This window comes from Olea europaea, chromosome 6, assembly GCF_002742605.1.
Source record: "Olea europaea var. sylvestris chromosome 6, O_europaea_v1, whole genome shotgun sequence".
Lineage (NCBI taxonomy): Eukaryota > Viridiplantae > Streptophyta > Magnoliopsida > Lamiales > Oleaceae > Olea > Olea europaea.
In genome coordinates, this window is record NC_036242.1 from 19,564,608 (window position 1) to 19,636,696 (window position 72,089).

The 72,089-nt window shown below is 34.3% G+C and overlaps 3 protein-coding genes and 1 long non-coding RNA gene across 7 annotated transcripts; 1 reads left to right on the top strand and 3 right to left on the bottom strand.

The window, feature by feature from the left end:
* Nucleotides 1–10,445: 10,445 nt before the first annotated feature.
* On the bottom strand, nt 10,446–18,425 carry LOC111396098. Of its 4 annotated transcripts, none has more exons than XM_023022393.1 (14): nt 18,139–18,425; nt 17,614–17,661; nt 17,456–17,529; nt 15,640–16,494; nt 15,449–15,542; nt 15,163–15,309; nt 14,500–15,062; nt 14,298–14,391; nt 12,412–14,202; nt 12,203–12,321; nt 11,986–12,094; nt 11,856–11,901; nt 11,184–11,335; nt 10,446–11,028 (listed from the first exon to the last, which is right to left on the bottom strand). In XM_023022393.1, the coding sequence occupies exons 1-14, from the start codon at nt 18,212–18,214 to the stop codon at nt 10,700–10,702; spliced, it is 4,497 nt and encodes a 1,498-aa protein (XP_022878161.1). In that variant the 5' UTR covers nt 18,215–18,425; the 3' UTR covers nt 10,446–10,699. The 4 variants fall into 4 exon arrangements, 3 of the variants coding, with proteins under 3 accessions (XP_022878161.1, XP_022878162.1, XP_022878160.1); XM_023022394.1 differs by having other exon boundaries at nt 12,412–14,187; nt 17,614–17,670; XM_023022392.1 differs by having other exon boundaries at nt 17,614–17,670.
* Nucleotides 18,426–21,665: 3,240 nt separating this feature from the next.
* LOC111396100 lies at nt 21,666–29,683 on the bottom strand. The gene is made up of 14 exons (XM_023022395.1): nt 29,594–29,683; nt 29,328–29,410; nt 28,789–28,845; nt 28,617–28,699; nt 27,064–27,918; nt 26,887–26,980; nt 26,601–26,747; nt 25,950–26,500; nt 25,748–25,841; nt 23,678–25,653; nt 23,473–23,569; nt 23,324–23,369; nt 22,735–22,886; nt 21,666–22,205 (listed from the first exon to the last, which is right to left on the bottom strand). The coding sequence occupies exons 2-14, from the start codon at nt 29,401–29,403 to the stop codon at nt 21,877–21,879; spliced, it is 4,557 nt and encodes a 1,518-aa protein (XP_022878163.1). The 5' UTR covers nt 29,404–29,410; nt 29,594–29,683; the 3' UTR covers nt 21,666–21,876.
* Nucleotides 29,684–59,403: 29,720 nt separating this feature from the next.
* Nucleotides 59,404–63,502, bottom strand: LOC111395251 (auxin-responsive protein SAUR50-like). The gene is made up of 3 exons (XM_023021237.1): nt 63,125–63,502; nt 59,546–59,633; nt 59,404–59,456 (listed from the first exon to the last, which is right to left on the bottom strand). The coding sequence occupies exons 1-3, from the start codon at nt 63,500–63,502 to the stop codon at nt 59,404–59,406; spliced, it is 519 nt and encodes a 172-aa protein (XP_022877005.1).
* A 6,543-nt stretch (nt 63,503–70,045) lies between these two features.
* LOC111396101 lies at nt 70,046–72,013 on the top strand. Its single transcript, XR_002702942.1, has 2 exons — nt 70,046–70,518; nt 71,542–72,013. It is a non-coding gene; the product is annotated as an uncharacterized LOC111396101 (long non-coding RNA).
* The last annotated feature ends 76 nt before the right edge of the window (nt 72,014–72,089 follow it).

Here is a 72,089-nt window from a genome sequence, read left to right on the forward strand (position 1 = left end):
GCATTAACCTTTGGCAATTGTACATCAATCTTTATAGTTATAGCATGAATGTATTGCTCTGTTGACCTCTTTCGACGTCTTTGGAAAAACGGAAGTGGGGGTATATATACTTTAACTTTCACGGAGGCCTTGGGTGGATCGTTGTCCACTATTCTAATTACCATCTCCGATTTCTTAGAACTTATCATTGTATTGCTCGACAATGTCCCTTGAGGACGTTCTGCAAGTTGTTGAGCTATCTGACCAATGTGTCTCTAGTTTCTTAATGGATGCCTACTAATTTTGAAAGTTAGTGTCAATTTGCTGGAACACCTTATCTATCTTCTGCACATATTGTTGAAACATCTCCTCCAAACTTGGTCTTTTCTCTTGTTGGAAGTTGTTCCTATATGAGTTGAAATTACGAGAACCATTTTGAATAAAATTTACTTGTTCCTCTGAAGAAGCAAGCATCAAGAAATTTTCTATAGCATGATTTCTCCCACAATTCTCACAAGTTCAACTGGCCATCAATGCATTTGCTTCATCTATTTACAATTTTACAAGTAATTCCACCTGCTTTGTCAAAGCAGCAATTTGTGCATTCGTAGAAGTCGTGCTGCCTAATTCATACATTCTAGCTGCTTTCGGTGGTACCACTCTTTTGATGAGTACATTGAATGTGTAGTGACAATTAATTCAATCAAATCCATGCATTGTTGCACTGTTTTCCTATGATTGATCCGCCAGCAGAGAAATCCACCTAAGATTTGGATAGTGTTGAAAGTCCGGTGTAGAGAGTTTGCACTTAATTTCCAATGGTGATCCTATGATTTGTATACGTTCTCATTAACTCCTTAAATTTGTTCCACGCCTCGTGATAGTTCTCCTCATCAACTCCTTAAATTTGGAAGGTTTGAATTTACAATCTGATTTTTGCTACCTTAGCTGGTGGAAAGAACTTATTGTAGAATTTCTTGGTCAGCTCCTTCCATGTGGTAATATTTCTATCAGGTTCAACATCTAGCCATTCCAATACTGCATCTCTTAGTGTATATGGGAACAAACGTAGCTTGGTGGCGTCCTCATTAACCCCAGGAGCATAACAATTCTGACAATTTCTGAGAAATCTGAAGATGTGTGTGTTTGGATTCTCATAAGGTAGCCTGTATAATTGCAGAGTGTTGCCCATCAAATTAATTTAGTCAGCCCTTATCTGGAAGTTGTTTACTCCAAAATCTGGATACACAATACTGGACCGTGCAGGTGCTGCTATAAGCATTAAGAACATAGATATTGGCAAGTCTCCTTCATTTATTTCCCTTTGCTCTTGATGTTGATCTCTCGCGGCCATTTGTCCTATTGACTATATAGGAATAGGATTTTTTTAGATTCTCAATCATTTGATATTGTTGTTTCTGTTTGTGTTCCATGTGTTTTCGTCTGAAGGTACGTTTTATTACAAATCAAACAGTTCAAGATCATTGCCTTGAGCACGAAACATACAAAACACTTTTTTCTTTAAATAAAAGAAAGTAAACAAATCAAATAGCAGTTGAAAATAAAACAAATTAAGACTGAAAGTAAATAGTCCCCCGGCAACGACGCGAAAAATTTGTTGTCAATTTTATATCTCGCAAAAGTATGGATCTAACAAGTGGTAAAGTGGACCTTTTGAGTCCAGATTATCGTTCCCACGAGAACTATACTTTAATACTCAATTTATTATTTCTAACTTTTATTTGATAAAAATAAACAAGAACAATGATTGGTTATGATTTTGAATCAAGTGGTAAAGTGGACCTTTTGAGTCCAGATTATCGTTCCCACGAGAACTATACTTTAATACTCAATTTATTATTTCTAACTTTTATTTGATAAAAATAAACAAGAACAATGATTGGTTATGATTTTGAATCAACCTACCTAACAATGCGTGGGCGCACACAAAGAATGATTGAGAATTCAAATAATAAATGGATATTAGGATGAAACAATTTCACCTATTGCTCATCTTTAATTTTTAAATCAAAATTCATAAGATCTAAGGTAGTGTTCAGTGGAATTCTCCTATTCTATTCAATTCATCCTTATCAAGTTCTCATTGAGCCTATTTAACTACTTCAATCTATATCTATGTGCGAATCAAACTTAATTAAACGAAATAATAGTTCTAAGAATTCATTTATGACCACAATAATTAATATAGGTATTTCTACACGTTATATTATTTTATTAGATTTTAATATGTGGTCTAAAGAAATAATCTACATGATTATTTTTTATGAAATCATTGAATAATTGGTCAGAAAATTTAAAGTATTGAGAGCATGACTAAATCTACACATATAATCATAACGAAAAAGAATCTCAAATAAAAGAAATAAAGGATCCCAAATATGTTACATTGTTCGCCTTAAAATTAGATTTTGCTACTCATATTAATGAAAAAAACAAGAAGTTATTATGAAAGACATCATCGGGTTTTGAATAAGAATATAGAATAAGAAACCAATCTTACACCAAGATCTTCTTCCTCTACCAATTTATGCTTCAAAAGTTGGATTGCTTGATGTTTTTCTCCCTTGAATTCGGCCTTTCAATCTCCAATTGCATGTGTTTTCCTCCCAATAAGTAGATTTAATCCCTTGATCTGTTGCCCCTTGAATTCTCTCTCAATTCTCTAATTTTTGAGCTGTTTTTATGCATTAAAGAGGCTTCCTCTGTGTACGAGATATTCTGGTCCTTATATGGCTCCAATTTAGGTAAAAAATTATCGCCCAATATCATTCCAAATTGAGTTTTAATCATATAAGGAAACCTAAGATTCGGCCAAACTTCTGTACTATGCTAGCGCAAAGTACATTATCATGCTACCACATAGATCACTTTTTGGACTCAAGATTCTTCTCTGCATGCATAGATGCGATTGCATGATTTTATGACTATGCAACTGCATTGTTATGGGTTTTTTTTTCAAACAGCTTTCAGTATTTTAGTTATATCTTCCTCTCTCGATATCCTATTGAGGTGATTCAAAGTGTGTTGGAAAGATAACTCAATTCTTCTAGATATAGTATTTCTCCAATTCAAACTTTTTCTAATCGAAAAATGGGTATAGTTGAGGCTAAAATTCGGAGTATAATTTTTTCGGCTGGAAGTTGATTTGTGAGAATACTTCGACTCTATTTCACTCCTTTGACTTTTTTCCTCATCCAATTGACTCCTAACACTCTCAAATCTTTATCGTAAAGTTTGACACAACTTTTGAGTATTTACATTTTGGTCCCCAAACTTTTGATCTTGCTATTTTTTCGGGTTTTCCTCTTGTTTTTTCCAATTTCTTGTGCCATCATTGAATTTTACCTATCCAACATCAAATGCAACAATTTAGACCATAATTTATCCGAGAAGCAACTAAATATCATCGTTTTAAGGCCTTAAATAAATGTATAAAATACACTTATCACACTTCAATGTCGATATTTGGCTCATCAAAAAGATCATCTTTAGCGACATTACTTGGAGCATTTTGGGTATCATATTGACGGCAATATTTTATGCTTTACCCACCTCGGGAGAGTTGATGCAGACATCATTTGTTGGGTCGTTTGTTTGGGCTAGTTATTTATGTTTTGTCTTATTTTTTAGGTTTTATATTTTACTGGACTTGTATATGGGTTTGGCCCAAGCCTTTAATTAGATTTATTGTTTTGTTAATTATATGGCTGTGATGGGAACTTCCAAGTAAGTTGGTGAATGAAATACATTTTCGTTGGTTGTTACCCATGTCTCTCCCCTCTTCCCCGCTTTCTCCTTTCCTCTCCTCCTCTTTTTCTTTCTCTCTGCCTTTCCCTTCTTTCATCTGTGTTGCCTAATTCTTCTTCTTAATTGATTCTACATCACAAATGAAGGAGAAAATTACAGAGAATGCATATGCAACATAAAATGAGCAAAAATTTCCTAGTCCTATTGCTTTTGTGCGGAGGACATCGATTATTAGGATAATTAGTTCCGTTCTTCCTTAAAATAGAGCAATGTTTTAATCTAATTTTTAACCCAGTTATTGAAACATTCCCTTTATTTGCACAATGGTTTAGCACATAAACACTGACCTTTAGCACGTTACACTACATCACTCACTCACCATATTTCATTAGTCACTGAATTTTAAAAATGCTTTGAAGTGGTCACTTGAAATTTAACATGTTGCACTTCATCACTCACTTATCTCGTTTTATTTGTCATTGAACTTATACTCCAATAAAGACTCACTAAACTTTAAAATGCTCTCGAATGATCACTACACTTCTCAATGTTTCCAATTAGAGTTGATTTTTTTTTAAATAAATTCTCTTGAGTTAACAAGGATTGTAAGGATCTTGAATTGGGACTGTATTTGTACAAGTGCATGCAGTCCGATTCAATAAATAGAGAGCCAGAGCTAAAGTCTCAATCATCCATTCTCGTACTATGTTTATCCCATTTTTAACCTCCTTACACTAACAGCAACTGAAAAGAATTAAGAGTTCAGAAAAGAAAATATTAACATATCAAAAAATAAAAGTACCAACATTCTTCTTCTTTTTCTATTTCTTCTTCTTCTTCATTATCAGGTAAATAATTTTTCTTATCGATAAATGTAAATTCCATTGATCAAAAACTCATGTACAATTACACCGGGCATACCCGGGCAAATTAAAAGTCAAAAGATTTATAAACGACAAAGATCTATCAACCCAACATTAGTGACTCAAAATAAACCAAAACATTAGGATACAAAGAAAACATGACTTTGTATACATGTGTTTTAATCCATCTCACTATGCTATCTAAATGTGGCGTACGATGGTCAAAAAATTTTCTATTTCGAGCCACCCTTATGTAGTAAATTGTACTTGCAAGAGCAATTTTCTTCACTTTACTATGCCAAGATGTCCCATAGGCCTCTTTTTTTCCATTTCAATGCGCTACCAATCGTAGTAATTGATCTAGTAATGCCAAGCCATGATTTTATCTGCGTCCAAGTGGAGGAGCTCAATGAACTTTGAAAGAATAAGCGTTGAACCGTTTCAGTTGACGATTCACATGGATCACAGGTTCTATCAAGCCGTCCCTCGTTTCCAGCAGCTTTTGATAAGTGGAGGAGTCATCTTTCTTGGCTGTCTTCTTCCAAACAGATGCACCGCGTAGGTAGACGTGGTTAACCCATCTAACCCACAGTGTATCCTTTTTTTTCATGAATGTTCCATAGGAATTTTGTAAGCAATGCTGAATTCCAACATTTTATGTCTCTAAAACCAAGTCCCTCTTCCGATTTCGGTAGACACAAATCTTTCCAAGCTACCAAAGGCTTCTTCCCTAAAGGAAGTTTCAATATAGAATAATGATCCTCGAAGTGACTGTAGCAGGAATTGGAAAGATAGACAACCAAAAACACTCTACTCCTTGAAGTACAATTTGTAATAATTCTGCTCTTCCAGCATATGAGAGTGAAGATGCTATCCAAGCGCTTATGTATGCTAAAATCTTGTCTAAGAGAGATGTAAAATAGCCGACTTAAGCTTTCCGGTAGCTAGCGGGATACACCCAAATAACAAAAAGGCATCGAACCTTCAGAATACTTGTCAACTCTTGAATTTCTTCCAACTCATGTCCCTGAATACCAGCTGTAAATAAACTTGATTTCATGGTATTCATTCGAAGTCCCGAAGAATCTCCAAATTTATCCAAGCATTCCATTAAAATGCGAACTGATATAACATCCCCTCTCGCGAAAAGCATCAAATCATCAGCAAAGGCAAGATGTGTAATCTTAAGTAGACCCCATTTAGGGTGAAAATTAAACTCACCATTATCAATTGCAGCCTTCGACATTCTTGAGAAATATTCAAGACATAGCACAAATAAGAAGGGGAAGAGAGGATCTCCTTGTCGAAGTCCCTTTCTGCCTTTTATGAAACCATGTAAACTACCATTTAATGCAATGGAGTATGAAGGTGTAGTGATGCATTCCATTACCCAATCAATAAATCTTGGAGGGAAGTTCAACCTAATAAGGACGTCTTTAAAGAAATCCCAACTTACCAAGTCATATGATTTATGAAGATCAATTTTTAAAAGACATCTAGGAGAGACTCGCTTCCGATTATATTGTCTCAACAATTCTTGTGCAAGATGTATATTTTCCGTCATACTCCGTCCCTTGATGAATGCGGCCAATGCACGGTCAGTAATATTCTCAAGTATCGGGCTCAATCTATTAGCAAGTATCTTTGTGATAACTTTGTAGAATACGTTACAACATGCAATAGGTCTAAAATCCCCAATGGTAGGTGAGTGGCTCGACTTAGGCACCAATGCAATGACAGTATCGTTAATTTGTTTAAGTAGAGATTTTGAAGTAAAGAACTCTTCAATTCCTCCCATGAAATCATTCCTGACAGTCTCCTAAGACTTTTTGAAAGAACATGAAATATATACATCGGGTCCTAGTGATTTATCGTCACCAATATCAAATAAAGCATCCTTGATCTCTTGCCTCGAAATGTCCCTAGCTAGTGCCGTAAAATGTTCCGAAGAGATCCCAGGCCCAGCCTTTAAAATAACAGAATCAATCGGATGGACTTGACTGTTGGTTCCTAGTAGTGTTTCATAAAATCGAAAAAATTATGCGGCAACCTAATTTTGAGAAGTGGTAAGAGTACCATCCTCTTTTGCTACAACTACAATATAATTCTTCTTTGTATTCCTCTTGACCATCGAATGGAAAAATTTAGTACATATGTCACTGCTTTTCAAGTAGGAACACTTGGCTTTCTGAAAATAGAAGTTCCTCTCTGCTTCACATAGATGCATAGCTTCCTTTCTCAATTGTTGCACCTTATATTGAAGTTGAGAGTCATGTAACTCGAGTTGAGCTACTTTCAGGTTCCTTTTTGCTGCCTCAACCCTATTAGAAATGTGCCCAAAGTGTTTCTCATTTAGCTTTCTCAAGGCCCCTTTGAGATGATGTAATTTCTTGCAAAGAATGAAGTGTTTAGTGCCCAAAACCGCATGATTCCAGTCTATTTGAACAACATCCCGAAAATCATCATGGTTTGTCCACATGTTGAATACTCTGAATGACTTTCTTCTGCTCCCATCGTGTTCAACCATCAAAACGATATAAGGTGAATGGTCCAAGAGGCAGCCTGAAGGTTGAAAATCAGCTAGGCAATGGAGTCCTACTTGTACCCAAGTATCATTTACCATAGTCCTATCTATCTTGCTCCAAATTGAAGAATTAGTCCAAGTGAATAATAGCCAATGGATCTAACGTCCGTGAGGCCAACACTAAGGCAACAACTTTCAAAGTCCCTACCTTCATATGGAGTAACTTGAGCACCGTTGCTCCTCTCATCATTTTTAAGCACATTATTAAAGTCCCTGACTAACATCCATGGTAAATCATGGTTTAAGCCAAATTCCTTAATGTTGTACCAAAGGGGTCTTCGGGTAACAATAGAATGAAAAGCATAAATAAGCTAACATGGAAGATATAAGAAGTTACCTTGCATTTAGCCAAACAACGAATAACTTGTGGTGAGGTCTCTAGTCCTTCTAGTTCAACTTTCAAAGGATTCCATAAGATCAAAATACGCCCGGCCTGATGAGTAAGGAAGTTGTTCACTTGCAACAATCCGTTGAATTTATTCCGCATAATACGATCTATTTTGGTACCCCAAGTTTTGTCTCCAATATACACATAACATCAATGTTGTGTTGGTTGATGAAGCTTCGAACCCCATTTTGCTTTAGGGGTAGGTTCAAACCCCTGATATTCCATGATGCGATCTTCATGATGATGAAGCAAGGGAAATTCACTTCTTCCTACTATCTTTAGAAGCCAAAATTTTCCTTTGCTTGTCGAGCTTTCCTTTCAACTTTTCATTGTTTGGTAGTCCTTGTGAAGTAGGATTAGCCACTTGAGTTGCCTCTATCTGGATTGGAGTTGCACATTGCCCTTATTCTTGTTAACCTCAATGAATTGTCCATCACCCTGCTGGTTCTCAATCATGCTAATCAGTTGTCCAGCAATTGATTGTTTGTGCCAGGCTGTGGTGCATCTACCACAGCATTTTGCCTAGTCTGTGATCCTCTCTGCTGCTGAGTTCTAGCAATTTTCTGTTCTTTTTGTGATATCAAAATAGCCTGGTCCGAAATTTGTTCCTCCAATGTGCTTGATTTCTGTATCCTGTCCACTCGTCATTTGTGAAGCAGCATGTGATCTATTCGGTGTGTTAACGTCGCTGTCCTTTCCCTTAGCATTTGCAGCCTGTTTTTTAAGGTTGCAACCATGTGTATTATGGCCAAAAACTTTGCATTTGGCACAAAATTTCGGCTCATGTTCAAAGTAAATCTCTTGCTCCCTAGGCTTTCCGTTAGGCAGCTTCGACTTAACTAACCGCACCAATTCAATTGAGGCATCAACTTCAACAAGTACTCTTGCATAGAAAAGTCTACCTTTTGTGGCAGTGAGTTTGTCAGTGGAAATTGGTTTACCAACTTTAGAAACGATCTTCCCCAATGCCACCGGATCGCAAAATTCCAAGGGTGAACCCGGTAAATTTATCCACACCAGCATGGTGCAAACCTCTTTATCATCAAACTGGAAATAACGGGGCATAACTTTAAGCATTAATGGTCTCCCAAAGACGAAGTAGGGCCCTCCATGAAGCACACTTAATCTTTCAGATTCATCTTCAAACTTGAAGATCAACCAACCACTTTTGTGTACTAAGTATTGGTACTTTACCTTCCATGAGTCGCAAAGTTGAAGCAGGGCTGATTTCCCCGGGAATCTACCTGCAAAGTACCCAACAAGGCAATAACCCATCGACTTCTCAACATCATCCGCATCATTTTCGGTTAAAACCACTTCTTCGGGCAGATTTTCGAATGATCGCATCTTAAAACCATCTTCAGATTTCCTGTTATCCTTAAAAAGATCCACCCATGGAGCTTTGGTAGTTTTTTCGCCGCTAACAACATCATCTTTGATTACCTAAATCGCCCCAGTCAAACTTCCTGAATCTGTATCGTCATCACCAAGTGTTTGGGACACACTTGGTGAGTTCTCATCGCTAAGACCTTTCCAAAAATCCTTATCTGTTGTAACATTGCTTACCTTGCTCGAAACTCCAGCAATCTGAGCTGCCTGAATCAAATTTCCAGCATGTTGCTTGTTTGGGTCAGCAATTAACTGTTGTTTTTGGATAGCAAGGATTGGGGCAATATCAGGCTTAATTGGACCTACCATATCCTTTACTGTTTGCTGGACATTTTTGTTGGCCTGGGGAGGTGTTTTAAGTGGAGTGGTCCACTATGATGGCCCTTTTTCCTGCCCATTTACAGCAGGTGTCCAAAAGGCTCAGGAAGAAATATGGACCGTTGAAGGTGAAAAGGTGAAAGGAGACAGAAATCTGCAAGCCTGTGACCAAAGTCAGAATAACTAGGTAAGTGGGTGGCAAAAGACAAATTTTTAACCCAATGTAGCCGTTACAAGACTCCAAAAAGCTGCCAAACACTTCCAACTTCTTTGACCAATATCAAAATAGGGAAAATAACCAAATACATACATACAATCTTCAAGATATTCAAGTGAAGTTGACAAGCAAGTAGAACTCCCCCACGTTGAACCCCAAGGAGCAGGCCGATCACAATCCAAGAACCCAGTTGAAAACCAAGTATTCTGGAAAGTTGATATTCATCTGGCCCAGTGCAACGTTCTGGCCGAACTGAACCAAGGAATACCAAGCTGATATGAAACTATGAACCTCCAAGAAGAGGATCCAAGCTGCAGACCAAATAAAAACTCCAAAGGTGGGGCTTGAATCTGGCAAAACAAAGGGAGCCTTGAACACGAAACCCAAAAGCACTTGCTAAAACACTGAAACTCGAATCTGCCTTTGAAAATCTATAAATAGTTTCACCCCTAGAACAATGAATCTGGCCGAAACAGTGCAAGACCCAAATTGCATGAGCTGAAACACGTTCAAAACTGTACCAAATCTTAGAGATTTCACTTAAGCAGCAGCAAAATCCAAGAGAAGAATTAAGATATCATTTGATATGAAGTTACATCCAAACAAATCAAGAAAAGCTCAAGATGTAAGTGGGCAAAATATCTAATGATCGAAAGCAATAGACTCAAACCGAGTCCAGCTATGAAGTTTCGAAAGTTATTGCAACTTCATCTAACCAAAACTAGAACCTGAGGTGTTGAATCACTATGCTAATGTAGGATGATCCCCTTCTCACTAAATCATTTCGATATCAAGAGAGGGATTATCCTCTTTTTAGCCTTCTTGACTGCAGTACTAGTACATAGATCATCTATCTTGCTTTTGAGCTTGTCATTGCATGTTGCCATCATCTGCCATTCCTCTTGAACTTGGCCATTAGACTTGTTCTTACGTAACATATTAAGCAAAATTTACTGATTTGGCATAGTACCATTATTCTTTGTTGATTTGATGTGCGTAAAAAATCTGTACAAAATATTTGAGCAATCCTAAGTCAAATTTACCTCTAAAAACTAAACAAGCCGAGAACCGCCTTTACATCCTCACCAATGAAATACAACTGGGCGATAGGAAAACTTTAACAAAAGAATTAACTTTGCTAAAAAAACTATACAAACTCAAACCTCTACAACAAATTACGGTGACAGGAGAGATTAATCTTCTATCCGCTGTATCTCACCCATCAGGATCCTGTTGCTTGTGACTTTGAATCCTAGAAGAGCAGGATCAATTTGTCTACCTTTCTTCCCCTTCTTCTTGCTGTTTTTTGCCCCCATTACTTCTGATGACTCTGAAGCTCCAGCTGCTGCTGGTGCATTACTTTCTTGAGGAGTCGGTTTCTTAGCATTGCTTTTAAGCATGTCACTGAACGACGTCTCAAGGACATCAGCATCAGCATCAGCCCGTTGAAACTCCATGGACTTATTGCCAGATGATGGACGGTCAACATTTCCTGGATCCCCTCCCGTTTCTCCCCTCATCACTGAAAAGCAAGAAGAAAAAGTGAAGCGAGTAATTAGAAATGAACAAATACATGTGAATAATAAAGATGCCAATACATCTGTTACAAAAAACACGAGGAGGCATTACAATGGTAAATAAAAACACAGAAGATGAAAAATTAAAATCCTTTCCTACCGTCAGAAGGCACCGCATTTGGAATGTGTTTTCCTCTGATGACTGAATCAGCAGTCAATTCAGACACCGCTCCCTGAGAAGATGCAGCCCGTGAAACAGGTGGACGTCTCAGCAAGATGTTTTCCGGCATTTTTGATGTGGTGGATTGCAAACTGCCCATAATAACGTGTAAAAATGTTGAATCAAGAGACATAGAGAAGATAACAAAATTTACAGAAAGAACAGTGACATCAAGAAATCTCGAACAAATATTCCACAACTACAACAGCTTAATTTAAATGCAGAAATAATATCTACTACTTCCAATCTGATTTCAAGCGAAACTTTGTCACTTATTAAGAAACAACATCCTAGAAAATGCCCAGAAATAATAATTAGTGGAATAATAGTTCCCACCTAGATTCCTTTGATTAATAAAATTATCTGATTACCTATCAAAAATAATAATAATAATAATAGTTCCCACCGAGACAACAATCTATTAACTACATTACATTAAAATTCAAAATGAAGTCCAAATAGTGGGAACTACAGTTCCCAGAAAACAACGATATATTATTTCGCCAAAGTAAATTTTCTCGGGAATTTTGTCAAAGTCGAAAAGAATTTAAAAATTCAATGACTAGAGATTTCTCTAATTATAGCAGTAAGAGCACCCAAGATTGTTCTTACCTATCCTTAGCAGCCTCCTCCGAAAAAGAATCGGTTGAATTAAACCCTGGCCACAATTCAGAAATTTAGTGATTCACATTTACGTATGTGGAAGAACGAGAAAGGAAAGCAACCAAGAACAGAAAGTTACCAGTAGAGCGAAATGAAGCATGCTGATCGAATACGCTAACAGGTACTTCCCCACTATCTACAAGGCCAGCCCGCTCAACTATGCCTGCTTGCGATACTGAATCTGGTCCCTGCATATCACCATCTTCACTAATGAGTACTTGGGTGATTTCCTCCACATTCAATAAATTTACCTCAAAGAATAATATGTATTCCATGCTAGAGTAGTTGTAAATTACCTGAGAGCTTTCACCAATTCCAGAACTGAAATTTTCTCCAGACTTTGAGCTTAAAGGCAATCCAACTTGTTCCAGAGCATTGGTCATTCCATCAGCTAGTAGATCCTGAAGTAATCCACCTGAATCAGAACAATAGGACCCAATGGTAAAGGAGTGCTTGGTACCTGCCTCCTGATCTAAAAGAAGACTAATTGAATGATTTGCATCACCTGTCCCTGAAGGCCTTCTCCCTTGGGATACCTCATTGGTCTGTTGGCCCGATTTCTGATGCAGTAATTCCATGAACAGCTGTTTTGAACTGTCATCATTTAGTCCAGATGACATCCATAAACTCGGATCTTCCATTGTCCATTTGACATCCGCTTCCCTCTTATGCCTCTCATTATCATTATGTAGTTGCTGAATTCTTGATTCAACCCAGTCACTGGATAACTGACTATGATTCTCAGACCAGTGACCCTCAGTGGTGTCCAAGTGTGGATGAAATTGATCGGGAATTGAAGGTTGGTATGAATGCTGAGAGTAGATCCCTGATGAGAATCTACTGCCTGGACCACCTGGATGCAGTCGTGTAGTCTGCTCCTGAATTTCTAAACCATGAGCTCGGGCCATAGAATTCATAGAATCCAGGTTTACACTAGTAGAGCCATCAGGTAGTGACATTGAGCGCTCAAACGGCAGCATGCCATGGTCATAAATTCCTCGTTGGATTCTCTCTTGTAATAAACCATTTAGTTCAAGATGGCTGAATTGGTCCTCAGCAGCCCCTCTTTGTTGCTGATAAAGATCTAATGGACCGAATCCAGAGGAGCCAGCTCGATGAGCAGTTGCAGGATTTCTAAGGAACTGATTGGCTTCATCAAGAGGCCACCCATGACTAGCTTGCCTGTCTTCTTCCATTTCCAAACGCTGCCTGAGACCCAACGGCAAAGATCTTCCCTGTTCTAGCTGAAGAATCTGCTGATCCAAGGGATGTTGCCCATGATTTCCTCTAGATAACAGCTCCAACAAGTCATTAGGTTGCCCTTGATGGGACATTTGCCCAAATTTTGCTTGTATTAATTGCTGCAGGGATGAGTCAGCACGCCTTGGTGGAAAATGTGAACGCTGTTGCAGGTCATTAAGAACGTGCTGCTTCAATATTGCTTGTTCAAGAGCACTGTCTGATCTAAGAGCATCAACACGAGACTGCCCTTGGCCAGATTCCCGAATTTGATTCTGCAGCAGTTGTTCAAAAAGCACCTGTCTGGCCTGGGACTCTTGCTGCTCTTTCAAGAACATTTGCTGTTGGTGGAACTGTTGTTGCTGTTGTTGAAGCTGCAATTGCCTCTGCTGCTGCGACCGAAGGGCCAAAAAGTGCTCCAGATCTTGTACTGTTTGATTGGCCAACTGTTGGTGGTGCATCATACTCTGACTTGGCACTCGTTCTAGCATTGCATCATTCAGTTGCGTATTATTAAGAGGCATTAAACTATGTTGATGACGATGCTGCTGTTGCAGTTGTAGGGACGATAGCTTGTCCTCCAAATCAAAGTGGCTATAGTCTTGGTCCATGCACTGGCGAGCCTCCATGACATCTGGAAAGAGTTTGGGATCGGAAAGAGTATTTCTACCATAAACATCTGACCACGTCTCTGTGGCATGAGTTGAATTGGCCATTGAACTTGAGGAGTCAAATCTTCCAGACACATGAGTTGAATTGGCCATTGAACTGGAGGGGGCAAATCTTCCGGACACATGGTTTAAATGTTGATCCTCAACATGTGCATTAGCTAAAGTATTTGGCATCTGACTATTCTTAGCATAAGTACTTTCAAGCTCAGACCACAACAACCCAAGAGGATGCAACTTACTATCCTTCTGAGATGAGACTCCAGGGTCTTTCAGTTCGGTAGGAAGAGTCGACTGGTTACCAAAATTGGCAGAAGTTTCGCCAAACCCCCTAGAAAATTTCCCAACAGGATTGCCACCACTTCCAGGTCTGCCTGGAAACACAATATCTGTTAAATTGGAAAAAAACAGTGAAGATGATTAGATACAAATGCTACTTAATTGATCATCAGAATTAACAAGTCCAGATTTAAGATAACCAAACCTTCATCTTGGGTAGCAAAGTCATGAACATTTCCTGAGGAATACAACCTCAGTGATGGACGACCATGATGCTCAGGTACTTCTGACTTACCAAGCTGTAATAAGAAAGCAGCAAAATCAGATGACTGCTAACTCGGACCATCTAATGAAGTAGAGGGAATAAATTCAGAAACAGGAGCAGAAGCAGAAGCTTGTAAACCTACCTCTAATTTATCCACCAATGAAACAGATTTTTCTATATCAGAATAAAAATCGGTAATAGTATCACATCCATGTTTAAATTTCAAATGTGGCATAACGTCACCCAATTCCTGGAAGGATCCATCATCAGGAGCATCTTCCAAGCGAACGGGCAAATCAGTCCCAAAAAACCCTTGTTCAAACCATGAAATAATGTCCACTCCAAGGAAAGGTCCCTGGATATCTCCTTGTGGATCACGATAGTACAGACTTAATTCCTCAGGAAGGATTCTCCTTTCTAACTGATTTTCAGTTCTGCCAAATTTATGGAGATTGCCATCCCAATACCGCTCAGAAGTTGGAGTACCAAATAGGGAATTTGAATCATCAGGAAGTTTATTATTGACTTCCAACAGTGTAACAGATGAACGTCCGTCAAACAGAGGTCTGGTAACAGCAGAATCTGCAACTTTGAGCTGCGAACCATCGGACTGACGACCAATAGAAGCCTGTAAGCCACTGATATTCAAATCTGTTCCACTTGACTCCGAAACTTCTTGTTTTCCATAATCATTAACAGTTTTCTCTGAGGCAAGGTAAAAATGTTTGCTTTCATAAGTCATCAGAGTAAAACTCTTTCTCAGTAATATTAAAACAGTTTTCTATAAATTTCACATCTTACGAACCTGATTTAATTAAGTTGTTGTAAAAGATATGATCCACACTAGCTTCGTGAATATTACCCTGTGTAGCTTTTGAGAAGTCATCTAGTATCTCTTCTGTGATATCTGCAGGGAGGACCTGTTTTGCACCAACGGAATCCACATTTTCTTCTAATCAAAACAAAGAAACATATGCAGTTAGCGAGAGAAATATTCAAATACCACCAAAGGAAATACAATTAAAAGAATGAAAGATCAAAATGTTCAGAATTTGAAGGTGCAACTAATGAGGTTTCAAAGGATAAATCACCTGTATCATTATCTGACAATCCACCCTTCCTAACTAAATTGTATGATAACCCACTGCCACTTATTTTACCTTCCAATATGTCGTTCAAGATGGCCTGTAAAAAGGGATGAGTTTGTCATTGTGCTATTCACAATCAAGTTTTATAGCATTAAATATTTCTATTAATAAAAAGGAAAAGTTGTAAAACTCGCCTCCTCCTCAGCCTGGGGAGCAACAAAAGCTAATGGTTCGACAGCAGTTACTTGAGTTAGTTGGGGTAGTTCCTCCAAATTGTCAGGCATGTTGGTAAAAGATGGGTCAAGCTTCTGGGTACGATATATGTCAAGAAGTTTCCCCCGAGGATAAAAGAACTTTCCAACAGAGAGACTTGCTTTTCCAGGAACACTTCCGCCCTTAACATATTGAGCAGCACCAATTGGTCCCTCAGATGGAGGCTTTACAATGGATGCAGTAGATCTGCCACGTCCTACAGTAAACCCCACATTTGAACCCTCAAATCGTGCCCTTTCAGGTCCAAATCCAGGCGCAGCACGATGATAACCAGAACCACCAGAATTTCCCTCCATCCTGTGGCGTGGCCTCCACTTGTCTCGAGAATCTCCATCACGTTCAGAAACAGAACGGCTACTTGACATGAGTGATTGACTTTCATAATGAGCATCTTCCTTCTCCACATCTACCCTTTTTTCAATCCGAGTTTCCTTTTCTTTGTCATCAGGACCCCACCTAGAAGACCACTTGCTATCACGCCTTGTTTCATGGGAAGAGTTACGATTGCTGGCATCAAGCCACCTTTCAGGAGCAGGCAACACTCTATTTTCAACTGTTTCTCTGCCCGAGGTATCAACACGTCGATCAATCTTCCTACGATCTTTTCGGCCAAGCAATCCAGTTTCCCTTTCTTCTTCTCGCCAGCGGCGACCACTATCAGCTTCCAGTGCAGTTTTTCTCAAATCCTTTTTGTCCTCGGGTGCATCAGAGCGCCAACCTTCCTTCTGATTCAAATCATTACTACTAAGAGAAAGTGAACTTGGTCCACGTGTTTCCTAAACAAGAGAGAGAATCATATTATTAGTAAATTTATTAACAGATATAAAGCACAGGACATGAAGTGGGCATATTTATGACAAGCAGGAAAAGGGGAAATATCTACCACAATAAAACGACAAAATAAGATCAACTCTAAACCATTATACTTAATACTAAATAACAATAAGGAGCTGTTTTGGCTACCTGATGCAGGATGCAATACTAGAATCATAGCAGAAGGGAAAGGGGAAAGAAGAGGAGAAAGCAGGGGGAGGAGATAAGAAGAGGGAGAGGGGAAGATAGGAATTGGGGAAGAAATCAATTTATTTCATATAATCAAGTTCTTTGAATTACATCGCAAAGACCCTTTATATAGAGTTTCAAAAGACCCTATTCTCTGTAGAAAATATATAATAAAAGCAACTAAATTAAACTAAATTATGTTTCCTAAAATACGAATTAAAGTTGGAAACTAAATATAACAATATCCTTCTAATATTCCATCACACTGACATCGGCTTTAAAGTTCATTTTATATGATACCATCTCCAGGGCACAACACCCCTCGTGGTAGCTCTCTGAAAAGACGAAAGAATTAATATAACATAATTGATGAAGTGAGCATTTTATAGTTTTCCAAAATGATACAATCATATCCATTCCTCGTGCAATCATAAAACCAAATATCCCAGTAGATCATTGCCACATAAGAAACATAAATTCAGCAGCTGCAACGTTAAATAATAGGATTTCTTATAAATGTCCACAGGTTTCAAATAAGACTAGTACGTCCGTTTCGCATTGAAATCAGATTTTTACTGAGTCCAATTACAAACTCCCTCAAACTGCAATGATTCAGTCAATGATTTGAAGTATGTAGAGAGTCCAAACAGGAGTCTAGAATTCTGGAGATAGAACTGGAATCAATCAAACTAGAACACTCAAAAGCAAGCATTGCACAAGTGCTTCAAAGCTTACCATTTTAGTCTCAGTTGGCCTAGCATAAAGCCATTGTGGAGACAAAGGAATATTGTTCTCACATGCTCCTTGATCTGTGAAATATGGAACAAGGATATTATATACGACAAGCATGGGATATTCAATACTGAAAATTTTGGTTAAAAAGTAAAAAATACCTTTCGATTCATCATGCAATCCCATCAGCCCCTTTTCCACCTCATTTCCTACAAAATCTTCAATCAAATACAATTAAAATAGATAAGATATATGTAAATAAAATCAACACATACGGTTTTATTTTAGTCACAAACAGCCTGGAAGTCAACCGACATGGAAAATTTTAATTAAACCAAATCACAACACAGCGGTCGGCCACGCTCTCAAATAACATCAGTTGAATTTAAAGTGTAGTTTGATTAATGTGACTGATACATAAAATTTAAAGTTCCCATTAAGATTTCTAGGAAAAAACAATGTATGTGAAAAGAAGTATAACGAAACATTCTTATCTTAAAAATTAAATTAAAGAAATCTCGCCAAAATTATAAATAACTTCGAAGTCAGTAATCTGATCTGAAACCCTAGAATTTGAGTTAAAGAAAAACCGCAAAGTTATAAAAATAACTCTTAAGAAAAAATTCATTTCATAGCAATCAAATTATCAAAACTAAAAATCCAACATAAATCGCTCAGCTAAGTACCTTTCGGATTCCATGATTGATCAGACTGCTTCGATGAAAAGAGACTCTCCGAGAGATCCAGTTTTCTTTCAGCCATCAGAACAATGGATATATCACAAACTTCAAGGAAGAAAAACACACAATAGGACAGAGATTTAGACAAGGGGAAATGAAAATTGAAGGCTACCAATGCAAATTTCCAAGCGAGGGATTTATATATGAATATAGAGAGAGAATTAGGTTTTGTGAAAGTATTGAAGAGAGAGTTGCAGAGAGCGAGAGGGTGAAGCAGAGAGAAAGGGTTGGGTAAGGGTTTGGGTGGTCTGTCAAAACAGGCAACTTAATTAAGGGATAATAGCAGCTCAGGTCCCCATCTTTTGATCCACATTTCATTTTGATCCCAACATAGATTTATTTTTAATTAACAAAATCAAATTTTATTACAAAGACGATTTCATTCTTATGTATATGTGATAAATAAGCATATTAAATTTATAATGATCATGAAGAGATAAAATCATCATTTCGAGGTGAACTTCTTTAATTTCTTACTTTTGAGTGGATTAAATTTAAGTATTTATAAATAAATAAATAAATAAAATCACCTTCGCTATCAAAGTAATTTAACTTTCAAAGCATTTAACATATTTTAATATACATTTTATCTAATAATCGTATTCAATCTTCTTGAATAAAAGATGTTTTCAAGATGGATAAGATCAAAATAGACAGTAACATTGGAATTACGTGATGAAGTAATTTAATTTACATAACTATTGTTTAAATAACAAATCATTTGCATAAGGTAAAAATGGTATCGAAGAATATAATTAAACCTTAAAATGATTTTTCCATACACATCAATTGAAGGTGCAAGAAGACTAAAAAGCGTATTAACACTCGTGTGATGAGGAAGTAATTATCTTCAATGATCTTTTCACCAGTCGTGATGATTCTATAAATATTTGTTTTGGAAGGTTTATGAAGATAAACGAACAATCTTGAAAAATCGATTTAAAACAATTATCTATTTTATGTAATTAATCTCTGAAGATTTTTTGTTTTTCAACTTTTTTTCACGCCCAAGAAGTGCATTTATCGTCTTCTGAATTGAAATGGATCATTGGTGAAACAGTGAAGCAAATCTTTAAATATCAATTTCTACTTGTAGAAGATTAAGCATTCTTGCATTATTTAACTAGAATTTCGAAGTGTTAATTGAATCTTATTTAATAATGGATTTCTTGTAAAGAAAATTTTCATTGTGTTTCACGCGGGTTCGTCGCTAACAATTAAAAAGGGATCAGATGATTGTGTAAGGACAAACCTCTTGAGACAAAGTCCCAAAAAGGAGTGTTCTTTATTGACGATGACTTTACAATTGAAAATTAAAAACAGAATGCCTTCAAAGGGCGCAAGCACACGAGTTACTGAAAGAAGTGTTTAAATCTAAATTAAGAAATTTAAAATTACATGTTCTCTGTTCGAGAGTTTTTTGATTCGGTCCTTCTGCTCTATGTCTTTTCTTCCTTTTATACTCCCTGGATGATCTTTTTGTGATCAACCGCCTAAAAACTGCTTGATCGTTCTATAACTGCCCACTTTCCTCGTAATGGCCAACTTGCCATGGAACTCCCTTTTTTAACGCTGTCATTACTCTTCGTCGTTCAACCGTTTGCGATTGAATTCCTTGAATCGTGGAACGTGATATGTCTACTTAATAACTGTTTTGATAACTGCGTTCTTGATAACCACAACACTTCATGTTTGCTAAGACCTTGGGCGACTCGAAAGTTTGGGTAGAGAATAAAGTAGCAGTTCTGGGCGACTGCATGGCACTTCATTCGCTCAGGTCCTGGGCGATTTACAAGCTTGGGCGATGGTGTTACCGCGTTCCTGGGCTTCCCTATTTGGGCTTTCATCCTGAATTGTCTGATTGGGCTTCATCCTTTGGGCTATCTGATTTGGGAATCCTCCTATTGGGCTTCATTCTTTGGGCCGTTCGATTTAGGCCGAATTTTTATGTGTCAACACATTGAAAATTCTAAATAGAATCCTGCTATACGTACAGAAAATTATTCACAGGAGATGTACAAGAATTCAAAATAAATGATGTCGCATAATCTTAATTCATTTTATTTTTCATCTGCCTTGGTTAAAGAATTGACAGGTCATATTTTTTAAAATCCCATACAGCTTCTGTGTAAATTTCTTGTACTTGCAAAATTATTATTCTAGATAAAGGAAATACCATGGGAGTAAACAATGTAGAAATGGAATTCTAGCTTATTGGATTCAATGAGGTTTCATTAAACGATTACTTTTTACAAGGAAATAACAAGAACGTGTAGGGACGGATCCATGATTGGATCTAAGATCGGGCTACAAAATTTCAAATCGGACTATTACATTGGGGAAAAAATTTACAATTAAAAAATTAGTTTTTTACCAAAAAAATAAAAAACAACTTAAAAAAATGTTATTGTGCCTGGGGCTGCAACCCAGCCCGCCCCTCGAAATCCGTCTCTGAGGACGTGTAAAGAAGCAAAGACTAAGGATATAAATATGAAAATGATTATGCTATTTATATATATATATATATATATATATATATATATATGATTACATAAAATGATGTTGAGGAAAAAGATTGGATGAAAAAGTTAATTGTGTTTTGAAGTGAGAGATGATACTGTGACATGTAATATTATATAATCCATTATATAAATTTTAATGTACATGTAGCAAAGTCCATATAGAAAATCGACTTTACCCAGCCTGTGATCTCGTTCATGTTATCAACCTCCCAACATGGACCATGTAAATTACAATAAGAGTATTTAATTGACTTTATTTTCCATGAGAAAATGTCTTCTTTTTTTTTCTTTTTTTTTTTTGTTAAACCCAAATTTTTACTTTTAAAATGTTTGATTGACAATTATTTTTTTTTATGAAAAATATTTTCCAAATTTTTATCATATGGCCATATTTTTTTTCAAAAATAAGGAATATATATATAAGGAAGTGGTAGTTTAGGTAATTCACTTTCTTTCCCTCTCATATATCCCTTCTCTCTCGTCTACCCACTAATAAAAAATAAATAAATATAATATTTTTGAAATTAAAAACTAAATAATTAAACACATTTAATTAATAATTTCCATACAAACAAATTTCAGAAAATTAAACTACATAAAATTTATTTCTTTCCTATACAAATTCTATATTCACGAACAAAAGCACCCTAAGACCAACCCTGAAGTATGAGATTTAAGAAACTAAACCCCATTTTGGTCCGACTAAAAATCAAAATTTATTCAAATTTGGTAAAAATTTATCAAATGTATAATTAAACTTTGATAATGTGTACTTGAAAAAAAATTGGGATTGGTAAAAATGAATTTTAAAAACTTAAGGTCAAACAGGAATGAAATTTTATCATGCCGAGTGTCAACCAAGCGTACATACCGTGTAAAAAAAATTCGTACACGCAAGAATTGATTGATATTACCGTTGAACAATATCTATAAAACCATAGAGAGGACTGATTTGGCATGGCATGGTACCATTATTCTTCGTTCATTAGCTACTCGTATTAAAGATGTCTATACAAATTCATTGATCAATCCCAAGTCAATAAATATTTAACAGTCATCAACCCTTTACATCCTAAACAATGATATACAACTGGGTGCTGGGAAAACAATAATAAAAGAATTAAATAAACTATACAAACTCAAACCTGTACAACAGGAGAAATTAATCTTCTATTCGCTGTATCTCACCCATCAGGATCCGATTGCTTGTGACTTTGAATCCGAGAAGAGCAGGATCAATTTGTCTACCTTTCTTCCCCTTCTTTTTGCTGTTTCTTGCCCCCGTTGTCCCGTCCAATGGCTCTGAAGCTCCAGTTGCTGGAGCATTACTTTCTTGAGGAGCCGGTTTCTTAGAATTGCTTTTAAGCATGTCGCTGAACGATGTCTCCAGGATATCAGCATCACCGCAAGATGAAGTCCGTCGAAAAGCCTTATTTCCAGATGACACAGTGTCAGAATTTCCTGGGTTCCCTCTCGTTTCTCCTCTCAACCCTGGAAGAAAGGAAAAAAATGAAGTAAATAATTGGAAATGCACAAATACAAGTGGAAGCGGCAAGCATTAGAGAAAAACTATGAACTCCTCTAATACATTATCTCCTCTCTATTGATCAGATGTGCATGTGACATCAGAGATAATCATGTGCATGCAAACAAATAGAGAAACATTATTGCAATAAACTATTTCAATTCAATATCATTAAAGATGCCAATCCTTCTGTTCCACAAAATACAACCATTAGATTAACTAATTCTCAGGCAATAGGTGGCACTATCACTGTACCTGCTAATTGACATGATGGCAAGAAAATGTGGAGCGTGAGTCATTTAAATTCACATAAGCAGTAAAGCACAAGAAATCATATTTCAAACCTATTGGGAGTCCGCTCCCCCCACAAGTGAGTTGAGTCCAGCACACCCAACACAATGGGAAAATGTAAGGCAAAAAAACAAGTGCCATTCAGCATCATATTACAATGGTAAATGAAAACACGAGACGAAAAATTGGCATCATCCTTCCTACCGTCAGAAGGCACAGCACTTGGAATTTTTTTCCCTCTGGTGACTGAATCAGCAGTCAGCTCAGAAAACCCTCCCTGAGAAGATGCAGCCCGTGAGACAGGTGGACGTCTCAGCAAGATGCTTTCCGACATTTTTGATGTGGTGGATTGCAACCTACTCACAAAACGCAAGGAATGCTGAATCAAAAGATATATAGAGAATATAACAAAATTGTAAAAAGAGTGACAGCATGAATTCTAGACAAAAGCATTTAGCAACTACAACAGCTTAATTTGAATGTAGAAATATATACCGTTATGCGATTCCCAGGTCAAACATATCACATGTTAAGAACCAAGATCCTAGGAACCACTCAGAAACAGTAATATTGTGGGACCATAGTTCTCACCTAAACAACAATCTAGCAACTCCATTACATTAAACTTGTAAATAAAATCCAATAGTGGGAACTACAGTTTCCAGAAAACAATAATATATTATTTCACCAAACTAAATTTCCCTGGAACTTTGTAAAACCCGCAATGAATTGAAATTCAATTACTAATAATTTCTCTAACCATAGCTGTAAGAGCAACCAGGCTTGTTCTCACCTATCCTTAGCAGCCTCCTCCAAAAAAGAATTGGCTGATTGAAACCCTGGCCACAGCTCAGAGATTTAGTCAATCATATGTTGAGAATTAAAAAAATAAAAATAATAAAATAATAAAAAAATAATTGGCAACCAAGAACATAAAGTTACCAGTAGAACAAAGTGAAGTGTGGTGACTAAGTACATTAAGAGGCACCTCTCCATTATCTATAGCTGCCAGGCCTGCTTGAGATATTGAAGCTTGTCCCTGAATATCATCATCTTCAATAATGAGTCCTTAGGTGATTTCCTCCATATTCAATAAATTTCGTTCAAAGAATAACATGTATTTCATGCTATAGTTGTTGTAAGTTACCTGAGAGCTTTCATCAATTCCAGAAATGAAACATTCTCCAGAATTTGATCTAAACTGCAATCCACCTTGTTCCAGAACACTAGACAATCCATCAGCTAGTTGATCCTGAGGTCCTCTGCCAGAATCAGAACCATAAGACTTAACTGTAAAAGAGTTGATACTTTCTTCCTGATCTGAGAGAAGAGCAATCGAATGGTTTGTAGCACCAGTCCCAGAAGACGGCGTTCTCTCATGGTATACTTCACTGGTTGCATTAAAGGGTTCACCTGACTGATGGCCCGGTTTCTGATTCAGTAATTGTAAAAGCAGCCGCTTTGAACTGTCATCATTTAATCCAGATGACATCCATAAACTCGGATCTTCCATCGTCGATTTGACATTCAGTTCTCTATTATGCCTCTCATTGTCATGTAGTTGTTGAATTCTTGATTCAATCCAATCATTGGATAACTGACTCTGATTCTCAGACCAGTGACCGTTGGTGGTGTCCAAGTGCGGAGCATAAAGTTGACTGGGAATTAAAGGCCGGTGTGAATGCTGAGAATAGACCCCCGATGAGAATCTACCGCCTTGACCACCGGGATGCAGTTGGGTGATCGGCTCCTGCATTTCTAAACCATGAGCTCGGGCAATAGAATTCATAGCATCAAGGTTTACACCAGCAGCACCAACAGGTAGTGACATTGAGCGCTCAAATGGCAGCGTGCCATGGTCATAAATTCCTTGTTGTAGTCTATCTTGTAATGAAGCATTTCGTTCAAGATGGCTGAGATGCTCCTCAGCAGAAGCTCTTTGTTGTTGATAAAGATCTGATGGGCTGAATCCAGCAGAGCTCGCCAGATGAGCAGGTACAGGATTTCTAAGGAACTGACTGGCTTCATCAAGAGGCCACCCAGGACTAACTTGCCTTTCTTCTTCCATTTCCAAACGCTGCCTGAGCCCCAGTGGCAAAGATCTTCCCTGCAGCTGGTCTAGCTGAAGAATCTGCTGATCCAAGGGATGAATCTTCCCATGATGTCCACTAGATAAAAGTTCCAATAAATCATTTGGATGCCCGTGATGAGGCATTTGCCCAAATTTTGCTTGTATGAGTCGCTCCAGGGATGAGTCAGCATGCCTTGGTGGAAAATGGGTACGCTGTTGCATGTCATTGAGAATTTGCTGCTTCAATACTGCTTGTTCAAGAGTACTGTCCGATCTAAGAGCATCAATATGCAACTGTCCTCGGCCAGACTCCCGAATTTGATTCTGCAGCAGCTGTTCAAGAAGCACATGTCTAGACTGGGACTGTTGTTGCTCTTTCAAGAACATTTGCTGTTGATGGAACTGTAGTTGCTGCTGTTGTTGAAGCTGCAATTGCCTCTGCTGCTGCAACTGAAGGGCCAAAAAGTGCTCCTGATCTTTCCCCGTTTGACTGACCAACTGTTGGTGGTGTATCACATTCTGACTTGGCACTCGTTCTAGCATTGCCTCATTCAGCTGTGTATCATGAAGAGGCATCAAACTGTGCTGATGACGTTGCTGCTGCTGCAGTTGTTGGAACAGTAGCTTTTCCTCTAAATCAAATCGGCTATAGTCTTGGTCCATGTGCTGGCGAGCCTCCAAGACATCTTGAAATAATTTGGGATCAGTTACAGAATTTCTTCCATAAACATCCAGCAATGTGGCATGAGCAGAATCAGCCATCGAACTAGGAGTAAATCTACTGGAAACGGGGTTTAAAATTTGATCCTCAACGTGTCCACTAATTAAGGCATCTGATGTCTGACCATTCTTCATGTAAGTACTTTCAAGCTCAGACCACAACAACCCAAGAGAATGCAACTTACTATCTTTCTGAGTTGAGAACCCAGAGTCTGTCAGTTCAGTAGGAAGAGTTGGCTGGTTACCAAAATTGGCAGAAGTTCCACCAAACCCCCTAGAAAATTTCCCAACGGGATTGCCACCACTTCCAGGTCTCTCCAGAAACACAATTTCTGTTGGAGTGGAATAAACAGTGAAGATTATTTGATACAAATGCAACTTAATTGGTGAACAGAATTAACAAGAACAGAGATGAGTTGAGCAAACCTTCATCTTCGGCAGCAAAATCGTGGAGATTTCCAGCGGAATACAACCCTAGTGATGGATGACCATGGTGCTTAGGTACTTCTAACCCACCATGCTGTAAAAAGAAAGCAGCAAAATCAGATAACTGCAAAGTCGGACCATCTAATGCAGTAGAAGGAACAGATTCAGAAACAGGAGCAGAAGCAGAAGCTAGTAAACCAACCTCTGATTTCTCCACCAATGCAACAGATTTTTCCCTATCAGAACTTAAATCAGTAATAGTATCGTAATCATGTTTAAATTTTAAATGTGGCATTATGTCACCCAATTCCAGGAAGGATGCATCATCAGGCGCATCTTCCAAGCGAACGGGCAAATCAGTCCCAAAAAATCCTTGTTCAAACCATGAAATGATGTCCACTCCAAGGAAAGGTCCCTGGATATCTCCTTGAGGATCACAATAGTATAGACTTAATTCCTCAGGAAGGATTCTCTTTTCCAACTGATTTTCAGAAGTTCTGCTGCCAAATTTATGCTGACTGCCATCCCAGTACTGCTCAGAAGATGGAGCACCAAATACGGAATTTGAACCATCAGGAAGTTTATTATCGACTTCTCCATCAAACAAAGATTGTTTGGTAACAGCAGAATCTGCAACTTTGAGCTGCAAACCATCGGATTGACTACCATTAAAAGCCTGTAAGACACCGCTATTGAAATCTGTTCCACTTGACTCAGAAACTTCTCGTTTTCCATAATCATTAACAGTTTTCTCTGAAGCAAGGTAAAAGTGTTTGCTTCCATAAGTCATCAGAACAAAACTATTTCTGAGTAATATTAAAACAGTATTCCATAACTCCCGCATCTTACAAACCTGATTTAAGTAAGTCGTTGCAAAAGATGTCATCCACGCTTACTTCATGAATATTATCTTGAGTAGCTTTTGACAAGTCATCTGACATCTCTTCTGCAATGTCTGCAGGGAGGACCCGTTTTCCACTGACTGATTCTACATTTTCCACTACTTGTAACGAAGAAATGTATGCAGCAAGTGATCCAGAATCATAAATACCACCAAAGAAAATAAAATAAAAAGGACAGATGAAAAGATGTTTGAGAATTTGAATGCGCAACTAATGAGGTGTAAAAGCTTAAATCACCTGAAACATTATCCAATAATCCACCCTTCCTAAATAAATTGTATGATACCCCGCTGCCTCTTACTTTACCTTTCCATATGTCATCGAGGATGGCCTGTAAAACAGACAAGTTTGTCAGAGCACCATTCACAACCAAGTTCAATAGCATTATTAAAAAGGTAAAGTTGTAAATCTCACCTCCTCCTCGGCATTCGGAGCAACGAGAGCTAATGGTTCAATAGCAGTTACTTGAGTTAGTTGGGGTAGTTCCTCCAAATTGTCAGGTATGTTGGCAAAAGAGGGATCTAACTTTTGGATACGGTATATGTCAAGAAGTTTTCCCCTAGTATACCAGAACTTTCCATTAGAGAGACTTGTTTTTCCAGGAACACTTCCGCCCTTATCATATTGAGCAGCACCAATTGATCCCCCAGATGGAGGCTTTACAGTGGATACACTAGATCTGCCACGTCCTATAGTAAACCCCACATTTGAACCCTCCAGTCTTCCCCTTTCAAGTCCAAATCCAGGCGCAGCTCGGTGAGAACCAGAACCACTAGAATTTCCCTCCATCCTGTGGCGTGGCCTCCACTTGTCCCGAGAATCTCCATTACGTTCAGAACCAGATCGGTTACTTGTCATAATTGACTGACTTTCATTCTGAGCACCATCCTTCTCCACATCAGCCCGTTTCTCAATCCGAGCTTCCTTTTCTTTGTCATCAGGACACCACCTAGAAGACCACTTGCTATCACGACTTGCTTCAACGGAAGACTTACGACTGCTGGCATCAAGCCACCTTTCAGGAGTAGGCAACACTCTATTTTCACCTGTTTCTCTGCCCACTGCATCAACACGTCGATCCATCTTCTTGCGATCTCTTCTACCAAGCAATCCAGTTTCCCTTTCTTCTTCTCGCCAGCGGCGACCACTATCACCTTCCGGAGCAATTCTTCTCCAATCTTTTTTGTCCTCGGGTGCATCTGAGTGCCAGCCTTCCTTCTGATTCCAATCAACACCACTAAGAGAAAGTGAACTTTGTCCACGTGTTTCCTCAATAAGAGAGATAATGAAATTATTAGTAAGTTTCATTGCAGATATAAAGCACAGGACATGATGTGTGCATATTTATGACAAGCAGGAAAAAGGGAAACCACCACCACGATAAAACAACAACATAAGGCCTGTTCTAAACCATTATTCTTGAAACAAGATTACCAAAAAGAGCTGTTTTGGCTACACCAACAAGTCAATGTTTAAAAGTACCCATTTAGTTTGTTCCAACACCCTCCCAGTATCTCTCAGCAAAGACAGAATTTAATATAATGCTAAAGTACAACACTTTAAAGTTTTCCAAATGATACGATTAACCATTCCTTCTGCAAACATAAAATAAAACATTTGTCTCATTAGATTGTTTCCACCCAAGAAAAAAACATTCGACAGTTGCAATGTCAAATGATAAGATATATTCTAGAGGTACTTGTCCACAGGTTACAAACAAGAAAATAATCTGTCTGGCTTCGTATTTCAAATGGCATTGAAATCAAATGTAATTTAGCTGAGTCCAATTACAAAAAATCCCAAACTGCAGTAGATTCAATCAAGCATTGGATGTTTGTACAGCATCCAAACAGGATTATATAATTCGGGAGATAGAACTGGAATCAATCAAACTAGAATCTACAAAAGCAAATTCACCTTTTAAGAAACTCAAGAGAGGAGAATTGCACTAGAGCCTCGGAACTTACCATCTTAGCCTCACTTGGCTTAGCATAAAGCCATTGCGGAGACAAAGGAATGCTGTTCTCGCATGCTCCTTGATCTGTGAAATCTGGGAATTCAGAGATCCATGGAGGATATTATATACTGCCCAGAATGGGACACTGAATGCTGAAAAGTTTAGTTACGAGTATTAATTACCTTTTGATACATCAAGTAATCCTATCGGCCCCTTTTCCTCCTGATTTCCCGTGGAATCTTCAAGCAAAATAAAATAAAATAAAATATTAGATAGCAAACCGAAATCAATACAGACGAGTGTATTTTAGTTGCATTTAGTCTGGAAACACAACGGACACTTCGTGCCACATTTTAACAAAACAGAATCATTGCACTGCATGTTTAAAGACCGACGCGCTCGAATAAGATCAATCAAAAAATGGTAGTTTGATTAATGCAAATGGTGGAAAAATCTCACGTTGCTCATTAAGATTTCTAGAAAAAAATAATGAAAATGAAAAAGAATTATAACAAAACATTATCGTGAAAGTTAAATTAAAGACATCAAGCCAAAATAACAACTCTGAAGTCGCGAATCTGATCTGAAACCCTAGAATTGGAGTTGAAGAAATAGCGCAAAGTTAAAAAAAATAAGATCAAATAATTCTAGAACAAAATTCATTTCTTAGCAATCAAATTACTAAAACTAAAAATCCAACATAAATCACACCGATAAGTACCTCTTAGGTTCCACGCTTGATCTGACTGCTTCGATGAGAAAAGATCCTCTGAATGATCAAGTTTTCCTTCAGCCATCAGTCCCCTGGATATGTGACAAACTTAAAATAAGAAAAAACACACCGCAGTAGGAATGAGATTTAGACAAAGAAGCAAATTGAAGATTGGCAATACAAATTTTTCAGCGAGAAATTTTTCGAAGTCAAATTAGAGATTTGTATATGCTCATATATGTAAGTATTGTATTTTTGTGTGTTGAGAGAGAGACTTAGGGTTTGTCAAAACTATTGAAGAGATGGTTGCAGAGCGAGTAGAGTGGAGCAGAAGGAGAGAGTTTGGTGTTAGTGGCAATACGGGCAATTCAATCGAGGGAAAATAGCAGCTCAAGTCCCTATCTTTTGACATGTATTTCACTTTGACTGGTGTAAAATAAATTTAAATTATAATTTAGATTTTCGATACAAAGTAAATGCAAATTGCATTTTCGAGCAGAAATTGTATTACATCTTTTTTAAATCCACAAGAGGTAAAAAATCAAATAAGATATTTTCATTAGAGCGAAAACTGAAGTTAAATCCATCAAGATGTAAATAATGTTGTAAAAGTAGTTCTGAAAATACCATACCAATTTACACTCAATTTTGTATCACAATTGGAGATGCTCTTAGGATGGGGATTATGCTCTGTTGGTCTCGCTTATTCCAGATCAAGTAGGGAAAGAATGCGATCGAAAAGGAAATTAGGTAATGCATTCAATTGAGACTTATAAAGATTTTTAAGGATTCAAAAAGTTCGTGGATATTCAATATATACTTTTTGAAACTCTCTAAAAATATTAATATATTCAGAGGGTGTTTTGTATGAATTTTTATGTGAAAATGCATTTTTGAATAGTAAATTGATGAGAAATGTGTGGTTGAAAAATAAGAAAAAGTTTTTTATTTACGTGTAATATTATTTTAATAAAGAATGTGTGGTTGATAAGAAGAGAGAGAAAAATGCATTTTGATAAAAATGGATGCCAAACAGGGCCTCAATAAAACTTTTATAAATTTTTAAAAAAGTTTAGAAAATTACGATGAATTCAATAAAATTTTTTTAGAAGTCTCTATAAGTTTTTAGGTATTTAAAATGTCAATGACTTTTTTAAAGTATCTAGAATATTAACTTTTAGGAGGTGCATTCAATTAGAATTTTTGAAAACTTTTATATACTTTTTTGAAATGGTTACTTTTGTAGATTTCATAGACTTTTAATATTTATACGGAATTTATAAAATCTTTTGTAGGCTTTTATAGATTTTCATTTTAAAACTGTTATTGAATTCAAAAGATTTTTGAGAACTTCCATTTAAATAAAATTGACATGATTCTAGTACATCAGTGTGAAGTTCTACACACGGCATTATTCTAAATTTTAAGGTTAAAAAATAAACGAGATGGTGAACAAACATAGATTAGTAGCAAACAGGTCAACTTATCTAAGCAGATATGACTTTATAGACCACATGAACCTTTTACAACTTTTTTGGAAATTTAGCTAAAAATTAAGGGGGGAAAAAATAAAATCTATTAGGTTCAATATGTCACTTAACATGATCCAATGTTTTCTCCTGATAGGCTGGTCTTAACCCACCAAAATTTTCAGATCTTAACTAGCTCTTGTTTGGTTAAGAAAAAAATTAAATTTTTAGTAAAGTTTAATAAAAATTTATGAAGTATGTCATAGGAAAGTTATAGTTCTTATAAATTATATGATTAAAATAATTATTAATTTAAATTTAAAATTTAATCAAAATTTTTAACTAAATCAGACAAGGGCCTGGACTTGTGCTTGCTTCTAAACCTAGTACTCGAATAAAATGATTTTCTTATTTCATCTATTGTCACTCCGTAAAACAAATAATAATAATAAATCATTAGGAAGCAAGGATATTTGAGTAACCACTCAAACTTAAACATTGGGAATGGAATTTATTACTCCTCAATGTACAGGCAAGCTCTTGTTTTCTGGCCTGTTGGGATACATCCCGCGATTTACCTCCTTTACATGCTTCAAGGGTGGAGCGATGGGGACTTTCAAAATTGGGGCTCAACCTTTATTATTTTGTCAACTATGCAAAAAACTCCCCAAAATCATCATTACTGATAATTAATAATAGAAGTCTGTTCTCATTCAATAACCACAAGTTTTTTTACACAAGTTCTGCATGCATGCGTACATTTTTATGTACACAATTAAAAAAAAATGTTCTTGTGTTTTTAATAAATTAGAAATGAAAAAGAATTAAAAAAACTAAATTAATCTTAATTGTATACAAATGATAATATGTTTATATAGTTAAATATTATTATATTACACAAATATGTATAAAGCAAATTAAACGGAGCCAAAGCCGGATCCGGATCCGGGAGGGGTTGGACTGGGGCCATGTCCGTTTTTACTATTTTTCTTACATGCAGCCCGTGTCTTAAAAAAAATACAGCCTAAATCTTACACTAATTATTCCAAGTCTAAGCCTTAAATCCAAATCCACATAATCTATCACTTTTTTTTTAATGACCATGGGTATCCAGACTAGTTTAAGCGCACCTCGACTAATCACATGGGATCATGAAGTTTACAGTCAGGCACTCACTTCAGTAACTCTAAAGAACTCGAACTGGTGACCATTGAGAACAAATCTAAAGTTTGACCACATAATCTATCGCTTTAAAACCTCACAAATCCGTAAATTTGAAACTAATATTCATTCTAAATTCAATAATGCTATATGTACACTCGATGTTTTCAGCAATAGCTTCAAGTTGTTAAGTTCTTTCTTTAACCTCATTTTTGTAATTTCTCCATTTGGGTTCCAAGAAAAAATGTATTAAAAAATGAAAGAAATATACTTATTTTTTATATTTTCAAGCTTATCAATATTAACTTGCTGAATTTTCTTGTTCTTTATATTTTCTCTCTAACGGCCTACTTGGGAGTTTTATTTTCACCGATTTTGAAATTTCTCCATTTGGGTTCCAAGAAAAAATGTATTAAAAAATGAAAGAAATATACTTATTTTTTATATTTTCAAGCTTATCAATATTAACTTGCTGAATTTTCTTGTTCTTTATATTTTCTCTCTAACGGCCTACTTGGGAGTTATTTTCACCGATTTTGAATGGCATCGTTTACGAGGGATTGGAAAATTCGGTGCTTGCTAATTTTTTTGAGTACCGATTTTGGGTGATTTAAAAATCTCCCAAAAACAGTGTAGTGTAATTTTAACTGGCTCTTTCAATCTACCAAAGATTTTTGGCTATTTCTCAAAGTCTCCTCTAATTTTATCCTTTATAAAATAATTATTTTCAACCAACATATTTTGTTTAATACTGACTTATAAATAAAAATATACTAACTAAAAAAATTACATTTATAATTAAAAAACTACTTACAAGTAAAATATTACTTAGAGATAAATAATTATTTTTGTGTAAAAATTTTAATAATAATTTAAAAAATTATTTATAAAATATAAAAAGTTACTTATAAGTAAAAAGAATTCACTTATGCGTAAAAAAATATTTAAAAGTACAAAATTAACTTACAACTATAAAGTTTATTTATAATTAAAAAATATTAACATAAAATTTTCTAGGCACAGGTTAGATTGTTTTAAAAATCGATGCTAAAACCACTTATAATCGATCCGCTCATAAACGTTCAAAATCGATATTTTAAAAAATTCTCATAATTGATACTTCGAAGCTCTCAAGCAGGCCCTAAGTGTAATTTGCAATTGCCCCCAATTTAATGTGAAACCCTGATTATTTGGTTATCCATTGCTTTTAATTTGATAAAGTCATTTATGGAATCATGAACTTCTATTTTTTGCGCATAAAAATGTTCATTGCTAGACTACTGGTGTCTAGTTACTTCACACTCAATTAGCAAGTACTGTACTTGTCATCTTTTTGTTTTTTTTTTTTCATTTATTATTTCATTTCTATTGTGTATTGATAACAATTTATATGAAAATGAAATTGTTGGATTGTTATTGGATCATCGACAAATTATTGAATCGCTAATTGATTTTTTTGGTGCCTTATGAGCTTATTATTGGATAACTTGAATTGTTGTCAATTTATCAACTTATTGTTGTTGTTGTCGTGCTTAGAGATGGCAATGGCCTCGCCCCGAACTCATCAAGCAATTTTCTGCCCCATTGCTCGTTTAAGACAGGGCAAGACGAGGCAATGCCTTGTCCCGTTTACAATTTTTTATAATTCATTTTATTGTTTCCATTCTTTAAAGTGAGACAATAATGTTATTAAATTTTTTAATTAATTTATTTATCATTAAATATATTTGAGAAACTAAGGTTTTTATTATTTATCATTTTTTTAAGATAATCTTAGTTGTTATCTTTTATTAGAATTAATTAAATTTCGTTAAATTTTTCATTTAAAGTGTTGAATTCTTAAAAAATAAATTATTAAATAGGTCGAGGCGAGGCTGGTGTCACCCATACCCACACTTGGGGCGAAATTTCTCTACCCAAATATCTGATTAAGCGGGTAATCCTCAACCCATTCAAAGCGAGACCCGTGGGTATCGAGTTTGATGGGTTTTTTTTTGGCTATCCCTAACTTTGCTAGCTTTTTGTAGAATTTTTTAATTGTTGTTCAAGTATTGAATTTTTACATTTTGTTTACCATTTATAAAATTAACAAATGAAAGATCGTTTTCCTCTCAATGAAAGTACGAACCTTCTTTCTTTCTCTCAATGGTGGATCAATCTAGTGAAAAAACTACATCAAACAAGAGTTTGCTTGAAAAATAGATATAGATTCTATTATTGATGAATTCTATGTTTTTAAAACCTCGTTGATAACAACTTCAACAAATAACGTAATTTAATTACTTTTTATGTTGTATATCAATTTTATTGCATTGACATTTAGAGCATGTTTGGTTTGGATTAAAATTTGATTTTAATTTAAATCAAAGTTAAACAATCAATATTAATCCATCTTTCATGAGTCCTACAACTTTTTAACCACACATTTCAAAAACTTCTATTACAATCTACTAAAAATCTAATAAAATTGTATCCAAAAGTAACATGGGTACAACATTTTGTTACCTAATTTTAATGCCATATAATTATGAAAATGTCAATACTCACTTTAGTTTTCATATCCCCATTGTGGTACTTGACATTATATCCAATTTCTTAGTATTACATCAATATTTGTCAAGAGGGTCTACCAATGTGAATGGAATGGAACTCAATTGTTTCTTTAGATATATGTATGTTATTTAGATGGCTTGCTATTTCACGGCGAAAATACAATTTAACTTAACGATCTCTTTCTTCTATATATATTAGAGCTCTCCACTTTCTACTCACTTTATATATACATCTTCATTTATAATATATTCATAGACTAGAAACCATGTAGACACCAAAAATAACGAGTTATAGAAGAACAAAAAGGGTTGGAGGAAAAATAAAAACTGAATTGACTATATATATACATAAAATTCTTTTTTGTTGATTGCTTAAAGTTCTGATTAATGTAGTGATTCAATCGTGATAGAAAATCTATCCTATCAAATATTTCTATTTATCCTTTGAATTACTCATATGTATTCTGTGAATTTCATTTCTCACTGGAAAGTATTCTAGGAGAAGTTCGAATCCATTCCGTTTGGATATTGATTGGTCTTGATTTGACCTTGCTTACGCGTTACAGTTCCCAGAAGAGTTAATATCTCCATTAGCTAAACCCTTTATTACCCTACCTTTTGACTCTTATTTTGTTCGTCCACAATCAACGGAGGCCTTCCCAACATATGTTGCAATGTCTTCAATAGCATGCTCTTACTTCGTTTTTCCCTTAATAAGTCATCAAATTTAGTGCTTTTTGATCTCAGGAAATAAGGAAATTTATTATTGTCTCCCTCTATGTAAGCAAAGTTTTTATGAAATTTTTGCTTTATTTATTTTTCCTTAAAATCAAAATTTGAGGCTATTTTTGTGCCCAACAACTGATTCTTATCTATTAAATCTTGTTTAGTGCACCGTGTTAGACGGTATAAATAATTTAGTATAGAATTAGGACTAATTGTAATAGGTTAATATAGTGGATTAACGTAGATCAATCAGTAAAAAATGTCATTTATACTGGTGAATTTATCCACACTAAAAGAATCTCCATCCTCTGCAGTATGTAGTGAATATGATATATTTTTACTGTAAGATCAGAGAATTTTATCTACTTTATATTAATCCGACATATTAGAATCCACTTACATATTAAATTACTTATAAATTCTAATATGTTGTACCAAACTCAACCCTAATTCATTTGATCAAAGTATGGATTCTTGTTTTTCTGTTATGTTGGCAAAATATGAAGTCTTGAAATTTGACAATGAGGATATTTGGAGAAATTTTTACTAAAGGCTTTGGGTAAATCAAAATGTAAAGTCCTACCTCGAAGAGTATTATTTGGTTATTGATGTTCTTCAATATATAGGAAACCGTTTCTTTACATTAGATCTAGTATAATTTATGAGGGAGTCATCATCTATCCTTCGATGTGACTATAATTTTTGTGAAATTTGAAATTGATTACTTTGTAATCTTTTATATTCCCCTAATTGAATTACAGAAGTAGTTATTTTGTTTTTCTATTTGAGGTAGGGAAGTGCGCATAAAACGGTGAACACACAAATGTTTACGAACAATCTTTTAATTTTTGTTGATATTTAAGAATACTAGAAACTAAGTAATAATATCGTTGATTCAGGGAGAATAATCTAAGAAGTTAAACTCAAAGTCTATTTCATCAGTAAATTGTCTCGTGCTTGAGCAAAATAGAAAAAATGTAGTCCATAAAGGTCATAGTGCAAGTAGTGAGATGTAGATTTCAAAGGAAAATTCTGACAATACCCTACTGTTAAGTAAAAATTTGAAAAATACCTCATTTTGTGTGTGTGTGGATATTCTGTAGGGTTGGACAAAACTTCGAAACCGAACCGACCGAATCAAACCGAATCGAACCCGACGATTCTTTTCAAGTTAAATACCCGAACGGATATTTGAATAAAGAACCGACGGGTATGGTTCGATTCTCGATTCTAGGCCAAGACTTGAAGAATCGAATAAAAATTGAATTTTCATAATTTTTTAATTAATTTATTTTAAATAAGTAAAATTATTTTATTTTTTCTAAATAAATTTGTTAACTAGTTAATTTAGTTCAAACCACAAAATATGATTTTTCTATTTCTAATTTTCAGTTCAAAATCAATTTAATCAAATTGATCTCAATTTTATCCAAATATGTTATTCTACTGTAGCGTCGTTTCTACCAAAGAAAATCGAATTAAAACTCTACAACATCTCTCTTAATTATTTTGAGCTCGCTATCTTTCTCTTTTTGTGATTTCAATAATCAAATTTATGAAAAAATCAGTAAAGAGAGATGTGAAACACATAAGATTAAACTACGTTATTTTGTAAAAGTTAATATTGAATATATCATTAATTAAATTAACGTAACTTTGTATATATTAAAAAATTAATTATAATATAGGACCGAACCGAATTAAATGGAACCGAACCCGAACGGTTCCGTAATTAAATTTGGACCCGACGGCTCCATTTACTAAATACCCGAAAGTTTCGGGTCGGTTCGATTCTCATTAGAATCGAACCGAACCGGACCATGTCCAGTCCTAATATTCTGTACTTATAACTAGCTAAAAGTTTGAAAAAAATACTTGTTACTTCTTATTAAAGCTAATTCACAAAAGATAGCACATTATCTTACTTTTATATTAAAAATTAAAGGTGGAATATGTGCTTCGATAAGTTCACATCTTTGATGTCTCCCAATGGAATGGACTTGATAAACCCTTTCTAAACCCGATTTTCTTGGAAAAGGCCTCTCTAAGAGAAAAACTTTTGATTCTCGATAGGGAAAAGGAGAAAGCCTCATAAAATTCTTTTTTACTGATTTATGCCGCCTTATAATTATAAAGGCTAAGAGACTCTCTTTCACTTGACGAGCTATTGATGTTGCAAAGCTTTTATTGATTAATTAATTGCTACTCTTCGCATCTGCACGACAACTTCTCGGAAGAAGGGGTACTTGCTTAGGAGGCATTAACGGGTCTTATTTTCAGCACCTTACATCTATTTGAGGGAGGTCCAATTCCGCGCTCTTCTAATTGCTTAGAAGGGTTCAAGAACCCTTTACTTTACATCTAGGGCTCATCGAAGCCCTATTCTGTATATTCAGGAACAGGGCTATCAAATGGTCGACTGTGAAACCCATCAGGGTTAAGGACGTTTTCTTCTTTGCCTTCTCCTCTCCAAAGGCCAAGGGAGAGACTGCATCCCTTTCCTTCGGTAGCTCTTTTGGCGGCTCAAATAACATTCCATTCGACTGTATTTAATCGAACAGAAGTCTGACCTGCTAACAAGGAACCGAAAAAGTTCGGCGGGATCACACAGCACTTATATAATACACAATTCGCGCGTAAATGTACATGATCATCAAATGTGGAGGAACTTCCACCCCTTTCATTTCCCTGCCAAGAACTCCATTTAGACTTTCAAGGGGTCTTACTTCCTTCTCGATCGACTGATTTCCTCTATTAGATAGGATAGGGAAGGAAGAACCGATTCCCTAGGTCGATCACGGATTCAAGCTATAGTAAAGAAGACTTATAGTCGATCCGAGATTGAGATGGTCTGGAACTAGATGCCTTTAGTTGACCCTTGCCCGAGAATCTTATTTGGACCTAGAACCTTATATTTTTAAGGGTTAGAAGATGTCCCTATTTTGTTTTTAATTAAAAACAAGCCTTTTACACGGATTACATATCGTGTTACTATATATTATGGAAGAGTTTGATAGCCATTTTTATGTAAAAATGTATTTTAGAATAGTAACTTAATGAGAAGTGTGTGATCGAAAAATAAGAAAAAAAGTTTGATTTACGTGTAATATTATTTTAATAAAGAATGTGTGGTTGAAAAGAAAAGAGAGAAAAATGTATTTTGAAAAAAATGGGTACCAAACGGGGGCTATATTTTATTTTAAAATTAACATTGTACGAGGATAACATGTTATATATTATATATTACTTTCTATTAAAAAATCTTCCTTTATAAATTAAGATGTTTGTCACAATGTGTTACTAGCGTTACTTATTCTTTTTGTGAATCATAGATTAACATATGTATTACCATGTATTCCCATTCCTAATCCTATCACCACTTTGTTTGGTGCCGTTATCCACCGGCATTGCCATTTTCTAGTACAACAATCAAGTTGAACTTCTTCGATCTCAACATCTCCCTCTTGTTTTTACCAACCAACTGTTGGAATGTAGAAGCGAAATTATTCAAAAGTTAAATTTTTTTCTTTAATTCAATAAACAAGATCGTCTAAATGTTCAAGTGTATATTATATAAAAAATAAAGGATTTGAATTTTTACCTAAATTTGTTAATAAATTTTTGAATTAATTTTGAATCACGAACTTTCAACTTTTTAATTCCAAAAACTTAACGCTTCAAACCTCCAAATCTTCTATGGTATTCTCTAAAGTCAAGATTACATCGGTGGATGGGTACCTTCTTTTAAATAAATCAAAAAACGAATTCTTAATCTAGATAATTGAAAAGCAAGAAAAATTATTTTTCTCTCTCTTTTTCTCTTTCTCCAAACTTGAATACCACGAAATTATGTATTATAAATGTTGTATAATTCCATTAGGATATCTAGATTCCATTTAATCTCTATTTATAGAGACAGAAGAGTTATAATCCTTATATAATAATTTCACATTCAAATAGAAATTATAATTAAAATCCAAGTAGGAGCTTTAATTAAAGTTCAAATCCAATTAGTTTATATTAATTACATGTGTAGTCCTGGAACTTCAATTACAATTATAATTAAGGTACAACTTTCGTAGTAATTACAACTAGGTACAAAACTTTATTATAATTACAATTAAGCTCAAAACTATTATAATTACCATAATTAAGTTCTAATACTTTATGGAGATACCATAGGGACCTAATTGGACATATATTATCCAATCTCCAATAATTAGATCATGTTTAGTCGACCCTAGACCACCCAATCTAATTATTAGTCTTTGCTTTTTATACTAAAGGCAAAAAACTAAACTCTTGAAATATATAAGATCACAAAAGCCAATAATTTTGTAATATTTTCTTCTGACCTGTCGTATATGTGTTTTAAACCCGTCTGAGATCCAATAATTAGGTACAAGTATAAATGACCGTTTTACTCTTCTAATTACTCTCACTAATTTAAGTTTCATTTTCTTCAACGGTCTTGTGAACTAATCACAGACGTCAAAGTTTTGTAGTTGCTAAATATTGAGCTCAAATTTTAACCGTTCAACGAAAAATACTTTAATAGTCACTCTACCCATTTTTCATGGTGACGGTTCCTGACACAAATTCATGTTCTTTACTCTGCTCAGTCTCAAGTTCCCAACTCATTAAGATATTTGACCAATTAAATTGATTTCATCCATTGATGAATCAGAGAACCATTAAAATTACGAAAAACTATACATAATTCTGTCAAGGGATTTAAATGAAATACGCAGCGATTTAGTGGTATTTAATTCTTCGCACGATCATGCCGTAGAGTTAAACTTGACACGTGATTCGCTTAATAAAGTCCAAGTGTAATAGTGTCACATTTAACTATTTCTATAATAAGGACAAATCACAAACCTAAATAGTGAATCGGTTAACAATACAACCTTCCAATACAATGTGTCATCCCTTATACATTAGTTGTGAACAAATTATTTATCATCAAAATATAAGTTATGTCACATACTTCTCAACACAAGTATCAAACTTATATTATCTCAAGTGATCATAGGCACTTTAATTTGCATGCTCAATAATAAATAATGCAATAAATCAATAAAACCACAACATTGTTGTAAAAGGAAAGTTTATTAAGATTTAGAGTGAATGACAATTATACCATTGCAGCCCTAGAAATAATTACCGTTATATCTCTTATTTTGCCCTAAAAATACAAGACTTTGGTCTTTAATAAAATACACACAAGTCTATTGACTTCACTCTACTTTCTAATCTTTTCTTCACTTTTCATAATACGTTATCAGCACGAAAGTTTATTTTTTTTAAGGTCTAGTGAATGTAGTAATTCTTTTAAAAGCATAATCATTTCTTATATGTATCAAAACTAATTTGATTATATGTAAATTTCTTTTACATATACACAGTTCAATATCCTTTTTATAGTATTACACCCGTCGCCACCATGTTTGTTGTACCTAGCTTCTTGGTTCTTTCAAATCCAATAATTCACACAAATCGGATTCTGCATATTGTTGCTACTAATTAAATCAATTGTTACACCTTAATTGATTACTGCTAATTCAATTTTTTTTTTATGATGTATATGTGTACCTAGGGTAGTCTTTGTGCCCAAATTTTTGTCTTTACTTTAATTGACTTTTGCACGTAATTAATTAATGAGATTGGCTATTGCTTCTTCTTCTCTTGCTTTCAGACACTTCATAATTGGTTTTTAAAATTCACGTCATAATATGTGAATTGGTTTCTACATGTCAAAAAAAATTTCTTTTCACTCAATTCACGTGCATGCTTGGAAGTTTTTTCTTTACTTATACCTTTTTTTTTTGGTTAATTTGCCTATGTAACTTCATTAAATATTTTAGATGTTCTTATATAAACTTTAACTTAGGTCCCGTTTGATACACATTAATGTAAAAATGGTAATGAAAAATATAGTCACTATGAGCCCTACACAAGAAATAGAAATTCAAATTTAGTAGTTTGATGTAATGGATAACGGTCATATTTTTCATTTTAATGAAGAAAAAATGGGAAACAAACATGGGTTTAATAATTTATCATGTTGTTGCTTTTGAAGTAACACAATATTATGATTAATATCACAGAAGAATATTAAACGAATATCTATCTATTATAAATAGTTTGTTGATGCTTTTGAAGTAGCACGACATCATAAGTAATATTCTTGAAGAATCTTGAAGATCATAAATTATATTTTTCAATATTCCAGAAAAATATTAACGTATTGATCTTGAAAAAATAATAATAAAATACGTGCTCCTAAAGTAGCATATATTTCGAAGAACGTATTATTTTAGTGTTTATCCCCGAAGGAAAACACGTAACTTATGCTGACTACTTGATTAATTATTATATAATATTTAATCATATTTTTCAAAACTAATTATATTTTCTCTTATTTTATTGTGTAGTTAATCAAATGGTAAATATCACAAAACTTGAGTTTGCTGCACTTGACATCTTTGGCAAAAATTATTTATCATGGGTACTTTATGCTGATATTCATCTTGTCCCAAAAGGTTTGAGAGGGACAATAAAAGAAGGAAATAAAGAATCCTTGCAGGATTGTGCAAAAGCACTCATATTCCTTCGTCATCATCTTCACAATGGACTGAAAATTGAATATGTTGCTGAGAAAGATCCACAGGTTCTTTGAAAAAAATTAACTAAAGGATTTGATTATCAGAGGATTATAGTCCTTCCCAAAGCCCGTTACAAGTGGATGCATCTTCGTTTGCAAGACTTCAAAAATGTTAGTGAGTACAATTTTGAATTGTTCAGAATATGTTCAAAATTAAATTGTGTGGAGAAAAATCACCGATGATGATATGTTGGAGAAAACTTTTTCCACCTTTCACACCTCGAATGTGCTCCTACAGCAACAATATCACAAGCGTAATTTCAAAAAGTACTCAAAACTTATATCTTGCATGCTTGTTGCTGAATAGAATAATGAACTACTGTTGAAAAATCACGGGTTATACCCAACTGGTTCTGTACCATTACTTGAAGCAAATGCAATATCAAGATAAGGATATGGACGTGGACGTGGACGTGGACGTGGACGTGGATGTAGACGTGGACATAGACATGAATTTGGACGTGGATGCAGACGTGCACACAGAGTAAACCATGGATGAAATAATCAACAAAGTTATCAATAACAAGGCAACAATTTCAAAAGGCACAAAGTAAACGAAAGTAGCATATCTAAAAAGGTACATGAATAAAGTTGTTTTAGATGAGAAATAAAAGGGCATTGGACACGTACCTATTATACGGCAAAACACCTTGTGGATCTCTATCAAAAATCAATCAAGGGAAAGGGAAAAGTGAAGACAAATTTTGCTGACTATGATGGTCCAATTGATGTGACTCATTTGGATGTCTCCGATTTCTTTGTTTATCCAAATGGGAATATTGACCATTTGATTGGGGGTGATGTGATGAAAGATATAGATTCCTTTTTTTATGTTTCTAATATTTTCCTTTATTTTAGAAACTTAGTTTGAAATATGTTTTTATTTTTCACAAAAAATTTGAACTTTGTTATACATCGTTAATTTCACTGTATTCATTATGTTATTATTTTAAATTTAAGTTCAAGTTTATATAGATATATATCTATTTTGTTATATTGATAGATTCATGATGAATTGTCGAGACACCTGCTTGATTGATAATGTAACTACACATACTATTATTCAAGTCAAAAAATATTTTTTGGACTTAATATTAAAAGAAAATAATGTCAATATAATATAAGGTGCATCAAATATCGTTGAAAGCTCCGAAAGAGCTTGTATTTTTTTGTCAAATAATACAAAATTATATATTGACGATGCACTTTATTCTAGCAAATCCAGAAGAAATTTGTTTAGTTCTTAAAGATATCCGCTGCAATGGATATCATATTAAGACGACGCAAGAAAATAATGTCGAATATCTTTGCATAACTTTTTTTATATCTGATCAAAAGCAAATAAAAAAATTTTATACACTCCCATCTGGCATGTATTATACATTTATAAAAATGGTCGAATCGAATAATGTCACGGACCAAAAGTTCGTTGACACAAAAAGTTTTATATTTTGGCATAATCGACTTGAACATCCAAAAGCTATAATGATGCGTCGAATAATAAACAATTCACTTGGACATCATTTAAAAAATCAGAAGCTTCTTTTACCTAATGATTATCCATAAATAACATGTTTACAAGGCAAGCTAGTCATTAGACTTTCAACTACAAATGTCAATATTGAATCTTCAACTTTCTGAAAAAGAATTCATGGAGATATATGTGGGCCAATACACCCACCATATAGACCATTTCATTATTTTATGGTATTAATTGATTCTTCTACTAGGTGGTTACATGTTTGCCTACTTTCCATTAGGAATGTAGCATTTGCTAGACTACTTACTCAAATTATAAAATTACGAGCGCTATTTCTAGATTATTCAATTAAAACTATTAGACTTGACAATACTGGTGAATTTAGATCACAAACATTCGATGATTATTGTACGTCAATCAGGATTGTAATTTAACATTCAGTTGCACATGTCCATACACAAAATAGTTTGGCAGAATCGTTTATTAAACGTCTACAACTATTGCTAGACCATTACTTATGAAAACAAAACTCCCAACTTCTGTTTGAATCATGTCATATTACATGCTGTATCATTGGTTCGTATTAGACCAACTATCAATATTCACCTTTGCAACTGGCATTTGGTCACGAACATGATATTTCTCACCTACGGATTTTTGGTTGCACAGTCCAAGTCCCCATTTTACCTCCACAACATACTAAAATGAGTCCCAACGAAAACTTGGGATTTACGTGGGCTTTTATTCACTATTAATTATTAGGTATTTTGAACCTTTAACTGGTGATTTATTTACTGCACATTTTGCAGATTGTTATTTTGATGAAATGACTTTTCCAACTTTGGGAGGAAAAAATTACATCTTGAAAAACAAGGTAAAATTTCTTGGAATGAAATAACTCTATCTCATTTTGATCCTCGCTGCAATCAATGTGAGTAAGATGTTGAAAAAATCATTCATTTGCAAAGAGTTGCAAATCAATTATCTGATGTATTTGTTGACACAAGAAAAGTGACAAAGTCATATGTTCCAGCAGAAAATATTCCAGTAAAAATTGATGTCCATATAGAACAATCTACTGTAGCAAATGAATCTCAAATACGCCAGAAGCGTGGTCGGCCAATTAGTTCAAAAGACTCTGTACCTTAAAAAGAAAAGTACAGGAGAAAATCAACCAAAAATTTCGAAAGAAATCACATTAGAAAAGATTGATTAATCAGATATTGAAAATACGGTTCCTAAAGAGCCATAAGTGTCCAAAAATAATGAGATTTCAATAAATTATATGTTACCTCATAAATTATGGGAATGAAATAATGTTGTTATAGACAATATTTTCCTCTTTAATGTGGCTTTTGATATTATACCAAATGAAGATCTTGAACCACAGTCGGTCAAAGACTGTCGAAAATAGAAATGATTGACTAAAATGGAAAGAACCCTTACGGGCGGAATTGAATTCTTTGGAGAAATGAAAAGTGTTTAGACCTGTAGTTCGAACACATGAAAATGTAATCCCTATTGGATACAAATGGATTTTTGTACGAAAGAGAAACGAAAATAATGAAATCATAAGGTATAAAGCCCGACTAGCAACTCAAAGTTTCTCACAAAGATCAGAAATTGATTAAGAGGAAACACATTCTCCCGTAATGAACGCCATCACTTTTAGATTCTTAATTAGTTTGACTGTATCGCAAAAACTTGATATGCGCCTTACAGTGTAGTAACTGCATATTTGTATGGTTCACTTGATAGTGACATATTTATGAAAGTCCTCGAAGGACATAAGGTATCAGGAACAAACGATACATGCCCCAGAATTATGTTCTCAATTAAATTACAAAGATCATTATATGGATTAGAACAATTCGGACGTATGTGATATAGTTTGCTTAGCAAATATTTGTTGAATGAGTGTTATAAAAATGACGATATTTGTCCATGTGTTTTCATAAAGAATATAAATAGTGGATTTGCAATTGTGGTAGTTTATATTGATGATTTTAATTTAATTGGAACTCCTGAAGAGCTCAACAAAATTGCTGATTATTTGAAAAATAAATTTGAGATGAAGGATTTGGGAAAAACTAAATTTTGTCTTGGATTGCATATTGAACATTTCACAGATGAATTATTTGTTCACCAATCTACATATACAAAAATAGTTTTTAAACGTTTTTACATGAATAATGCACATTCATTGACATCACATATGGTTGTTTAATCACTTAATGTGAAAAAAGATCAATTTCGTCCACTTGAAGATGGAGAAAAAGTTCTTGATCTTAAAGTACCATATCTTAGTACAATTGGAGCATTAACTTATCTTGCAAATTGCACTAGACCTGACATAGTTTTTTCTAAAAATCTCCTTACAAAATATAACCCTACACCAAATCAAAGACATAGGAATAGTGTTAAACATATTTTTTGTTACTTAAAGGATACCATTGATTTGGGATTATTTTATTCTCAAAAGTCGGGATATGTTTTAGTGGGATATGCAAATGCAGGTTATCTATCTAACCCACATAAAGCTAAATCACAAACATGTTATGTATTTACATGTGGAGAAACAACTATATCATGGAGATTTGTGAAGCAATCATTGACAGCTACATCCTCAAATCATTCTAAAATTATTGCAATCCATGAAGCAGGCCGAGAATTTGTGTGGTTGGAAAACATGACCCATCATATCCAAGCACCATGCGGATTAACTTCAACAAATGATAGTCCAACAATTTTGTATGAAGATAATGTGGCTTGTATTGCACAACTTAGAGGAGGCTATATCAAAGGTGACAGAACGAATCATATTTCTCCAAAATTCTTTCATACACATGAGTTTCAAAAGAATGGCGACATCAAAATCTAGCAAGTTCGCTCAAGTGACAATGTGATCGATTTATTCACAAAAGCACTGCTAACATCTATATTTTAGAAATTAGTCATGAGATTGGAATGCGCCGACTCAAAGATTTTCAGTGATCAACATCAAGGGGAGTAGCTGTACTCTTTTTCCTTCACTTAGATTTTATCTCACTGAATTTTCCTAGTAAGATTGTAATGAGGTAGCATTTTTTTTAGTATTTCAAAATAATTGTACTCTTTCTCCTTCGTTTTGTGTTTTTTTTTATCATTGAATTTTTATCAAACAAGGTTATAATGAGACTGATATTTTGTGATGTGTCATTCAAGGGGGAGTGTTGTAAAAGGAAAGTTTATTAGGGTTTAGAGTGAATGACAATTATATCCCTACAGCCTTAGAAATAATTACTGTTATATCCTTGATTCTGACCTATAAATACAGGACTTTGATCTTTAATAAAATACACACAAGTCTATTGATTTCACTCTGCTTTCTACTCTTTTATTCACTTTTCATAATAAACATATAGCCCCGTTTGTTTTCCATTATTTGCCCATTAAAATAAAAAATATGACCGTTATCAATCACGTCAAGCCACCATATTTGACATTCTATCTCTCATGTGGGTCTCGTAACGACTATATTTTTTATTCTCGTTTTTACATTAATGTGTACCAAAAGGGCCATAATTATTTTATCTTAGTAAAATATATTATATGGGCGCACAACCCGACACCAACACCATTACAATCTTCTGTTGATGACCACCATCACTCGATACCATCACTTACCATTGCATCATTTTTCCCTTACCCAACTATTTCTTTTCCTAAACCATTTTCTCTCAACACTACCTTTGACCACCACCATGCTAAGTATTGAGCTCCCAATCCCTATCCAATCCAATAAAAACAAAACATTGTCAACCATTGTTGTCCATCATGACAACCCATTCACCAATCGTCGCCATTGTGTGACCAATATTAAACATATATTTTACCAGAATGTGGGGTTACACATGGTTACAATATGTTACCTAAAAATTTCCTAAGTATGTACTGAACTAATATCACTTGTTTGAAACTATGGTTGTTTAGACCCAAATGTGGAATTAGAACAATTAAAAGCAAAAATTCACTTACTAATTGGTTTCTAGATAATTAAGGTAATTAATCCAATTTTATTCGTCCCATGTGTCAATCAAATAAAATGAATAAAGATCAAAAGTAACAAAGAGAACCAAATATGATCACGGAGGAACATTCAAACTAGATAAAAAAAAAAAAATACCTCTGGACAAATTTGTCAGTAAAATCCACTAGAAAAGTTAGTTTACAATTAGTTCAGACACTATTAAACTTTAGTTTACTCAGACCACGTAACTTGAAAATCATCAAGGAACTCATTTAGTTGTGCACACCCGTACTTCTTAGAACTCTTAACTATTTTTTTCTCAGTGTAGATCAACAAGAATGAACCTTGTTCTTGAGCACATGAACTCTAGGTGCCTCTTCCCGAAACTTCAGAGCTCTAAAAGCTAGTTGACGAAGTTAAGATTTTTGTTTTGGTGATCAAAGGATCTTTTATGTTTTGATTTGTTGATTGAGGCAAGAGATATTCAAATATGTATTTGATCTTCAAATGTTATTCTCGACTAAATAAAAGGCTCAACCAAAGTTAGAAAAATGTTTGGGATTCAATATGAAGAATATATAAGATGGTTGAATCAAGAAATCAATTGAATGTATTTTAGATCTTCAAGAATATGATCACTATGATAAAATAATGATTCAATAGACCTTTTGGACGTTCCATGTGATATATATTTATAGTGGGCAGTGTTTTGGATGAAACGGAACTAAATTAGCTTAAAAATCGAATGCTACTATTGTAAAATGCATTTTTTCATAAAAAAATTTCCTTATCTTTTGACCACAAATTTCCATCAATTTACTATTGTAAAATGCATTTTTCATAAAAATGGGGTTCAAACACCTTCTGAGTCTCTTGGTTATACTTTTAAGATGGACAATATCCATTTATTTTTATCAAAAAGATTTTCTTCATATCGATTCGAAATTGACCTCCAAGATTTTTATATTTTATACGGTTAATAGTGTAAATGACTATTTTTAAATGAAAAATTAAAGGTCCGTTTTTTCGTATTTCGATTTTGAATTTTGAATTTTGAATTCATTTTCTATTTTCCATTTCAACATTTCTAAAAATGCATTTGACTTGTCATTTTAAAAAAATATTTCTCAAAATAAAAAACTAGAAAATACATTTGGTTTAAAATCTTGTAAAATTGCTTTATTACAATCTTATTCCATTAAATTTGGTTATTCAATAAAAAATAATAACTTTACATTGATATATTACCAAGTATTATATACATTTTAAAGTTGATGAATCTTTTAATATTTATTTCTCACTAAAAAATAAAATTAATGCATTCATTTGAAAATATAGGAAATAAAAAAAATAATGCGTGGACTTAAAAAATAATTTTATTCTTGTTCATTTAAATATTTGTTAATTTTGTTTTTATGTAAATTATCATTAAGAGCTAGAACTATTTTTATTTTTTACTTTTCTAGAAATTTATATAATCTTTATTTTTTAGAATTTTAGTTTTAATTTTTTAGAATTTTATTTTTATAGAATTTTAGATTTTTTTAATTTTTATTTTCTAAAATTTATCAATTTTATTTTTTAAATTTAAATTTTATTTGTTAGGAATTTATATTTATATTTTTAAATTTTGTGATTTTTAAATTTTATTAAATAAAATTTTATTTATACACTTGTTTTCTATGTTTTTGTGTTTTTCTAAATTTTCACCGAAAACACTCAAAATATAAAAAATGGGCTTTGAATTTTACGTCATAAATTTAGCCTTGTTTTTGAAAATGTGTATTCAAAATTAACAGACCAAACGCATTTTCATTGTTTTGCAAAATTAAAAATAGAAAACCAAATGCTCCCTAAATAACTCTATCCACCATATATCATCACTTACTACTATCTTTTACAATTTTGTATTAAATTCATTATATAGTCTAATGTAACGTGCCAAACGTATGCTAAATATTTGATTAAAATTGATTAATTATCAATAAGAATAAAAATGATGTGTATTAAAGCCTTCACTCGGATACAAATTTCTAAAAGGTTTATAAGTTATTTAAGCCAAATATTAATTTTAATCGAACACATAACTCATTTCGTAAGATTCACTATTATTTATCTTTTGATTTTTTTTTTAAATACCAGTTTTGAGTATTTATGTGGGTCCAATTTTGGAAAGTTTTTTAGTGAAGATTTTTTTTTAAAAAACAGTTTGACCCATATTTGTGATTTTATTATCCAATGATTCCGAAAGTTTTTGAAGTAGGTGTGTGTAAACATAAATGAGTATGCAGTATGCTACTCTACAATTCAGGCCCTGTTTGAGCTACATTTTTTCAAAAAAATGCATTCTTCAACAGTGGTTTGACATCATTTCAACCACACATTCTTCAATAAAATAATATTACACGCAAATCCAAAATTTTTTCTTATTTCTTATCCACACATTTTCTATCAATACACCATTCAAAAATACATTTTCATTCCAATAATGTGGTTCAAACAAGGGCTCAATATGTTTTTTTAAATAATTCAACCAATCATTCTCTAGTGCGTATGGACTAACTTTTGGACTAATTATCGTTACTTTAAATAAGCTCTTGCATGCCAATAATTGGACCTTGCTACATGAACATTAGAGGCTACATAAGGGTGTCCATATGGACGCCGGGCGCCACGACCATAATTGGACCTTGCTACATGAACATTAAGGGCTACATAAGGGTGTCCATCGCCTCGACATTGGCCGAGGCGCCTGCTGCGTAGGGGCCCATAGGCGCTTCGCTTCGGCCAATGGAGAGGCGATGTAGCCCCCAATGTACAACAAGTATAATCCCCAATAATTTTCTGTTGAATTACAAGATTAAGGAAAAAATAATAATTTTTAAGTTAATTTCCATGAGTAGGATTTTTCTTTTTACTTGGAGAAAATTCCAATTTATAATTTCTTGTATTAAATTTTTTTACCCAGAATTAATATTTTACCTATAAGTAATTTTTCCCATATAAGTTAATTTTGACATAAAAAGTGAAATATTTAAGCATAATTAGATTTTTCTGTTATAAATAAATTTTATAATTATAAGTTAATTTTATACTTTACACAAATGAATTTTTACCAAGTAACTTTTTATGTCTTATAAGCTAGTTTGTTTTATTAGTACTATTTTTTTACTTTATAAGTAATTTTTTATATATAAAAACTGATTTTTATCATATAACTTTGTACGTATAAGTAAATTTTTTATTATTGCATTTTTTATTTATAAACAAGTTTTACGTATAATTAAAATTTTGTCTTGTAATTATTCTTTACTTATGATATTTCTTAAGAGATCCATCAGTTTTGAATAAATATGTGGGTTTCTAGAGATGTCAAAATCAGAAGAAAATTTGAAAAATGGCAAAAGTCATCGATTTGGTGCGTTGGGGAAATAAATCCCAAATTAAACTACATTTAAGGTGGGTTCTAAATCCCTCCAATTTCAGTGTCCTAGAAAAATTATTAAGCGCCGATGTTCCCAATCTCTCAAAAACTAATAAATAGTGCCACCTGAAAATAGTCAAATTCAATAGGATAAACCTGACAAGCATGCCCTTATTGTTTGTAAGAAATGGAGTTCTGGGTCAAATTTCCACTTACCATAATCAAGATCCTAATCGTAATTTGATTATAATTTGGTGGAAATTACGAGGCAGGTTTTTTTAGCCTTGTTTGTTTCTCATTCTTTGGCCAAAAAAATGAAAAATATGATCGTTATCCATCACATTAATCCATCATATTTTACTTTCTCTCTCTTGTATGAGTCTCGTAATGACTATATTTTTCATTCTCATTCTTATAAAAATGGAAATCAAAAATTTTAATTTCACTAGTCAACGTTAAACGTGTGTTACACGTTATTGTAAGATGCTCTATAAGTGTCGTAAAAGTAATATTTGAATATGCATGAATGTTAATTAATTTAGAATTAAAATTAGAGAATATATACATGATAATGATTGTTAAATTATTTATTTAATATCTAATTAAGTAAAATTGAATGTTAATTTACGTATATGTATGTGAATTATGAAATGCTGAAATTCTAATTAACTTATAATGAGAATTTACAACACCAAAATACATAAATGAATATGAATATTAATTATTGAATCAGAATATTAACTAATTGAGAATTAATAACAGAGAATTCATGCATTAAAGAAAGCACACGGGTGAAATGAATCTCTCAAATGTACATATACATTAATGATAACTAGATGGTTAAATAAATTAAATACATATTTAAAAATGAAAAGTAAGGTATTATTAAAATAATTGAATTATAATATAATTAGAAACTTGATGTAATATTTAATATATTATAGATAAATTGAGTTTAAGGCTTGTTTATACAAAATATCAAGTGATAATTATATATTTTTAACATTAATAATAATATATAAAATTAAATTAATTTATCACCCACGCTACCCTCTTCCTCACACATGGACCATTATCGCCGTTGGAGACAACCATTCTTTGCTATGAGTGGGTGCTAGAGAAGCTGCTATGCGAGTGCGATGTAGAGAAGCCGTGCAACGATACTTTCAAATCATCGCTATGCAGGGGCTAATCTAAGCGTTGTAGCTATAATTTTGAGATTGTGAGATGGCAAGGTGATGGTGTGGTGGTCATTTTGAAATTGTGAGCGATTTTAGATTGTCAAGGTGGTGATTTTGAGATTGTGAGACGACTAGTGTTGGTGATTTTGAGATTGATGGTGGTGATTTTATGATTGTGAGATTGAAACGGTTTAAGATTGTGAGGTGGTGACGACGACGATGATGGTTGTGAGGTGACTAGACGATTGATTAGTGTCAGTGTTTTGGGTTTGGGTTTCGAGTGTAGGTGGCATGAAAGTGTTTGTAACAAATTATTTGGAGTGGAGTGGAGTGAGGTGGGGGAGTGGTATGGGATGGGATGAAGAATTTTTGTGACCAATTATTTGAATGCTTGTGAATAACTATTTGATTAATTTGTGGTCAATAAATAATGTGATCGATAAAATAAATAACTTGTGATTAAAAAGTGAGATTATAACTAAATTTGCAATCATAATTCACAATTTGTTAAATTTATGACCAATTAATTTGATTATTTGTGATTGTAACATAGTTGTCATCTATAAAATTTATGATTTTGATCGAAAAATAATACATAATCAATTAATTTGATAATTTATGATTGTAGAATAAGTTGTGATCTATAAAATTTGTGATTTGTGATCGATAAATAATATGTGTCAAATTAATTTGATAATTTATGTCTTTAAAATAAATTGACCATTAAAATTTGTAATTTATGACCGAATAATTTTACGTGACCTATTAATTTGATAATTTATGACCGAGAAAGAAATTATGACCAATAAAATTTGTGATTTGTGGTTGTGACATCTATAATTGTGAGTAGTATGTAATTGTGACCATAAATTATATGACATCGTGACCTTCATATTTTTAATTAATAAAATCTAATTATCACATGATTTTAGAAATAATAAACCTAATTTCTTAATTTTGAAATTAATGTTCCATATTTGCACACCCTACGGAATAACCCAAAACAGCCAACAAGTATATATTGGGCCTATGGGCCATTCAATTTGAAGAAATTGGCCCATTGGACTATTGAAGGGCCAATAAGTTATAGGGCTAAAAGACCTGGAACCTATTGACCTCCAGATCGCTTTAGGTACAATTACGGAGACTGCGTCCCTTGCCCAGCATGACTACGGAGAACAATTTATACAAGGAAAGAGCAACGGACCGATATGATCCGTCCGTAAAAACGCAAGTTTCTCCAATATTCTTTTGACTTAAGACTTGATTGATGAACAAGTTCGAATTGAAGGAATATCTCAATCACTATTTCAATATAATGGCTGAATCTAAACTTACCACAAGAATCCTACTGCAAGATGATAAAAGTAAAAGAAGAATTGGAATCAAAATCATAAAAATTATTAAAAACGAAGTCTTGAAGAAAATAATAAAATTAGTCTTAATTAAGATTGAGTTAAAGTGGGGCCTTAGGGCAAGGGCGGATCTAGTGGGTGGGGGCAGGGATGGCAATCGGCTCGTCGACTAGGACCGCCCGCGACTCGGCTTGGAAAAAGCTCGAGCCCGCCTGACTTGAGGCTCTAGAGAACCCAGCCGAGGCTCGAGTCGAGCCCTATTTTTAGATGTCGGGCAAAGCTATAGCCGGCCCGTGTAACTCGCCGGCTCGGAGCATATATTTAGAAAATAAAAAATAAAAGGCAGAGTGCTGCTGCCAGAAATAGGGCAGCAGGTTGCTGCCATTTTATTTAATTAAAAAAAATAATTCCAAAACCAAACAAAATTCGAGCCGACTCGGAAAGGCCTGAGCCAAAAGCTCAGGTCGAGCCTACTTTTTTTTATTGAGCTTTTGCTCAGCTTGGCTCGAGCCCGAAAAAAAGCTCGAATATTTTACCCGAGCCGAGCCTGAGCCAAGAATTTCGGCTCGCGGCTCGACTCGACTCATTGACATCCCTAGGTGGGGGTTGCCCATTAAAGAAATTAAAAAGAAAATGTATAATTTTGACCCAAATATTTGTATCAGTACATCTCGAATTTGAATTCCAGTCCAAACTCAATGCTCAATTATTAAAATTTTACTAAAGACTTTACAATTATTAAATGCTCTTTTCATAACATTAATGAAACGTGAATATCTTATTATCAAATTATGTATTTTATTTAATGCATGTTTGACTAAATTTACTTATAATTATCAAATAAAGTTTATTATAAATAATTTGTATTGATCATATCTAAAAATGAAAATTACTAATGTTAATAGTTAGAGACACTATATGTTTTGCTAAGTTTAAAAGTAATTAATTTTTTATTTTCACTTATGTTTTCATTTATTACTTATTCGTACCTAGAGAAATAATTACTTATTTTGATCATTAAATAGATGTTATGATAAAAATAAATGATTTGCTCTAGATCTGATCTTTACAATAAAAAGAATATTTGTTAAAGCTTATTTATTTATGTTATGAAAAATGGAAGATGATACCGAACTAATCCAATGCCACTTTGTTGGAGAAAATAAGAGATTAAGCCACAATATAAAGTAAAGATCATAAGAATAATGTAATTTTGCAAAGAATGAAGATTTTATTAAAATATAGACAAAGAATACAAAGATTTATGTATTTACAATGTTTCTAACTTCTTATTAAATCATAACAAAGAGCCAACTATATAGGAAACAATTCAAACTTTAAAAGTAGAGTTGTAAGTGAAATAAAATACCAAAAAATTTTCTTATCTCGATCTCTTTAAGTTTAACACAAATTTCAATTTTCAATAGGACTTTCAGATAGAAATTCAACTAGAATTTTGTCAAATAGATTTCGAATATGATTCCAAAAGCATTCTAAATAGAATTCATTTTAATGTGCACTTTAATTAGAACTTTTAATAATTTCAATAGAGAATTTGGGTCGTACCCAAATTCTAATAATCTCCACATTGGCACACATTTTACTATAAAGAACAAAACTTAAAAAAATTCTCCACCTGGAGACAAATTCCAGTGCAAGGAATAAACTTGAACTTTTCAATAAAAACACAAACAAACTTCTCCATCAATGATTCCAACTAGAAATTCTCTCCACCTCTACTCTTCTATAGGGCAAAAGTGATCTAATGAGATCCAAATAAGGCTCAAATAAGCTCTACAACCGAATGCATCAAAATAAGATCTTGACTAGAATCAAATACCCGTAACCGCATTCAAAACCATAAACAAAATTAGCCGAATTGTATCTATGTCAAATCATATGGCAAAAAATGGGTCCATTTCTAGCAATTGAAAACGATGGTCGTTGATAATGGTGGCAAGACGAATTTATTCGTATCTTCAAAATTCTATTGAGATGTATTCTTAAAAGAAGACCACAAATTAGAGTCTAATGGTACAAAAGTCAATTATAAATCTACCCTAGTTCTTAAAATATGCTGATTACTCGAAGATTTCGTATCACCCAACAAGATATATAAATGGGATTTTCTATGTCCCATGAGTAGAACACGAGCACCTTCGATAACCTTCAGGACTCCACCTTCAACAGTGTACATGTACCTTTTTGAATCAAAAGTATTTAAAGAAATAAGATTTCTCATCAAATCTTGAACATGTCTCATTGCATCAAGTGTTTTAATCGTCCCATCAAATATCTTTATTCTGACCAACCAATACTAGCTATTCGACAAGGTGTGTTATTAATGATCGTCACAACACCTTTTGAACTTCTTCATATATTAAAAACAATTCCCGATTGGGTGATACATAGAAAGTGCAAGCTGTATCCAAAACACAAGTCTCATCAGGATTGAAGTTGTAGTCAGACATAAGTAAAAGCTCTCAATCATTGCTAGAATTTTTTGCAATACTTTATTCTCCTGAAAATTTCTGATTGTTAATTTGCAGTTGACTTTGATTTATTTTGCAACTTATAAAAATGTTTACCGAGTGCCCATTTTTCTTGCAATAATTACAAAATTTGAAGATAGATTTTGACTTGCCACTCGAACGACCACCATGAATAATGAGATCATTTGCATGATCCCCAAATGCTACAAGATACTTCATCTTCTTCTTTGAATATAGAGCATCCTAGACTTCTTCGATGGTGAGACTATCACGACTATATAGTATTAAGTCAAAGACATGTATGAGGCTGGCAATGAACACAATAAAATCAATCGCAAGTCTTCTTTTCTCCAAATTAGCGATGATTTCTTTAAAAGTAGTTAGGTGATCCTCAAGAGAAGTATCTTCTATCATATGATGAGAATATAGATATTGCTTCAGATGTAATTTGTTAGTAAGACTCTTCGCCATGCATAATTGCTCAAATTTTAACAATAATACAGCGGTTGACTTTTCCTTCGGAACGTCCCAGAGAATATTATTTGAAATATGAAGATGTATTTGAGATAGGGCCTTTCAATTCCTCCATTGTTTCTCCTCCATAGTCCAACTTGTGAGCATCTTGTCAAATACCAGTAACGCGTTGTCCAAATCCATCTGAGCGAATATTGCTCCCATCTTTACCTATCACAAAGAGAATTTTGCATCGCAATCTAACAACAAAATATTATATTGTATTGTTGCCATCACGAAAGATCAAGTTTTGGTATTAACTTGATCAAAATCTTGATCGTCCTAAGAATTTCAACAGCAAACTTGTCACAATCCAGACCACATCTGAAACCACTTCATTGAAAACGGAATAGCTTTGATACCAATTGTTTTGGATTAATCCAATACCACTTTGTTGTAGAAAATAGGAGATTAAGCCACATCATGAAGTAAAGATCGCAAGAACAATGTAATTTTGCAGGGAATGAAGATTTTATTAAAATTTGGAGAAATAATACAAAGATTATGTATTTAGAATATTTCTAACATCTTACTAAATCATAATGAAGAGCCAACTATATATAGGAAGCAAATCAAACTCTAAAAGTAGAGATGTAGATGAAATAGAATATCCAAAAGCTTCCTTATCCTGATATCTTTAAGTTTAACACAAATTTCAACTCCCAATAAAATTTTCAAATAGAACTTCAATTGGAACTTATCAATTAGACTTCGAATAGGATTCCTAAAGCATTTAAAATAGAATTTCTTTCAATTTGCACTTTAATTAAAACTTTCAATAATCTTCAGCAGAGAATTCGAGTCATACCCAAATTCTAACAATTTATAAATTAATCTATGTATATGCATATTCTTGAAATTGAGCCAAATATAAAAGTGAATTAAATCTAATTTCTTTGACCCTCAGAATTCTTAGTCGATCTTTCTCACCTTGGATGGGATTTCTCACTCATTATGAAATGTGGTGATATAGAAGATCGATGGCTACACCAAATAGTATTTTATGACAATAATATATATGCTATATTGATATATTATTGATTAACTTTTAGTAATTTGGAAAGACTAATCGTCAAAGTTATTTAGAACCTTACTCGTTAAGTAATTTTTTAATTTTTCATTAGTGGACATGTATCTTTTGCTAATTTCGATCGGTTAATTTATATTTTTAAGGTCTATTTTGTAAGAAAAATACAAAGGTTTAGTGGGATATCTTAGGGTGAGACATCTAGACTTCTTTTATTTCATTGAGTGGCATACATTTTTTTATCGTGAATGTCATGAGCATATCCTCTTAAACTCAATATCTTGTAGCGTGAGTTCATTTGAAAATTTTAAAGTTTCAACCCATTCTCACATAGTTTTCTGACTCTGCCGGGTTCATAAAGGGCATGCAGGCCTTATTCAGTATATATTGATAATTTGGCTTTTCATCATTTGATTTTGATTTTGACAGCCAGCAGTGTTCGTGTGAAATTCACAAGCGTACGGATCGTTGATAAGTAATAAATTTAATGAGTTGAGAATATCGTCCCACGAGGAATAAAATTTAATTGAGTATTTTAGTATTTAATTAGATTCAAAGTAAACAAATAAAAGTGATTTTTGTGATTTTTAATTATTTAATTTAATCTATGAAAGCTTGTAAAAAACAAATTTAATATGTATATGGGGAGAGTATTCAATTACGAATCCACCCATTATTATCTATTCCAATTTTTGACTACGTAGCTAGTTTCGTTCATGCAATATTGGAATTAAACACGCAAAGTGGAAAGAGATCACCAAAAAATATTGACGGAACGTTATTAAAATTTCCAATTTTCAGCCCAATTTAGCCGCCAACGTTTCTGCCTTTTCTGGTGTGCGTGTGTCTCTGTCAATATATGATCAAAGCCGGCAATCCTCCTGTTGTGTTTATCAAAGTGTGTATATATATATCCCTTTCCTCAATTCCTATATTTAGCTGTGCCTTCTTCTGCTTTCGTTTCCTGTGTGTATATAATTCCAGCCAAAAGCAGCCGGCAATTTCTCTCTTCCTCTCTTTCAATAGCAGGTCTGCCCTCTGTTTTCTCCTCTTTTTCTCTGCCGATATACCCCTCTATCTCTCTAAAATTCAGCCTCAAGCAGCCTCCTTTTATATGGTTTAGTCTCCAAATTAAAGTGAAAGTCCCATTGTTATTCTCTTTCCCGCCGGCAGTAGTCCTCTCTTTTTTTAAAACCGCCCACTGTTGTGTGTATTAGTCTGTATATATATTAATATATCAACCAAAGCAGCCCTTATTCTTTTGTATCCAATTAGAAGTCCAAACAATGGTGCAAATTACGACGTTTAAAAATTCAAAATTTAGGTTTTTATATAATTAATTGAAACTATTTATTAATTAAATATAATAAAGTCATAGTTACACGATTAATAGTCACATATTTACTTATTGGTCACAAATAATCGAATTAATTGGTTACAGATTATTTCAAGGTCACAAATCAAAAATTTCGTAGGTCACAGATCATTTCGAGGTTATAGATAAAAAATTTACAAGTCACAAATTATTTCATTGGTCACAGATAAAAATTTTTGTAAGTCACGACTCACATCATTGGTCACAAATTCAAAAAACTATATGTCACAGGTTACAAATTTTCAAATTTGATGTTCACAGATTACTTTTTAATGACAAATGTTCGAATTTTAATGTCACAGTTTACTATCACAGACGAGACCAAATAGTTGGTCTCAGACATCCAACATCCAATCTCGACGCCACCACCGCATTCACCACCACAACAACACCACCACCACCACCACCAACACCAACAATTGGTCACATGTCAAATAGTCGGTCACATACCACCACCAACTCTACTGTCACCACCGCCACTTACAACAACCTTCACCCGTCACCACTGCCACAACCACAACACCACCACCAACAAAATCGTCGCCACCAGAAACCGTCACGATTGCTACCACCAAACACACCAATAATACCCAATTTAATGGTCACAGTCAACTAAATAATTTGTAACCACCATCAACGCTTGTGACCACCACTTCACAAGCCCCTAACAGCATCACCATCGTCATTGCTGCCAAAACCACCATCACCTATAACAAATCTAACACATTGCAAAAAAACACCACCAAATCGTCACACCAGATTCATTGCCACTTCACCACCACAACCACCAACAAACCACCATTTTCAACTACAAAACCACCACTTATCAACACATCCATGCCAGATTCACCACCTCTACCAACAAAAGCCACTCCACCACCAATCTAACACCATCGCACCTAAATAATTGATCACAACCAGAGTCAATCGCCACCACCAAACAAATGGTCACAAACCCCACCACCTACAAACACTATTTGTCCTACTCAACCGTCATCGCCACCACCCACCAACGCCACCAGCAATACACCCGTTTGCAATTACCACCACCAACAGCGCTAAATCCACTACCACACCACATCTCCATGGTCAAAATTCACTACCAATTTCGCTAGATCCATCGTGCCAGCGCCAATAAAAAAAAAATCCAAACCCAACAAAATTCGACTGACCAAAACCAACAAACCACAGTCTCCACAACGATAAGCATCCTTTATCTTCTCCGACTTCGTTGTGTAACAACCACAACTATCCGTTTTCTTCTCAAATTAATCACCACAACCATCTCAAATCACAACCACCCCTTCTATTTTCTGACTTTGATCTGTAGTGGCCCCTAATCTATAGCGACAAGCAGTGCTTTGCAATCGAGCGCAACAATCACAGCAAAGAGGGAGACAAGAGATCGATGGTGGCTTCTAGTGCAATAGAGAGAGAGATTGAAGTGCAAACCGTCCCATCTTCATAGCGAACTTGATACTCTGTAACGAAGCCTGTCTATTAGAGCATCCGCAACGAGAATAGAGAAAGTGGCTACATGGTGTGCTTCTCTGCATTTGTGAACGATGGTGGCACCGGTATGGGAGAGAGGAAGGGAGAGAGAATGATGGTAGCACCAGCTTAGGGGTCGGCGGTGTAGATAGATTAGGTTTTGTAGTGGGTGGGTGAGTAAATTGAATTGATACCTGATTTTTGCTTAAATAATCTTCACATCTGAATTTTGATTTAGAAATTTTAAATGCTTGTTTTTATGTAATTTCCTCTAGATTCCAATTCATGGTCCAATTGAGGCCCAATTATTATTTCTTTTCCTCAAGTCCTTACTTCATCCAAATAATGCAAGTTAATCCTCAATGCAATTTTATTTGTACGACCCTTCTCAACTTCAACTTGTAAAATTTAATCCCAAATTATAAATTTTAATCGATTATGTCCTTCTTCCTTTCTACTTGCTTCAAACGAGTCCAACATTAAAAACAAAAGGAAAATTCGCCTAAATTAAATAGAAATTAATAAATTGACGATATAAAAGTTTAATAATAAGGCTTAAATAAGTGCACAAATTGCACTCATCAATTAGGAATGGCTTTTTTGAGTTACCATCTATTATCTTTATTCCATTATTTGATTTGAGGTCATGCATACGACTTTTTCTCATTACTACCTATTTCCTTTGACATGTTCCAAGGCGAGAAAACCAAACAATTGTCTATTCCAAGATTAAACATTAACATTCAATGGCTTGTGACTTGTTACGTATGCCATTTTGATTTTCTTCTCTGATTTTGGTCAAATAAATTTTTTATAAAGGATCAAACTTCATTTTAACGGATCCTCAATTACTATCTACCACTCTTTTTTAACTATTCAAAAATTAACCCGTTTATAAACTCTTCCTAAATGGAGGAGTTGTCCTGTGATTGATAGTAAACCTATGTCAGTTAGTTTATATTTAATTTCAATATCATCGTTTTATACTTTATATGCCCACTTATCTAATTTCCATAATTTTCCCTATCTATACACAAAAGGGTGTAATTATTGTAGTGCCTTCGACTTGCCAGTGTTACTTGCTTTTTTCATTCTTGCGACATATTTGAATGTATTGAATTGAGCAATATTTTCAATAAATTCAGCAACCCAATAAGTACAGCTAAGAAACGATTTTTGGTTGGATAGCTCAAAACAACGTAATATGTCAACTTTGATTTTGATAGTATACCAAGTTGCAAGGTGAAGCACCAGAAGGTTTGTTTGTTTGCTCCCACCACAAAGCTGTCATTTTACATATTTATTTTCACAAAGTACCAATCTGTCATGAAATAAATGAAATCAAAACACGTTAAAGTGTAATTAAGTAGATGTTTGGGATCTTAAGTTTATCACAAAGGGAAATCAATCTACCCCGTCACACTCTAATTATCCTTTCGAATTGGAAACACCAATCATAGCACTAAAATTTATTGTACTTCATTTAAAAAAATTAAATTATTAGAGATTTGAGTCTCGTTTGATTCCCATTTTTTTCAAAATACATTTTTATATATCTTATTTTCAATCATACATTCTTAATAAATTAATATTACACACAAATTCAAAATTTTTCCTTATTTTTTAACGACACATTTTCCATTAAATCACTAATTCAAAATCTTTTTTTTTTCTTTTCAAAAAATGAGCATCAAACAGGCTCTTAACATATATTTATACAGTTTTCTGGCTCTAACGTACTAGCTTAGTATATTTTTTCATCGAAAGTGTGTCAGGCTTCTATAAATAAGTGACAACAACACTCGAAATCAAGACTTTTATGTATTGTAATACCGTATTGACTGACTCTTAGTTTATCCAAAAGAAAACCGTTCTCATCTTTATCCATTATTACTAGGATGGAATATGAGCTTTGACAGAGCAGACACGATTCTCAAGTGGCCAAAAAAAAAAAAAATTGATGTTAATATTGGACATTTCTATCATAGGGACCACCCTAAGAGTTCTAATCAAAGACTACTATTGTTGCACCAATAACTTCATGACCACTTTATTTCAATACAATGACTATTATTTTCAAATAACAATTCATAAATTACTAATTTTTATCTGTGCCTTGCACGATTTCTTAATTAATGAAACCAACTAATAAGAGAAGCTAGCACCCTCATGACTCAAGCTTAATTAGATCAGGGTTGTTGAAATTCTTATGAAATTATATACCAATAAAATACTGTATTAATTAATTGTCAGATTTTAAAACTATTTAAAGCTTAGGCGTAGCAACATAATATTATTTTTATAATTTAAAAGGGTTGGCCTCATTTAATTAATATTCATTAATTAGTCCAACATTCTTTCTTGTTGTTCATGTATTGATATTCATAGTGAATTTATAGCCCATGGAGTCCATAGAAAATTACTCTGATAGCCAAGTCCTAGATAGTAATCACTTTTTTATGACGAAAACTAGAACATTACCATCGTTTAAAATGTTATTTATGCTTAGATCAAACTAAAAATGGTTATAAAAAGATAGAGTATATATTCTACCAATTTCTATATATAAATATTAGGGCCCCAGATTTTGGCCAGAGAGCAAGATTTGTCACAATATTACTTTAATATAATACAATCCAAGCCGAATTTCACTAGATATTTATTTCAGATTGTTACCTCACCTCATGCAAGGGACATGGGGATTGGCTTTTCTATAGTTTAGGGTTTTCATGGTCACATACCTTGGTGGATCTCTCTCTCGCTCAACTTTAGCTCTTAGCAACCAAAGGTCTGTTCATAAAAACCTAGGAGGTGTGACTCGGCTGGTAAAGTTGCACCCCAGTTTACATGGCTCGTGATCTTCACCATCCAATTCGACCAACACCTTTATGAAAATCTCAACTTCACACGGAAGCTTTAAAGGGCCTTCAGTTTTGTATCCATATTCAGATTCAGCTTCTTCAAGCAGAATCTTGAAGAGAGGATGGTTTATATACTCAGTCTTGATAACAAACCTTTGTTTCTGGGCTCCAACGTAGATGAAAAAGCAACCTTGAGGAGCCACCCTAAGTTTCTTGATCATTTGTTTTTCTTCTTGATCGTGATTTAGAGTGGTGGAAAGATCGTGCGGCAACGATTTACTTTTCCCACGTTGATAAAATATTGATGATCTTTTGGATCTTCCAATGCCACCAAATGATTTGCATCGCTCCCATGTCTTGTTTATTAGTCCTTTCTGGACTTTTCTTATAGGTGAATCCATTTTAACACAAGAAAAAAGCAGATTATATATATTTACTCCAACGGCACGAAAAAATTTGGCAAGAAATTAACCGAAAACTAGGGTTTATATTATTTAAGAATATAATGCAGGTATATAGTGGTTGTAGTTCACAGAGAGAGATAAGGGGCATGATTGCATGAAGATGAATATGATAATTCAAGTTTAGTCAAGTTGCACTTGTCAACTCTCCAATGGCTTCTTTTTCTCTTGACATTACTGATTTTTTCTTCGCCCGATTGCGACTTGGAAAGGCCAGTTTCTATGCATAATTTGCAGCAAAGGTTAGATAAAAAAGTAAAATGGTCACTTCATCAATATCCACAAACAAAACTAATAGAACAATTACATGATAGTCTATTTATTATTCTTTCTTTCTTTTTTTTCTTTTTTTGGAAAGAGGAATAGATGTGATACTATTAAACAATGTTGCCTTGAGTCGCAGACGATAAAATAATGGACTACAGGCAAGCCAGCTATGTGTTGCTGGGGTATTAGAAGCCAAATGAGCCTATGGACTGTGATAAGTATGCCTTTTGGTAGTACGATATGCGCTTGAAACCAAAACTTTATTATTTTAGGAGAAAAATCGATATTGGACTAGAACTCAACAAAAAAGAACGACTTTTAAGAGAAAAGGATGAAGGATGGACAAATTTTGGAATCGGGGACTAGAGTATTACTTTTGGAAGTTGAAGGACCTTTGATTGCAATATGAAAAGATCTGTGCTGTAAAAAGTATTGGATTATAGGACTACAATCCAGGGAATGAAAGTCTGTGGCAGTTGCAATGTCAACAACCACTTGAATTGTGATCATATAAGCGCAAATTTCTTGAACAACACTCAAAACTAAAGTACTAAAAAAGGAGGCAATAGAGACAAAATTTTAGCGACTGTTGTCTTCTGTTTCTAATTCCAACGGATTAACATATCAATTTACCGATAGAATTACCAATGAAAGTATTCCATAGGTACAATTTCGTTGCTAATCCATTGATAAAATACAAAAAAATAATAATAATAAAGTAAATAACTTACCAACGAATTTTTCAAAATATTGATTCCGTTGTAAACCGTATAAAAGAATAAAATAATTAAAAAAAAACAACAATGGAAAATCAAAGTTGCTAGGTTGACAATTTTGAATCGAATGAGTGAAAGAATACTGTGATTTTAGTTTAATTTGTTTCAAAAGTTCAAATTATGGTTCCAATGAATCTCATCAAAATATTTATGAATGTGAGAATTGAAAATTAAATCATTCAAATTTTTTACTAGTTCCCACAATAATTTACTTGTTAAAAATTAAATAAGGATAAATTAGGAAAGTTTTTGGCAAATATTACTTTTCCAATAACATTAAATTAGATTTCTTAATCTGTGTGAAAAATCAAACAAGCTCATATAATTGGGACAGAGAGAGTATAAATTAGAAGCAAGTTCAACTCCAATGTTAATACCATTGCACCATTTTGCACCATTTTTTGGTGTAAAGTTGTTCCAATGTAACACCAAATTTTGCACTATTTTGGTACAAAGTGAATAGTGTTGCACTATATTTGGTACATCACTATTCATTACACCATTTTTTGCAATGGTGTAATATTCGTTTTGCCCTTATTTTTCATTTTTCAAAGATAATGGTTGAAGTTATCTGAGTCATTTTCGTTCTATAATGATAGTAATAATGATAATGATGATGATGATGATGATGATAATAATAACAATAATAATAATAATTAATTATATTATTAAAGTTTATTATTTTTAATAATATAATCAATAATAATTAACGTAATTGTTAATTTAACATAAAGTTTACATTTAAAGTTTAATTTATCGTAAAGTTTATATTATTAAAGTTTATTATTTTTGTAAATTTAACGTAATTGTTTATCATAAATTAATAATATAATCAATTATTTTTGTCAATTTAACATAATATATAAAACAAGTGAATAATTGAGTAATTATTATATTTGTTAATTTAACGAAATTATGATTTAGTAATTTAAACCCCGTCTGGGTGCGATTTGGGAAATGGAAAAATCAATTCTCTTGTCTAATCTGCTGGTCCCACCTTAAGACAATTTGCTTGTTCAATGCATTTGTACATGCATAAATGACAAATTTGCCCACATGACTCCAAATGTGCCCTGACACCTTGAAGAAGACTTTTGACAGATAATGACAATGAATTTGGGGAAAAATGCATACATGATGGGTTCCATTCAAATGTGAATTTATTTTGTCTATCAAATTTTTTTTACATGGAAATTCATTGCAACAAAACCAATTTGGAACATGCGACATTATTTATGATAACATTTTTTTCCAATTTTGACATGAAACGACGTCCATTTCTCTTGTCGAAAAACATCGTGCTTAATTAGCACGTCTAATTTCGACCAAAAAATACACGTGTTTCTTATTGTGCCAGGTAATCTCTGAACATATCCCGTTCATCTCGTCATGATTTCGGCGCATTCATTTTCACTGAAACTTCGTTATGTGCGCTCAGGAGCTCCATCTCTACTGCGTCGGGGTCTGTCTCTACTCTTAGGAATGCTTCGTCCACCACGCCCGCTCGTCAAAGAAAGTAATGAATGCCCATGGTTGCGATTACAATAGATGTTTGCATGTAGAACGCATAACTTGGCATACGATCGCGTATTTTTCATCGACTTTTCCAAACACCAAATGCACGTTCCATGACGTTCTTGCAGGACAAGTGCCTGAAATTAAATTTTTCACGGGCATTTCGGAAGTTACGTCTGCGATCGGTGTCTCCATCATAGAATTGCTAAAAATGGTACAATATATCCGAACCCTTATAGGGCGCCATATACCCAGGTCGATGAGTAAATCCCGAGTCAACCAGGTAATATTTTCTAGGTGCTGGTTGCGAAAACTCATCTCGGGATTATGTATTGCTTGAGCCAAGATTCGAGCATCGTAGGAGTTCTCCATTATACCGACAAGCACAAATTAAAATCACATGCCGCTAGCATATTTTGGGTTGGAATTCCTTTTCGTCCGATAAAACTCAAGCGCTGGTCCCGTGGAAGGACGACTCTAACATGGGTTCCATCTATCACACCAATGCAATCCTAAAAAATGTGATGCTTGGTCATATTCGAAATGTGATGCTCAGCATAATTATTGTAGTTTGGATCCGATCGAATTACTCGTCGAGGGAACTGGAGGACCACTTGAAGCACAATCTTGAAGTAGTGCCCGACGATTTCCAATGAATGGTTAAAAAGTGTCTGCACCTATCTATACCCCTTTCCATGTGCTAATATACAAAAAAAAATATACCAACTTGTTCATAAATATCTATGTGCTCATGACTGCGAAGCCCGTACTCATCACGCAGCATATGTGCGAATGTTCGCAGCATCACGGGATACATGCGAAACTCGGCATAGCATTGTTGAGGACTACAATTCATTGCATTCAGCATGAACATATGACCATTTCGCACCAATGGATATCTCGAAACACGAGTGCCTTGTTCGTGATAGTAGTTTCTGCGAGTAACCTCATTGGTTTGACAGTACCGAAACCACTCCATAATGTCCACTTGCAATTCTTCCATGAATACCTCGTCCCCCAGTTCGTCTTCCACATCGGAGGTCGGCTACAACTTACAGGTGAAATCCAAATGCCCCATACGACCACAATCACAATATGATATCCAAGACTATGACTTTTGCATGTTGTATACTTTTACTGAATTTATGTGCCTTTTATAGAATGATGGCACTGATACAAGAAGGCAAGTGAAATGATTTGTCTTTGAAGTTATGGCTAGGACAACCAATAATTTATGTAAAGATGGGACTGATGTGAACAGTCCACCAACTAATGAAGCATTTGCTTGACCAAAATGTGAACATACATCCAAATGTGAGGCTTGTCTGTACACCTGCTTGTAATCTACCAGAATCAAACCTTTTTTCACGCATATGAAAATAAAACGTTTCAAGAGCAAAAAGTAAACTTAGGCAACTGCCCCCCGTACATACTAGACACAAACAAAATGTCTTCACATCAAACATAGTACATGTAAACATAAACAATAACAAGAAAAATTTAAAACGTTCCACGAACGTCTACGCAATCTACACAAACATAGCTATCACCATGGCTGTGTTTTCCTATATTCTTGATAGCTCCACTCCACCTAAGCAAACTTGTCGTTAGCATTGTCTTGCATATCCAGCACCTCTCTATTGGCCTTCTGCGAAAGAAATTTGCACGTGTAAAAGTACTGATCCGTTTACTTTTGGAGTCGACCTGTTGCCAGTAACTTGCTTATATGTACGTCTTTGGGTCGGACATAGCAGCTACGATGAAGTTGTCAATTTTTGCAGCAATCTTTTCACTGGCGGATGTAGCATGATCTATAGAGTAGGACATGTCCCGAGATGAAAACTTCTTCTTTTCGTTCGTTCGCTTCCCGGAGGCCTTTCGTTTGTCCTCGCTATGCGGGCCGAATTCATCCGTGGTTACGAAAGATGGTGTGGCTACACTGTCCTCGTCACTTGAGCCGCTACTCTTTACATCAGCTGTGATCTCGTCACAGTAGTCTTCGTGTCCATTGTCTTTGAACATCGCGAAGCCAGTGCGGCATGCTTGGCTAGGTGTGACTGCGTACTTATCATAGTTGAAAACATCCCTGAATAAAACCTTGTATCGGTATAACTTTCGACAATCCTTGTCCTTAAACTCTTCGTACTCCTTCCTCTCTTGAAGCAATACAAACCAAACGAGGTTCATATCTTTTACAAATGAAGTGTGAAAGAATCAGTTACAATTTACTATAAAAAAAATCTCGATTGAATCTATTTCAGAAAATAACAAAAATGTGAACCATTCCTACCTATACACATAAATGTGGAAATGAAACAGGAATACAATTACAATAACATTTGATGGAAATTCCAAGAAAACGTTAAAATCGACCTAAGTTAACTTGAAGAAGCTGAAACTATTTTTCTTCCCATTGACGTGTATGTCAAGCATTTTGGTTTCTTCATAGCTAGTGTTTATTCAACCAAATTTGGACAGAAACATGCTCATGAATACATGATGGTACCTTAATCTTTCGATCCCACCACTCCGTCAAGGCGCTGATCAAGCCAATGGACGTGTCGTACGCAACGCCACTACTGTTGATCAATTCTTCAAATCTCTTATGGTTCAAGCGGAGAGCATCCCACTGATTTTTTAGCTGCTGCTTGCTCCATTTGTGCCCGGAGTTGTTGTTAAATAAGTGAACCAATGTCTACCATCCGTATTTGGAGAAGCACTTCCCATTTCGGTGTCCATCGGCGATTACGGTCTCACAGTCAGTATAAAAATTTGAGTCTCATAGTTAGTCCATTGTGCATGCTTATGAGGCCCCGATTGACTGTCAACATGCTGGGCGTTTGATGTGGAGGAGTGCGGGTGAGGGTGATAATTTGGTTGCTGCAAATCGGGCGAAAAAATGTTATTCTCCATCAGCAGAAGCAACCTTTACTCACAATTTACGTTCAACACAACAATGAAGAAGATGTTGGAGGCACTGTACCGTACCGGAGTAACGAAAGGATCCATGTTGGTGCGATTTCGATGAGCAAATTTTTATCCAAAAAGTTAGATGACTGTGTGTGTGCCGGGGTAAATGGGATCGCCTCTTGCAGTTCAAATTCAAGTGCAAATGTAATTCAAGCATATTAGGCCCTTGTGAATCAAATACTCTAAACAAATGTATAGCGTAGTGACGAGTGAGGAACATGTAAGGAGAACGAGTAGAGATTGAAGACACAGATGCTCACCTATGATATCGCACGAGAATGGGGATCTACGAGATGAAATTGTAATAGGGACGTCGCTTGTATTGGTGGCCGAAGAAGGCAAACTTCGTCATGGCAGATTGGGGGTGGAAGATGTGGGCAAGGGCTCCATGAACCCACCGTTGTAGTCGTCGAAATAGGGTGGGGGCGGCTGGCCTCTTACAAAAATTGTGGATGAGCCGCCAGAAGAATATTTCCTCACTGTCGGACATCAAATGTAGCAGATATTGGTGCCGTCTGAGAGCAAGTAGTATCGCTAGCTTCGTCCAGTGGATGAGTGAAAACAGATCTTGTCTTGCTTTATGATTTCGCACATGGGTGAGGCATTTGGCCTGTTAATTGTGGGGGTAGAAAGGGAAAAATCTGGCTAACATGGGTGTCAGTCTATTTAATGGACATGTCAGTAAAATTGGTGGAAATTTGGCTGTTGGACGCATCAACGGTAAGAAAATCTCTTAATTTTGAGAATTAAGTGCGCCCAGACCTGGCCATATAGTTATAAAATAAATAAATAATTTTTTTAAATAAAAATATATTGACAAAAATTGAAAGAATAAATAAAAGAATAAAGCACTGTTCATTTGGTATATTGGTTGGAGAAGAATTTTGGTTTGGTGCAAGATTTGATGCAAAATTTGTTGTAAAATTGTGCAAATTTTGGTGCAAAGCTGAAGATGGCCTAACTTCTTAAAGGAGTAGAGTTTTACCATCCCTCTTCCATCACTCATCTCTTGCAAATCTCCCGTCCTCGTATGTGCCACTCGAAGAGGTGGTAGTGCACCGCTAATTCTTCCGATTCACACCGATTTGTGACCAAGTTTCATTTATTTTCGTTGTTTCTTTGTAGGTCTCATCGCTGAAATGAAGAAAGCTTTGTTGTTATTTCTGTTGTGACTATTTCTCAATCTAGTGTTCTTGTTGTTTTGAAATTTATTTTGACTATATTCGGTGATTTTCCCTAGTTTGAAGTAACAGACAAAAAGAGAGAGAAGTAAGGAGGAAGAGGATAATAGAGAGAGGGTCAGATTCGTTTGGCACTCATCTCGGGCCGGATCCACAATCTTAAACCCATCGTCTTCCCCAAATTCATTTTGAAGCTGGTCATCCATATTTTCCACACCTCCAGACAGTTTTTTGACTACTAATCATTGTAATGGAATTTAATTTTATTATCATTTAATGAATGCTATGAAGATTTTGTTTGGATTTGATTGAAATTTTATTTCTTTTAGAAGAACCTGGTTCACTTATGTTTAATAATTGAGGTTGGAGAATCTAGTTTAGGTGTTTAATGTAATGCTTCAGCAAATGATGGTTCAGATTGTAATAGATTTCAAATAAAGAAAATTACCTTTTTTATTTGGGTGTCTAATGTAATCACTCTTTTATGCTTAAACCAATCATAAACAGTATTTGGGTCGTCTTACGTCAAATTTCCTGTATCTTGAGAGTTTCTCCTTAGTGAATTTAGTCTGGAATTTAAGGTCTGGAAGCTAGTAATATAAGAAGCGTATGTATCTCGATGACCAAATTTTGTGCTAATAGCTAATTGGTCTTGGTTGATTCCATGTCTCCAAATAAAGCCTTGAAATATAAATAGACTTGTCTTTGATATGATTCAGCAATCCTTTTTCATTTTTAGTTGAACTATTGATGTCTGAATGATATTTGCTAGGCTTTAGTAGGCTGCATACGTAATATTTAAAATGATACTTGTATCTTACTTGGTTACTATGGGATGTGGAGGTACATTTTCGTCATTAGAGGTTATAGAGGTTCTGTTCTATATTTGAATAAAAAGTGAAACCATGTATGTTGGTTCAATAATAATTACACCAAAACTGACCTAAATATCAATTTGGTCTGGCTAGTTTCCAGTGTCCAAAGGAAATGAATCAATTTAGAAACCTTTACAAATGCAAAATTTAGTAAAACTTTTGCTCTTTTTTATTTATTTATTTATGATGAGGGAACCCGGTGCACACTGGTAAATCTTATAATTGATTTAGGTATTGCGTTTCGAAACCTGGTAATAACAAGGTCTTTTGTCTATATCCATTGTTCGTGGGTGTTGAAGTTTATACTTATGTTGAAGTTTATACTTATCTCATCATGTTATATGTAATGGTTAATGCTCTGATTGATAATGAAATTTAATTTGCTTGATTTTTAGTGTCACGTGATGATGTGATCCAAGGAATGAAGGTAAGTCCAGGCAAGGATCCGTTGATTGTTGACGAGAGGCCCATGATGAGGTCACGAGCGAAGAGAGTTAATGAAGCGATGTGATTGCTTATTCAAGCTACAATCAACGAAACATCAATCTTAGCAAGCAAAGGTACAAGTTTTGTGTTGGGCTCAAAAGAGAAAACAAGTTGATTCAACGTGATTCAAGCAACGGACGAAGTGACGGGGCAAAGTAACTATGTGGCCACATAGCTATAGAAGCTATGCAACCGCATAGTAGCCTACTACAGAAAAATGGCAAGGTTTTGACTTGGTCTATGGGACCACATGCAGTAATACTATGCGGTCGTATAGTGTGTTTTCGATGGCAAATTTTTCAATTTCGTGAAATTTTTTATTTACATTGAAACTCCAATTTTTTTAGTAACTTTTGGAATATTTAGACTTTAAATTCGTATATGCTAGGGTTTTATGGGTTTTCTATAAATATGATTCATTATTTAACATTAAATATAACTTTCATTCATTCAATAA

Coding starts and splice junctions, on each gene's coding strand:
- LOC111396098 (XM_023022392.1), bottom strand. CDS start 18,214: ATGGCTGAAAGAAAACTGGATCTCTCGGAGAGTCTCTTTTCATCGAAG. Junction 17,530..17,613: donor ATTGCATGATGAATCGAAAG/GTATTTTTTACT, acceptor CATATTTCACAG/ATCAAGGAGCATGTGAGAAC. Junction 11,902..11,985: donor TGCTTCATTTCGCTCTACTG/GTAACTTTCTGT, acceptor AATTGTGGCCAG/GGTTTAATTCAACCGATTCT.
- LOC111396100 (XM_023022395.1), bottom strand. CDS start 29,403: ATGGCTGAAGGAAAACTTGATCATTCAGAGGATCTTTTCTCATCGAAG. Junction 22,887..23,323: donor GAGGAGGCTGCTAAGGATAG/GTGAGAACAAGC, acceptor TTTTGTGAGTAG/GTTGCAATCCACCACATCAA. Junction 22,206..22,734: donor AAGTGCTGTGCCTTCTGACG/GTAGGAAGGATG, acceptor CCTTTCTTCCAG/GGTTGAGAGGAGAAACGAGA.
- LOC111395251 (XM_023021237.1), bottom strand. CDS start 63,502: ATGGATTCACCTATAAGAAAAGTCCAGAAAGGACTAATAAACAAGACA. Junction 59,634..63,124: donor AAGTTGAGATTTTCATAAAG/GTGTTGGTCGAA, acceptor CGATGGTGTTAG/ATTGGTGGTGGAGTGGCTTT. Junction 59,457..59,545: donor TTTTGTAGTTGAAAATGGTG/GTTTGTTGGTGG, acceptor GATTTGTTATAG/GTGATGGTGGTTTTGGCAGC.